This window comes from Cibotium barometz, chromosome 29 (assembly GCF_041138505.1).
Source record: "Cibotium barometz isolate CiBa-2024 chromosome 29, ASM4113850v1, whole genome shotgun sequence".
Lineage (NCBI taxonomy): Eukaryota > Viridiplantae > Streptophyta > Polypodiopsida > Cyatheales > Cibotiaceae > Cibotium > Cibotium barometz.
Genome location: NC_141074.1, coordinates 5588411 through 5660499, shown reverse-complemented (window position 1 = coordinate 5660499; position 72089 = coordinate 5588411). Strand labels below are relative to the sequence as shown.

The 72089-nt window shown below is 44.1% G+C and overlaps 1 protein-coding gene across 1 annotated transcript; it reads left to right on the top strand.

Moving 5' to 3' along the window:
- The first annotated feature begins 17399 nt into the window (after positions 1–17399).
- On the top strand, positions 17400–64361 carry LOC147621773 (3-dehydroquinate synthase, chloroplastic-like). Its single transcript, XM_086822780.1, has 8 exons — positions 17400–18060; positions 59131–59281; positions 59372–59539; positions 59631–59857; positions 61309–61432; positions 63403–63465; positions 63548–63691; positions 64029–64361. The coding sequence occupies exons 1-8, from the start codon at positions 17729–17731 to the stop codon at positions 64158–64160; spliced, it is 1341 nt and encodes a 446-aa protein (XP_086678906.1). The 5' UTR covers positions 17400–17728; the 3' UTR covers positions 64161–64361.
- Positions 64362–72089: the final 7728 nt, after the last annotated feature.

Sequence of the window (72089 nt, the reverse complement as noted above, 5' to 3'; positions counted from 1 at the left end):
TTCTATTTAAAAAGGGAAGACACTTTACCCAGAATACCTTCTCCTTTACCCAGAATACCTTCTCAGGAGCCCACCTGTTTTAAAGATTCAGAACGATGAGTTCAGAAGTGAGAACCAGTGTTTTTGGATGCCAAGGTTTTGACCATCAGTTAAAAGACTGCCCGACTCCTACCATGAAAAGGGCACAGGGAAGTCTAGAACCCAAATTCAGAGACCAATCCCTTCATACCAACCTAATCAGGGTCCGTCTCTCGGACAAGATTGCTTAACTCCATTAACTAGGTCCGACCCATTGATTAGGGTCGAGATGACCAGTCAAATGCTTGGCGACTTAGAGCAACAGATGCAGGCAATTCATAAAGATATAAATGCTGCCCAGGATCGACAGAGACAATATTCAAATAAGAAGAGGACAGTCAGAGAATTCAAAGAAGCAGTTATAGTCTTCATTTGAATACTGACCAAAAGAATTTCTTTATCTCTAGGGGAGTATAAGTAGTTATCCCCCAGATATTGTGGACCAAAGAAAGTAAGTGACTTAGCCTACGAACTTCTTTTATCTCCTCATCTCAAAGTTCTTAATACCTTCTATAGAAAAATGTGTCAAACCCAAATCATGGAAAGACGGTAAAACTTCAGTGGCAAGATACCGTTGGCTTCTAAGTTACGCTAACTCCTTCCTTTATATAAGTCGTAACTTTTACGTGTCGCTCACAGTAATCTTACTTCCATCGATCCCCCTTCTTCTTAATCTCCTTCATGGTTGGCAACAGGAATTAGTTTTATCCGTGATGATTTCTCACCTTCAAGACGCAAGCGACGAGTCTGTGAAGAAGGATTTTATAGAACAGTATGAGCGCTCACTTTTTCCTCACTTAGGAACTTCTGTAGCTCAGACCAAATGGCGAACCTATCAAGACATAACTAGGGTAACACCCTGGGGTCAGCTTTTCGTAAGAATGTCCGCTTGGCCATGGTTATTGAAGCCTTGGGTTTGGGTCCCCGATACTACTGCGTCATGAGATCAAGACATCTTGGGTTTTTTGAGCGGGTCTTCTTACTGGCGTGTTTTCTTCCTCATCAAAAGATATGCCTTTACCCCGTTTTTGGCTTGCCTCTTAGAGGTCCTTTTGTTAGATCACCTCATACCACTGAGATAGGTGCGGCAATAACCAACAGAATTATTCCCATAGATGAGTTACCTTATATGTGCGCAGCTTGTGAGTGCTGCTTTTGTGATCATGTAAGAAAGCATTATGGGCCCAAGGCCATGGACAACTAGTAAGTAGGTGTGAACTCTTGGGTGGAGTATAAATACCAATGTAAATGGGATTATGGGTCATTCATGATAATGTTATCTGTTCCAAGAATCAATGGTGAGCTTCTCCCGTGAGATGCTAAGTGGTGACTCCTTCATGAGCCACTCCCTTGGTGAGGGACTAACCCACCCCTGTTACTTTCTTTCATTGGTATCAGAGCCTGGCTTTTGATCCATGATTTTTAATTTTTCTTTTCTTCTTCTCATTTCGTGAAATTTCTGCTTCATTTGATTCATGGGGGAAGGGGATATGGCTAAGGTAGAGTTTGTGGTTCAAATCTGAGCACATGGACCTATTTTTTTTGAATGAGTGGACCAAATTGGGAAAAATTTCTAATCTTGATTAGCAGTTGTTAATCAAAAACGTTTTTTTGTTTGGGAGCTTTCTTGCAAACCCTAGCCATGGAATCTCAACATGAGCAAAGGGCATTGAGTCTCTCATGTATCTAGCAATGTTTTATAAAGTATTTCACCTATTTTCCATGAGCAATGGGGCTCCCAATGTGGCTGAAAATCACTACCAAAGCTGCCCACGTTTTTCACCAAAGTGACCCTAATCTTCATCTCCTTCAACAAATTCAAGCATTAAGGCTTCCCGGGTGACATTGGTGACTTGCTCCATCACTTCCTTACAATTTTGAAGCATTCTTTGGAGTGAATTAGGGTTTTATTACACATAAAACCCTAATTTTCAGAAATTGGACTTTAATCATGGCCATTCATGCTGCTCTTTATGCATTATGAATGCTTGAATGCTACACATAGCCATTCAATGCTATGCCTTGCATATTGGCATAAGTGAGCATAGCTTTTGGCACATTTGGGGGATTGAATAAAATGTTTTGGGTTGGAAGCCCACTTTTTGGTGACACCATTTTCCATTGCCGGTTGCACGTTTTTGGTCATAACTCTCTCATACGAACTCCGTTTTTGGAGTTCTAGTACTCAAAACGACCGGCTCGTCGTCCTCTTCGAGACGAGCTATAGGTCTTGAGGTGCAGGATTCAGCAAGTGCTCTCTGTTTTCACTTTTGTACTGGATTTTCTAGTCCCGAGCAGGAACTCGCGCCCAGAACACGACCCGAGATCACCGCTCCGTGACACTTGGATGTTGTTGATGTATGTGGAAATGTATTGACATTGCCATGAGTGGATGTGATGAAGGAAGCACTATGAACCATGTATTATGATATGAATGAGCATGAGTCATGCTATAAATCAATTGTAAGTCAACTCTACTCATTCATTTGAGCTTGTAACTCACGATTTTATTCCTAGAATCTAGAATGAAGTAAGGGTACCTTGGCATTTGGAGGAGAGGCCAAGGGGAGAATGTCTTGAATCTTCCTTGCCGTTAGTGCCGGGTAACGCGGTAAGGAAGAGGATTAGGTACTTGGTGGTAAAGAAATGGCCTCAACCTTCACCTTTAAACTTGGTGAAAGGGTGAGAAGTGCTTGGCCGGGAGATCGGCAAGCATCGACGCGCTTCATCGACCACTTCATTCGACTTGAGCAAACAAGCAAATCCTCTACATCGACTTCTTATGCAAAAGGACAAAATTGATGCCATAAGGTCACATGCTCAGATGGAAAAATGATTGAGGATTGATTTGCTTACAGTGGTCAAATGCATAAGGATTTTAATACTTGATTGAGATGCTTTGATTTGATTAAGATTTGGTGCAAAAAGAGGGGAGACCATGGCAAAATTTTTGTAAAACTTGCCTACTTGTAGCCAGGACAAATCCTTGAATTTCTAGGGTTTTTCAAAAGCTTTTCAAATCTGTCCTGAAAGCTCTTCAATCTACCCGAAAACCTCTTTCAAACAAGCTAAAGATCACTCAAATCGGAGTAGTATTGAGCGGTCAAAGTTAAGAGTTGACTTTCAGCTAGAACAGTTGACTGGTCAAAGGCTGTTGACTTTTTTAAATCTATTTTTAGGGATCCTTACTCGTCTCGTCAAGAGCTTCGCATCGATATAAAGATCACCCAAATCGGATAAGAATTGAGCGGTTAACATCAAGAGTTGACTTTCAGCCGGTACAGTTGACTGGTCAAAGGCTGTTGACTTTTTCAGATCTGTTTTTGGGGATTCTTATTCGTCTCGTCAAGAGCTTCGCATCGATATAAAGATCACCCAAATCGGATACCGTTTGAATAGAGAAAAAAAATCAAGTAAGTGGTCAAGGAGGGATCAATTACACGCATGGAAATGACTAGAGGAGGTCAAAACAAGGGAGCCCGGAATGAAAATGATCAAAGACAACCGGAAGCAATGATGGCAACGAGGAATGAAGAAAGTTCAACCATAAAAGCACCATCTCCAGATGAATCTCAGCCAGTGGAAATGCCTCAATCTTTGGGAACTACTCCGTTAACAGTGGACATGATGTTAATGGCTATGGAGAGTATGTTTCAAAGGATTGAAAATAACCAAACAAATCGGCAACAACAATTTGGTGAACACCTCATGGAACGGTTCGACAAGCGACACCACTACCTGGATGACGTGATGCAAAGAGGGTTAAAAGACTTGGAGAAAGCCATTAGTGCATTGGCTCCTCTCAAGCTCAACCAAGAAGCCGATATGAATGCAATGGATGGTGTACATTATGATGCCAAACATGATGGAAAGCCTTCTATGCCAGAAGAGAACAAAGTAAGACAAATGATGCCACCTCAAATGATGCCACATTCTTCTTACATGGACAAGGGCAAGAGACCTATGGGTGATGCTTCTTATGAGAGATCCAATGCCAGTATTCCAAGAACTTCATCCTTTATGCAAGATGCAAGAAGAGGGTATGAACAGAAGGGATTTAAAGATGCAGGTGATTGGCAATTGGAAGATGAGCAAATGCATAGACACTTGGGTGAAGGAAGAGGATTTGATGATCCAAGAGCACGGCAGAGGGGTTCAAGAATGCATGGTGATTTTGACAATGCTGTGAAGGACAAAATCATATTTAATAAGTTCAAAGGAGAATCAAATTCTATCGAAGACTTTGAAGAGTGGGCAAACAAGATGGATCTCTACTTCGAAATCAGCCCAAGGAGCGAGATTGCCAAAGTCTACTTCGCCTCACTTCATCTTGAAGGTTTTGCTCACACTTGGTGGAGGAGGAAGCAATCTCATGGTTATGTCATCACTACTTGGAAAGAATTCAAGAATGACATGACAGAAGAGTTTACTTCCTCGCATGCAAAGGGACAATCACATTGTGGAATGGGACAAGCTAGAGAAAATCACTACCGTGAAGGAATATTCTCATAAGTTTCTAAAGCTTCTATTATACTTGGACGACTTTGATGAGCATTATCTTGTTGTCAAGTATATAAGGGGCTTGAAAGCTCCTATTGGTGGTGATGTCAAGTCTCATGAACCCGCCACTTTGAAGAAGGCAATGATGCTTGCAGAAATTCATGAAGAGAAGTACTTGACAAAGTGGGCTAGCAAAGGGAATATCAAAGGGGAAGTGATCACAAGGACTGACATGGGTTCTCATGCAAACACAAGACCTAATCTTCCAAGATTTCCTACCGTGTATGGTAGAGGGTCTAATAGACTTCCATTTAAACCACCATTTATGTCCAACAAAGCTACATACAATGAGTCCAAGCCAGCAAATGGGGGTTCAAAAAGCAAGGTTATCAAGGAGGACCGTTTGCATGAAATGAGGCTCAAAGGTCTATGTTTTAAATGTGGAGAAAAATGGAACAAGGATCACTTCAAAGTATGCAAATCCAAGGATATTTCCATAAGCTACATTATCACTGAGGACAATGCTAATCATGAGGAGGAGGAATTCCTTGAATGCAATGATGCCTTAGGATGGGGAGATCCTCATGAGGGTGGAGGTTCTCATGATGATGGTTTTGATGAAGAAAATCCCGAGTTTCCTTTTGATCCGGGTGGGAAACTAAAGTTTGCTCATGACAAAATGGATGATGGGATGCCTCTATGCGTGTGGAATGAAAACAATAGTGCACATACTACCTTGTGTACAATCTCTCATGATGCTTATGCGGGAAGTAAGGGTGCCAACACATTGAGATTGAAGATCAAGGTGAATGGGAGAACAGCATATGCACTCATTGATACTGGAAGCACGCATAGTTTTGTCAATAAAAGGTCTTTGAACACTCTCAAAATGCAACCAACTTCTTTACCAAACAAGCACATGGTGCAAGTGGCCAATGGTGATTCAATGGGTTGCAATATGAAGTGTCAAAGTACAGAATTGGAGTTGTCCAAGAGCTACTCTTGCAAAGTTGATCTTTTGGTGATTGAGTTGGGACCAATTGACATAGTACTTGGATGTGATTGGCTGTCCACTTTGAACTCTTTTACCATGAACTTACAGAAAAGTTTCATGAGTTTTGTGCATCATGGAGGGGTTATTACATTGAATGGAATGCAAGGGTCCAAGCTCTTCATGATCAATGCTACTCAAATGAAGAAAGAGTTCAAGAAAGAGGACTATGTTTATGTACTACAGCTTTGCAAAGAGGAAGATAATAGCAAAAAGGATTGCATCGAAAATGTGGACATGGTTAAGCTACTCAAGGATTATGAAGATGTGTTTACCATGCCAAAATCAATGCCGCCAAAGAGGAGTGTTGATCACGCTATTGATTTGGAACCAAATGCCAAACCAATCAACAAGCCTCCCTATCGTTTGTCAAAGGTTGAAAAGGAAGAGGTGGCAAAGCAAGTCAAAGAACTCATTGACATGGGATGGGTTGAACCAAGTCAATCTCCTTTTGCTTCTCCGGTGCTACCTGTGAAGAAAAAGGATGGTACTTTCCGCATGTGCATTGATTACCGTGATTTGAATAAGATCACCATCAAAAATCGTTTTCCAATACCAAGGGTGGATGATCTTTTGGATGAGTTGAAGGGTGCCACATGCTTTTCAAAGATTGATTTGCGTTCCGGATACCATCAAATAAGGATGAAAAGTGGTGATGAGTTCAAAACAGCATTTCGTACAGAAAGGGGTCTTTACCAATTCATGGTTATGCCGTTTGGATTATGCAATGCACCGGCAACTTTTCAAGCATTGATGAACAAAGTGCTTCAACCTTTCCTCTACAAGTTTGTATTGGTCTTTTTCGACGACATACTTATCTATAGCAAACATGAGGAAGTGCATTTGAAGCACGTGAAAGAGGTTTTGGAGGTCTTGAGGCAAAACAAGTTGTATGTTAAGGAGACAAAATGTACCTTCATGGCACATGAGGTGGAATATTTGGGTCACATTGTGAGAAAGGATGGCATTTGTGTGGATCCAAAGAAAGTGGAATGTATTAGGAATTGGCCGGTTCCTTCAAACACTACTCAATTGAGGGGATTTTTGGGGTTATCTTCATTCTATAGGCGCTTTATTGCCCACTATGCAGAAATTGCAGCCCTAATGACGGACAAATTGAAGAAGGAAACCTTCTTTTGGGATGCCATTGCCAACAAAAGCTTTGAAGATATGAAGAAGATGCTCACATCAGCACCTATTTTGGTATGTCCAGACTTCACCAAACCTTTCACAATAAGGGCGGATGCAAGTGGAAGAGGGATTGGTGCGGTACTTTACCAAGACCATGGAGTCATTGCTTATGAAAGTAGAAAGCTGAATGACAAAGAAAGAGAACTCCATGTGTATGAGCAAGAGATGATTGCTATACTCAATGCTATCAAGAAATGGCACCATTACTTATATGGGAGTCATTTTTATGTGAGAAGTGATCATAGGGTGCTGAAGTATTTCCTCACACAACCCAATTTGTCTCCTAAGCAAAGAAGGTGGGTAGCAACACTACAAAACTATGATTTTGAAATCACATACACAAAGGGCAAAGAAAATGTGGTTGCCGATTCCTTGTCTCGTATGTGGGCCTGCTCATTGTATGCTATTTCTGAGGTGCATAAAGATTGGATCATGGAGATACAAGAAGAGTACTTGTTTGATGAAGAAACCTCACAAATAGTGCAGAAATTACAGCAAGGTGTATGTGAAGAGTTACCCCATTATGAGCTGAAAAATGGTCTCCTCTACTACAAAGGAAAAGTCTACTTGGTTCCTACTTCATCATTTATCAAGAAGATCATGGAAGAGATGCATTGTACTCCTATGGCTGGTCATTTGGGTGTCTACAAAACCTTTGATGCAATAAGGAAAAGTTTCTTTTGGAAGGGGATGTGGAAGAGCATTCATGCTTATGTAAGTGGGTGCCGGTCATGTCAATTGAACAAGGATCCTACACATAAACCGAGAGGTTTGCTTCAGCCATTGCCCATTCTCGAAGGCAAATGGAGTCATATATCAATGGATTTCATTACTAACCTTCCGCACACAAAGAAAGGGTGGGACAGCTTGTATGTTGTGGTGGATAGATTGACCAAAGTGGCCCATTTCATTCCTTCCAAGGTCACATATTCAGCCCAAAATGTTGCCAAGCAATTTGTTGATGGGGTTTTCAAGTTGCATGGTATGCCGTCACAAATTGTGAGTGATCGCGATGTCAAATTCATGAGCACTTTTTGGAGAACATTGTTTGAATATATGGGAACCAAGCTTACTCCAAGCACCGCCTATCATCTCGAAACCGATGGTCAAACAGAAAGAGTAAACAAATGGGTGGAAACATATCTATGCCACTATTGTCATGATACTCAAAGCACATGGGATGATTGGTTACCTTTGGCTGAGTTTGCTTACAACTCAACATATCATGTGAGCATTGGCATGTCACCCTTTGAGGCTTTATATGGTTACAAGGTCAATTTGCCTATGTTGGTGGGTACATATGAGACTTCTAACCATGATAGAGCAATATGGGTTGGTGTAAATTCAGCCACATGGAACATTCTTCTCCGAATTTGGGGTATTCAATTGAGGTTTCGAGGACGAAACCATTGGGGAAGGGATGGTTTGTAAGAAAGCATTATGGGCCCAAGGCCATGGACAACTAGTAAGTAGGTGTGAACTCTTGGGTGGAGTATAAATACCAATGTAAATGGGATTATGGGTCATTCATGATAATGTTATCTGTTCCAAGAATCAATGGTGAGCTCCCGTGAGATGCTAAGTGGTGACTCCTTCATGAGCCACTCCCTTGGTGAGGGACTAACCCACCCCTGTTACTTTCTTTCAAATCATATGATGGACGGGCTTATGGAAGTGTAAAGAGTTCTTCTATCTTTACTGTATATGTTCCAAGAATGAATAAAGTTTAAATCTTGTTCTTGTCTTGACCCTTACTCTCTTTGAGACTTTTCTTGGTGGTTAATCTTAATTAAAAATTTTCTCTCAGTCTCATACTTGTGCATCTTGCGAAATTACCCCCTGTTTGCGAGATGAGGGCATCTCGCGTTTTTCAAGCGGGGGAGAATGTAAGATTCCTCCCCAGCCTCTCAAAATGTCCAGCATCTTTCCCTGTAATCAATCCCTCTTCAGAAATATAAAAGACTTGTTTCTAACTGTTTTAACCTAGAGAGAGAAAATATTTTAGAGAGAGAATATTTAGATTTTTAATATTTTTGGATAGAAAATTATCTCATCTTATTAAAATAAGTTCCCCTAAAACAGAAATTCAAAAAGAACTTTCCAATGTACAATTGGAATTAATTAGAAATGGGTATAAAGGACCTTAGCCTAAGGGTCTAGATTTTCAGAAATTTTTGGATTATGGTCCAATTAAGGTTCCTATGGGCCAATAGCATCAATCCATGTGTAGGGAGGAGATAAATCCAATTTGTAAAAAAAGATACCCAAAAATGAGTAAATACTCACATAAGATGAAGAGTTGAAAATGTACAAGGTTTATTAGTAAAAAACTATAAGCAATATTAAAAATATGAGATATTTTGGGTATAATGATTCCATTTTGACACCTATGTAAGGAACGGGAGTTCTTTAAAGGAGGTGCATATTTCACATAAGATGAAGAGTTGAAAATGTACAAGGTTTATTAGAAAAACACTATGAGCAATATTAAAAATATGAGATATTTTGGGTATAATGATTCCATTTTGACACATATGTAAGGAAGGGGAGTTCTTTAAAGGAGGTGCATATTTCACATAAGATGAAGAGTTGAAAATGTACAAGGTTTATTAGTAAAAAACTATGAGCAATATTAAAAATATGAGATATTTTGAGTATAATGATTCCATTTTGACACATATGTAAGGAAGGGGAGTTCTTTAAAGGAGGTGCATATTTCACATGCTTGAATGAGTTTTAAACTCATAAAAATTCAGATATTTTATCTCTCCTCTCTCCTAATTCAAGTCTAGTTACAAAAAGTTAGCTCAACTGACCTAAAAATGGTCAAAAATTGACCAAACTGAGTTGGAAAATTCTAGAATCAGTTTGTTTGGTTAGGAACTCACTTTTTCCTATAAATAGAGGCCTTCCCCTTTGTTGAAACTCAACAATGTTTAATGCATTGTTACTCTACTTCACCTAAGCCAAGAACTGTGAATTCATTAATAATTCACTAGTTTTTGACACTTCCTTCTTTCTTCAATCCCCATTGGTGGCTCCATCAACATACTAAACCAATTGATTGGTTGGGGGCCTCTACCGTGAACAAAGAATGAAGCAATTTGTAAGGTAATTAGTGAATATTGATCTTTTCTATAATTTCTCAATGTTTCTCTCTTCTCAACCCCTCTCAAGCTTGAGAAGCTTAATTGGTATGGTTTTTAAATGCTATTGAAGTTAATTGATGAATAGTAGTGAAGAGTTACATAATTTGATGAATGCTATTGAAGTTAATTGATTAATGATAGTAATGAATTACATAAATTTCCATTTATGTTTAAATTCTAATGGTTTTTATGTAATTTCTCTCTCTCACTCAAGAAATGGTCATACTCATGACCCATTCTCAATACAAATGAAGCTTTTTCTTAATCCAAGGTTAATCTATGCTTGAGACCAAATTAATGGTTTTTTTTTCTATGCTTTTAGTTTATGTATTTCATGATTATTTTTGATTCAATCCATTATGGGTTAATGATCCAATTAGGGATCATTCTAATCATTCTCTTAAAGATAAGCTTTATCTTTTAAAATAATTGAGATTTATCAGTCATAGCAACGAAGCTATGGCAAAATTTTGTAAAAATTTACACATAAAATAATTTCATTCAAAGCATGAAAAGAGGACTTTCTACCATATTCTAGGAATTATCATCCTAGATTAATTAAAAGAATTTCATTGTAATCATGGAGAAATTGAATTTTTATATTATGCATAAAGGATAAATTTTTATATCAAAAGTGTTACTTTTATCATTTTTATTTTCATGCATAGAAGTATGCATAAAGGATAAATTTTTATATCAAAAGTGTTACTTTTATCGTTTTTATTTTCATGCATAGAAGTATGCATAAAGGATAAATTTTTATATCAAAAGTGTTACTTTTATCAATTTTTATTTTCATGCATAGAAGTATGCATAAAGGATAAATTTTTATATCAAAAGTGTTATTTTTATCATTTTTATTTTCATGCATAGAAGTATGCATAAAGGATAAATTTTTATATCAAAAGTGTTACTTTTATCAATTTTTATTTTCATGCATAGAAGTATGCATAAAGGATAAATTTTTATATCAAAAGTGTTATTTTTATCATTTTTATTTTCATGCATAGAAGTATGCATAAAGAATAAATTTTTATATCAAAAGTGTTACTTTTATCAAATTTTATTTTCATGCATAGAAGTATGCATAAAGGATAATTTTTTATATCAAAAGTGTTATTTTTATCATTTTTATTTTCATGCATAGAAGTATGCATAAAGGATAAATTTTTATATCAAAAGTGTTACTTTTATCAATTTTTATTTTCATGCATAGAAGTATGCATAAAGGATAAATTTTTATATCAAAAGTGTTACTTTTATCAATTTTTATTTTCATGCATAGAAGTATGCATAAAGGATAAGTTTTTATATCAAAAGTGTTATTTTTATCATTTTTATTTTCATGCATAGAAGTATGCATAAAGGATAAATTTTTATATCAAAAGTGTTACTTTTATCATTTTTATTTCATGCATAGAAGTATGCATAATGGATAAATTTTTATATCAATAGTGTTACTTTTATCATATTTAAATTTCATGCATAAAGGTATGCATAAAAGTTGATTATTTTATTATAAAAGTGTGACTTTTATTATAATTGAATTTCATGCATAAAGGTATGCATAAAAGTTGATTATTTTATTATAAAAGTGTGACTTTTATCATAATTGAATTTCATGCATAAAGGTATGCATAAAAGTTGATTATTTTATTATAAAAGTGTGTCTTTTATTATATTGAATTTCATGCATAGAGGTATACATAAAAGTTGATTATTTTATTATAAAAGTGTGACTTTTATCATAATTGAATTTCATGCATAGAGGTATGCATAAAAGTTGATTATTTTATTGTAAGAGTGTTACTTTTATCATATTGGATTTCATGCATAGAGGTATGCATAAAAGATATTCTTTTTATACTAAAAGTGTGATTTTCATCATAAATGGATTTTATGCATAACTTAGATGCATAAGAGAAATTCTTTTATTCTAAAAGTGTAATTCCTACCAAATTGAATTTATGCATAAGAAGATGCATAAAAGTTTGATTTTTAATTCAAAGTGTCATTCTCATCTAAATTGAATTTATGCACAAGAAGATGCATAAAAGAATAAGATTTCAATTCAAAAGCGTTATTCTCATCCAAATTGAATTTATACATAGGAAGATGCATAAAAGATGGATTTTTAATTCAAAAATGTCAATTCTCATCCAAATTGAATTTATGCATAGGAAGATGCATAAAAGATTGAATTTTAATTCAAAAGTGTCATTTTCATTTAAAATGAAATTATGCATAGGAAGATGCATAAAAGATTGATTTTTAATTCGAAAGTGTTATGGAATTTATGCATAAATAAAAATGTAGAGAAATCTTATATCAAATATAAGAATTCTCTTGTATTCTATAAAAAGATATGAACTGTGATAACATGTGATAAGAGGTGTATGAGATGTGATAATATGTGATAAGATGCGTATGGGAAGTGATAAGATGTGATAAGAGGTGTATGAGATGTGATAAGATGTGTATGAGATGTGATAGGATATGATAAGATGTATATGGAATGTGTAGGGCGAGAATGGATGTAATATGGATGTATGGATGTAGATACGGATATGTATGTATGAATGTGAATGTATGTATGTAATATGGATGTATGGATGTAGATACGGATATGTATGTATGAATGTGAATGTGAATGTGGATGTGGATGTGTATGTATGAATGTGAATGTGGATGTGGATGTGGATGTATGGATATGAATGTAGATGTGGATGTGGATGTATGGATGTAGATACGGATGTGGATGTATGTATGTGGAAGTGGATGTATGAATGAGGATGTGAAAATGGATGTATGCATGGATGTGTATGTAGAATAATGAATGTGAATGTGTATGGGAAATAATGTGTCGTCGATATGAATGAATGGATGATGATGAATACATATGAATGGGATGTGGAATAAGTAATGTGGACTAAGGAGGATAAAATGGAAAAGATGAGAGTTCGATATAGAAACTGTAACGGATTAGTCTCTTGTCCGGATATCCGTGGTGGGTGAGGCCCCGAGTGTGAGACCCCTACCCCGCGCACGATGTGCTATTTCCGCTGCTATACTAGTACCCCGAATCCATTGCACGGTGGAGACCGGGACCTTACAGTTGGTATCAGAGCGAAATTGAAAGCTAATAAAGATAATTAAATTCTTATCTGAACTTGGTAATAAGAATTCAGAAACAACATTTTCATAATGTATTTTCATTCCGTAAGCTTCTTTAATGAAGAAATTTTAATCAAAGACATTGTTTTTATAGATGGAAGTTCCCCATTTATCTGGTATTTCCGACCTCACCCAGTCTCAAGATATGATTGCATTTGCCTTTAAGCATCTCATCTCTTCCGCTTCAACTCGAACAAGCCGAGCAAGACTCGCATGCCATTTCAAGGAATTATATTTTCCTAACCTAGTGGAGAGACAACAGCATAAGTGGTTTGCAGGGCTATATATCCACGCCTCTTGCAACCGGCATGCAATGCTGAGACAGAAGGGTAGACACTATCGTTGAATCTTGAATTAGATCGAGGTAAGACCCCCTTCACATCATCATGAGCATTGCACAAGAAATAGCTAAATTCAACGGGGATGTTTACAAGTAGTTATACCAACTTGAATTTGCAAGATGTGATGGGCTATAGTGGATCAAATGCAAGAATCATCATGATTAGGCAAGCAATTAGCAAGTGATTAAAATAAGATTAAGCTAATATCATAATGTAGGCTTAGATTCACAATAACGAGCTAATTCTCATTAGGCCAATGCTTCAATTTATAGCTTTTACATCCACAAGGTGCCAAGCACCCACTCCCCCCACCACTGATTTCTCCTTGATTTGCTCCATTTGACCCTAGAATCTCTCCACACTCCTATATTCACTTATGCTACCCTTGATTCTCTCATCTAGTAGATTCTTCTCACCTTTTCACTGCTACCTACTCAATTTACGGACTCCCTTTTACAATCTCTAGCTTAGAGCTAGTTCCCACACACACCCTATTCACTTGCTTATTTCAACATGGACCACTGCCCAGGATTATGGAGCTCACAGGTGAGAGATGTTTGGGGTTTTTTCTTCTAGAGTTGTGTAGACAAAGAGAGTCTCTCCTAAGGGGCAAAGTAGCCTTTCCTAAAGGGCTTATCCAAAGACAACTCACAGTTTTCTTTAGAGGAGCCGTCTGAGACCCAGTTTGCCCCCCAACGAGAGACTACGAGCTCCATCCCAAGAGGGTGGTCGTTTAGCTTGGCAGAGCCAGATCCCCACGAGCTTGAGGACATAAACATCGATCCAAATTTCATAAGAGGATCATGGACATCATCGTTGCTAGATTTCGAAGGACCCCTTCTCAACAGCTTACCCTTGGGAACATCACTTCCTTGCTTCAGCGGCCCATACGGGAGTTCATCTCTTGACTTCTCTCTTTGTACTAGCCAATAGTTTGTATTAGGCTCCCCCCTCTTGTTGTGCTCCCATCCGCCTCTTTGGTATATCCCCCCCCCACCCCCCCTTTTTTTTTTTTCAACAGAGCCTCCATTTGCTCTTAGAGCTTTGTTGTGCTCTTAGAGCTTTGTTGTGCTCCCATCCGCCTCTTTGGTACACTCCCCCCCCCACCCCCCCACCCCCCCCCTTTTTTTTTTCAACAGAGCCTCCATTTGCTCTTAGAGCTTTGTTTGTTACTTTCTTTATTTTTGTATCATGGACACATGTACACAAGTGATGATGTCTTTTGGTCTCATAGGCCATTTTGGACTCTAGTAGATGTTAATATAGCTTTCTTTCTTTCTTGCTCTCTTCCACGCATGTAAACCCCCTCTCTCTTACATGCTTACACACGCATGCACACACACTCACTCTCTCACACACCCCCTCCCTCACAAACATACACACATAAACTCTCACTCTCTTACATGCGCATATAGTCCCTCTCTCTCTCTCTCTCACACACACACACACACACACACACACACACTAACTATCTCTCTCTTATATGCATGCACACCCTCTCTCTCTTATACACTTACACACACGCACACCCTTCCTCCCTCACACACACATATGCATGCACACAAACTCTCTCTCTTACATGCACGCACATCCCCTCTCTCTTACACACATACATAGCACACACACACACACACACTCTCTCTCTCTCTCTCTCACACACACACCCTACCTCACACACACACAAACTCTCTCGCTCTATTACACGTACACACTTTCTCTTATAAATGCACACACACTCCCCCCCTTCTCTCTCTCTTACATATATATACTCTCTCTCTTACACGCACACACACACACACACACACTCCCTCCCTCCCTCTCTCTCTCTCTCTCTCTCTCTCTCTCTCTCTCTCTCTCTCTCTCTCTCACGTAGGCATGTTCTTAGAGAGAGGGAGGGGAGGGAAGGGAGGGGAGGAGGTCGAAGGGGCTAGGTGGCTATGAGAGGTGGGAGGCGGCAACATGAGAAGGTGGTGGTGAGTGGGTGGAGGAGTGACAAACACCAAAACAAAAACCCCCAAAAACTCCCTCTAGAAAACTCCCTCCTAGTCCATCCCCAACAAAAGGGATGAAGAGTCTAAGGAAAAAGAAGTTGAGGATCCACCAACAAACAATTAAATGAATCAAGGCGGTAAGGGCAACAATGAGAAGTAAGAGGATGAGGGAGGTCAAGAGGATGAAGAGCATCAAGATTCACACATCAATGGAGAGGAAAAAGAACACCATGATTCCCTTGGAAAGGGAGAAGACTTGGAATGGTTGGTTGGTAATGACAACAGCAACTTGATGACAAGGCAATGAGAGGATTTGGTAAGTATCAAGATTTAACTTTGTTATTCTCTATAAGTGGCTGCATTTTGCACATAAACAATGTAAACCAGGTGCCTCACTCTTGTGTGTAGGGTCTAGTATGGCGGTGGTGAACCATCAACACTTGGCACTTCAAATCAATATTGACAGCCTTTGGAATGCATTACTTGGATGCCGATGTGACAAGTGTGTGATGCTACTCACTATCTCACTTTGTTGGAGTATTCTAAATTTTAGTGTGCTCCTTTATTACATGATGTTTTTTTGTAGAAAAATGATGATTTTGCAACAACTCATGGGATCCTTGGTGGAAGCAAACAACACACTTGGCATCTAAAACAGAAGGACATGACATGCTAGTTGGAATATATTTTTGATAATGTATCAAGTTTCTTTCTTTTCGGTCTTCTTAGATGGTGGAAATTTTAGGAGAACCTTTGGATCTACATCTTGAAGAACTTTCCTTTGAAAAGGGCCAAGAATTCCGGTGTCTTTTGTGAGGGGCATGTGCAGTGCGAGGCGTTTTAGGGGGGGGGATGTTGGATTTTTTCATAGCCTATTTCATAGTCCACAGTTTATGGATTAGCATGCTTAAAATAAGAGCTAGCATGCTACTATGAATTTCAACATATTAAAGAAGAGATGAGAGCTCTTCTCTCGTAAACAACACCAAATTCTGTTTTTAGAAAAAGAGAATTTCAGCATATTGATATAACATAGGAGCAGTTCCACAAAGCCAAGAAATGTAAAATTGGGATACCATTGCATATTCACATATTCACCCTATTCACATTTAATCATTTGAGTACCCTTTTAATTAAAAGTGGCCCTTCTAATTAAAAGGGTACATCTACACTTAGGTACCCCCTCCATGTTGATTGGCCCTCCCTCTCTCTCTCTCTCCTTCCCTCTTGCGCCCCTTGTCTCCGCACCTCCACCACCCTCCCCCAACCACCTACTTTGTGCCTCCACCGCCCCTTACTTTTGCTTGCGCTCACCCCTCTGCCTCTTCCTCGCTCCCTCTTCGTTCCCCCCCTCCTCTCCCTCCCACGCTCTTCTCCCTCTCCCCTCTCTCTCTTTTCCTCTACCTCCCCTTCTCTCCCCACCCCCCTCTCCCCTCTCCCCTCCCCTCCCTTGCATCCTGCCTACCCCTTCTTCTCCACTCTCTGTCTCCCCATCTCGCTTTCGGTCCCACCATCTTGCCCTCTACCTCCCCAACTCTCAGCCTTTCCCCCTCCTCTCTCTCCTCTACCTCTGAGACCTTCTACCCTCCTCTGCCCTCTGAAATTTTTGATAAAGAAAGAGCTTTGCCCCCCTCTATCTCCTCCTTCCTCGGCCACAACGAGGGAGATAATATTGTTCTTTGTTAAACAGAGAGAGAGAGAGAGAGAGAGAGAGAGAGAGAGAGAGAGGGAGGGGTGGTGATAGCTATTTGTAACACATGTTCAGAATTAAATATATTAACACCTAGCTCAAATTAAAAAATACAATGAAGAGCTTCACTTATAAGTTATAATCCTTACATAAACCTTACAAAACCTATCATAAATCTTCTTAAAAAAGCCCCAATTAATTAATACACACATTTTCAACGCGTGGGTGCCCGACATAACATAGGAGGAGTTCCACAAGCCAAGAAATGTGGCCATTACATCCAACTTGAACTTAAAGTTTTGGACTCAAAAATTGCGGGCTAATTAAAATTTTATTTGTTCAATCAAAACCGTGGACCAGTCGTACCATTTTGGCAGCCTGCAGAACAGTTTACAGAAGAAGCTCCATCATTGGTTAGGTTTAAAGCTCCATCTCCGCATCTGCGTTTTACAAGGAGATCGATCCATATCTTCAGGGAGAAATCAAAGCTCCACATTACGTGCTATTAGTCCTTTCTTCATTTCTCATTCAGCAAGCCCTTGCAACTGATCAAGCCCAAGGAGATGGCCGTGGCCCCTGCTGCTTCATCAAGCAGGCTCTTCTCCACTAATTCATCCCTTGGGACATCATTTTCTGAAACTAGGGTTTCCTCTGCAAAGCTCGCGGCAAGCTGTTTCCGAGGATGCAGGCTCATCTTTGCGAAGCAGGCCATGGAACCTCATGCTATCAGAGGAACAGATCTGAACCTTAGGATATGTGCTAGCTCTGCAGTGATTGAAGGCTCGCCCTCCACGGCACGTGAGGATATGACTGTGGTGAATGTTGACCTCGGTAATCGGAGTTACCCCATCTACATCGGTTCCTCATTGCTCGACAAACCTGAGCTCTTGCAAAGGTATGTCTTTGACATTGTTTCCTTTCTTTTTTTAAAATAAAAAAAGGAGAGTTCTGATTATATTATGAAATAAACTATACAAATGCCTCGTAATGCCTGGATGTACAAGTGCAACCAACTGCACTAAAAGGCATAAACTAACGCCACAAAAAGAAAAACAAAACAAACTCTACAAGGGATCTCTCAAGGTGTGGAATGTGGGCTACAAGCCAGCGAGGTGAAGTATACTCCCATTGCGGGGGCAATCCACCGCGAATTTGGAAGAAAATCTACTGCACACACCAAGTACGCAGAAAATGCTCTCTCCATAGCTCTAGAGCTCTAGATGGCAGCCCCAATAGGTCCATTCCCCACGAAGTGTGTGAATGGTCTCCCCCCAAATCTCAGCGAGCAGCTGCCCAGTGGAGGTACTCTCTCCTCCCAATCCTGGCTCTCCAAATACACCACCCTGTGATGCTATCCAAAATGCTGATATTTGATGTTAACGGTAAGTTAGGGGTAAAATCTTTGCAGCTATGGAGCTAGTTTCTTGAAAGTGGCACCATGTGCTTGTCATTCATCCTATTCTTTTTTGCAAGAAGAACATGGTTAATTATATCAATGTAGAAAACATTGCATCCTTGGCATAGTGCCATTTTGAAGGCTCAACAGCATTTGTTGGTGGCTAAACAAAAGAATATGCAACATTAACCTTCATGGTGGGTTAGTGGCTAATAGCCAAGGAGGAGGCATGTACACCCACTAAGGAGCACCTTCTTTGAGTCTGAAAATGCATCCTACACGAAGCAAGGAGATGGCACCACATTAGCGAGTGTAATGCTTGAGATTGGGCTACATCAGTGAAGGGAATTTTGTATGCAAAATACAAGGAAATCATGCCAAATTAGTGAAAAGAATGCTATTAGATGGTGCCATGTTAGCTGAGAGGATTTGATTGAGATTCTAGCTAGTTGAGCAAGTTGAAATCTACCTGTTGCAGCCGACCAGAGACCATGACGGACTCGGGTTTGATTCCGCTCAACTCTAAGTGTGTGCTTTGCTAGAATCTGTGTACTAGTGGTAGACTCTCATCCTAAGACATGTGAGCACTGAGCTTTGCATATCTAGATGGCAGCCCCAATAGGCCCATTCCCCACGAAGTGTGAATGGTCTCCCCCCAAATCTCAGCGAGCAGCTGCCCAGTGGAGGTACTCTCTCCTCCCAATGCAAATCTACACCTGGCTCTCCAAATACTGGTAAAGCTCTAGGAGTCTTCTTTCAGCCCTAAACACTCTTGGAAACCATCTGATGCAAAACGTAGATATAGAGAGAGAGTAGAGAGAGAGAGAGAGAGAGATGTGCTGGAAATTCAGTATATTGATATGGTACAAAAAGGGTACTTGTCTGCAGGCCTAGGCTGCCTTCTTGAAAAGGTGGAATACACCAAAACAGTCCTACCTAGATGACCCCTAATGACTCAAACCCCTAGAGGGAGTGAATGCCTAGAACAATGAGCAAGTGGGCCTATTTATAGCCCTTGGAATCCATGGGGAACTGGCCGACTGCTGGTCGGCCAGCAGTCGTGGAGAAAAAGCCATACAACCTTGCGTTATACTGATCTGGACCAGCCGCCTCTGATTTGGTCCAGCCGCCTTGAACTGGTCCAGTCGCCCTTGATAATGCGCTTCAGTCCCTTCTCCCACTGGAGTCAGCCGACAGCCTTCTGGAACCAGCCGACTGCATCACCCCTCCATGATCCCAATTGTCTTGCTCCAAGTCCACCACAGATGCTACACTTGAGGTTCCTAAATTCTGGTTCTTCCTATCTTTTACTGGCTGCCTTTTCTGGACTAGCTGAAGAACTTGTCCATGGGCATCTATGCACATGACATCCCCCTCTGCTAAACTTGATGACGGGCTTCCAACCTGCTCTTGGATGACCGTCGTCATCCCAATCCTGTCCCGAAGTCCCTCTGTCATCATCCATCCCTGGCAAACCCTTTTGTTTGAAATCCCGGCGCGTTCTCCAAACCACTCTGTCTCTGATGAAGATCTATGCATCTGGTTTCCTCTAGTCCACAATCCGTTTCTGCCCTGACTCTGAACACGGTCTTGGTCTTCTTTCTTGAGAGATGAGTCTAGCACTCTCACATCACCCTTGGAGGATCAACCTCCCTTGGGACCATTGCCCGAGAACCTATCTGGCTCACAGGACTGCCATCCCCTCTGGCACTGTGGAACACCACCAACAAACCTCCTGGGAGTTCTTCCCGATCTGTGTTCCTTGCCTTGGGCTTTGAATCCGTGTACTTTCCTGTACCTTGGACCTGTACACCATCATCTGGGATTGAATCAGTGTTTAGCTTTGCTGAGCCTGATGCTCTGATACCAATGTAACACGTGGAAGCTCTGGGAGTCTTCTTTCAGCCCTAAACACTCTTGGAAACCATCTGATGCAAAACGCAGATATAGAGAGAGAGTAGAGAGAGAGAGATGTGCTGGAAATTCAGTATATTGATATGGTACAAAAAGGGTACTTGTCTGCAGCCCTAGGCTGCCTTCTTGAAAAGGTGGAATACACCAAAACAGTCCTACATAGATGACCCCTAATGACTCAAACCCCCAGAGGGAGTGAATGCCTAGAACAATGAGCAATGAGCAAGTGGGCCTATTTATAGCCCTTGGAATCCATGGGGAACTGGCCGACTGTTGGTCGGTCAGCAGTCGTGGAGAAAAAGCCATACAACCTTGCGTTATACTGATCTGGACCAGCCGCCTCTGATTTGGTCCAGCCGCCTTGAATTGGTCCAGTCGCCCTTGATAATGCGCTTCAGTCCCTTCTCCCACTGGAGTCAGCCGACAGCCTTCTGGAACCAGCCGACTGCATCACCCCTCCATGATCCCAATTGTCTTGCTCCAAGTCCACCACAGATGCTACACCTGAGGTTCCTAAATTCTGGTTCTTCCTATCTTTTACTGGCTGCCTTTTCTGGACTAGCTGAGGAACTTGTCCATGGGCATCTGTGCACATGACATGCCCGCCCTGTATAGGTGTTTTCTCATTTTTCCTCACTCTCCGTATTTTTTTCCCATTTTTTCCTATTTTTCCCATGGTGTGGGAGGCAGTTTTCTCCCACCCACCCACCCTTTTCAATTACATCCCCGCGATGGCAGATTTGTTAGAGCTGGCTGAGAAGCATGTGAAGATCCCAACTCTCCCCACGTTCCCAGTGGACCGTCAGTTGGACGGGAACAATTACAGCATCTGGAAGGTTATGATGGAGTCTGTGCTGGAGTCATATGACCTTGTTGATTTCATCGTTATCGGGGTTCCACGGCCGGAAGCAGAGGAAGGGGAGTTACTGTCAACGAAGAAGGACCGCGAGGCACAGGCACAGGCACAGATGTGGAATCGTGTCAACGCCAGGGTCCGGTCATTTATCTTCCTCAACTGCACACCACAAGTAATCAATCACGTAAAGCATATGACGCTGGCCAGAGGCATATGGCAGCACTTGGCTTCTCTTTATAACAAGGTATCGCCCATGAAGAGGATTTCCTTGGAAGTGCAGATGCGGGTTATGAACCCTGCAAAGTCGACGACGATGCAGACATTAACAAGCTGCAGGCCCTTTAGCAGGAAGTCCTCCAGGCTGGGAAAGAGATCATCAAAAGATATGGCCATTCCTTTGCTGTCCCACTTGCCTGCTCAGAATTCCGCTTTCTACTCCTCTTTGATTACTAGTGGTAGGCTTAGCACCATTACTTGGGAGTGGTCTTGGACCAGGAGGAACGATTCACGACCCTTCTCATAGCAGAGGTGCGGAGGCCTTAACTGGCCAACGGCCGAAAGACCGGAATAACAACAAGGGCAAAGGGAAGGCTTCACCGGAGAAGTCTTCTGAGAAGAAGCCTGACATAGAACGAGAGAAACTGAAGGCCGAGCGGTCCTGCAACGATTGTGGCGAGAAAGGCCACTATTGGAGAAAGTGTCCTAAGCGGACTAGGAAGAGTGCTGATTCTTCAGCCTCAGCGGCAAAGACTCCTGCATTTGTGCACTTAGAGATGATGGACTCCGATGCTTCATCGTCTTCGAGTGAGGAGGCAGTTGGCTTCACCGCAAAGGATACCCGGGAATGGATTCTTGACAGTGGTGCTTCCAGGCACATGACTCCGTCCCGTGACTTCTTTTTGGATGTGAAACGACAGTCAGGTCGCATTTTCATTGGCGACAATTCCACCATTCCGATACACAATGACGGATGGAGATTATTCCTGACGGCAAGGGGAGCAAGCATGCCTCCCATGTTCTTTACGTCCCTGCTCTTGGTTTTCATCTTCTGTCTGTGCATGAAGTATGCAAGACTGGCTTTCGGGTGGAATTTGAGGAGCATTCAGTTGCTCTATGGGACCGTGAGACTGGCCAGGTAGTTTGGAAAGGCGGTGTGGAGAATGGTATCTACAAGCTCTCTGCACTCTCCTCATTGACAGGTTCTCAGGTCGGAGATCCGTGGCACTTTTGTTTTGGCCACTTAAATGTGGATGCACTGCGGCGAGCTTTCCGGGACCAGATGGTGGTTGGTTTGCCGGATGTTGGCAGCAGGCAAGGACGTTGCAGTTCTTGCATACGTGGTAAGCAGCACAGGGAATCCTTTCCGAAGCAGGCTTCCAAGCGGGCTTCAAAACCATTGGAGTTGATTCACACTGACTTGTGACCTCGGTAGACACCATCATTGGGAAGATCTCTCTATTTTATGCTGCTTGTTGATGGCTGTACTAGATTCATGTGGGTCTACTTTCTTTCACAGAAGGACCAAGCTTTTGCACGGTTCAAGGATTGGCACGTGATGGTGGAAAAAGAGTCTGGATTGCAGGTAAAGACTCTTAGGACTGACAAAGGGGGTGAATTCTCCTCGAATGCATTTCTCAGATTTTGTGCAGCTCATGGCATCAAGAGGGAATTGGCCAATACAGGATCGCCTTCAGAGAATGGAGTTGTAGAACACAAAAACAGGACTGTGGTGGAGATGGCGAGGACCATGCTGGAGCATTGTGATCTTCCTCGTCCACCTTGGGGAGAGGTTGTGGCAACGGCTGTCCATTTATAGCCCTTGTGTTTCAGCAGACAACCTGGGCTCTCTATTGTTTTTAGTCAGCTATCAAAGCTTCTTATCGAGGCACATAGCTAGGAGGCGGTATCAGGTGAGATGCTTTTTGGCCTATAAGCAGCACTTGGCTTTGGGCTTTCTACACAATTTTTATAGCCCCTGTATTTTAGCATACAACCTTTGCTCTCTGTTGTTTCTAGTTAGCCATCAAAGATTCTTACTGAAGTAGACAGCTCAGAAGCGGCTGCTATCTATTGTATCTACATAGTAATAAAAAACTTTTGATTCTCCATTATGTTTGTGTTTTCTCTTTTCTACAAATATCTCATCTTATGCTATCTATAATTCTTACGAGTCTTAAGGGTGAGGAGACATAGTTTACTCTAGTGGGATGGCTGAATCTCTCTTTGTTGCAGTGCAATGCCCCTATCTAGTCTAATCACTATTGTAAGTGAAGGACAGCACAGGCAAAAGCATAAACAATAAACATATGAGAGAGTGCAAAGGAGATAGGGAGAGTTGGACAAGATCACCTTTTATAATAGCAGTAAAGCTTTACAATGGCAATGGCCATCAACAACTGGATGTTGAACTATGTGCAAGGGAATTGGATGGAGGAGTGAATAATGGGGAACTCCTTATATACTGCATCAGTGAGCTGGCCGATTGCTCATAGGACAAATAAATAGGAGAAATACAATAAAATGCCAGATAAATGGTAGAAGCCCAAGAACACTGAGATGCACAATTCTAAGTTCTAACACCCGCTCTGCAGCTCAGTGTGTGCAAGAGTCGGAAGAAGATAAGTCGATGAAGATGGAACCATGGACCCTCCAGCACCGCAAATACTGGAATCACCTCGGAGAGAGCACCCGCCAACGTGTCTCCTCGAAACAAGATGCCACCACGAACAACAAGGAACTTTGCTTGGCTACGAATTCCTACACAAGTGTGCAGTGAACTCCAAAAATAGATGATGAGCTGTTGGACATACCGCGCCCATAATCCCCAATAGTGGACGGAACACATCACGTCCCAAAAGCCTCGAACAATGAACTTGGAACAGATCTGGAATCCTCTAAGGTGAGAAAAGTTGCGACTTTTCTCAAGGGCAATGCATTGCAGTGGTGGTCCACTCTTCTTTTGCAAGGCATAGCACCATCTACTTGGATACAGTTTAAACAGGTGTTCTCTTCCGTGTGGCTCACATCTACTTTTGAGGTGGATGTAATGATAGCATAGCACAAGTTGGATGCATCGAAGTGTGAAAATCTTGAGGATTATAATAAGAAGTTTTGGAAAGCTTTACTCCTAGTTATTTCTTATCGTGCAGTGCCTTTGTCTGAGCAGGTGGAGAAGTATTGTTGTGGGCTGCCCAAGGAAGTGCGCGACTATTGCATAAAGACTCCAGTAACAAATATGTCGCAGATGATAGAGAATGCTATGACGGCAAATGCGTTACTCACAGGAGTCTCATCTGGATTTAAAGGAAGTAAAAGCTCAAGCAAGAAATCTGAAAAGTCAGGGCATGCTTCGCGTGATGCAAAAGGGTCTACAGAGAAGCGGTATAAGAAGTTACCAATGCCCAAGAGAACTCCTGAGGAGAGACAGGCTTTAATGGATGCTAGGAAGTGCTTTTTCTGTACTGAGGAGGGACATATGTCTATTAATTGTCCCAAGCGTACGTCCCAAAAGAACTCTGACACTAAAGGGGAGCCCAAGTCTAAGAAACCAAAACCTTGTGCAGGGTTAGTTCCTGATCTTGTTGGGGAACAGCCAAGTGGTGAAGAGACTGAGTTGTGCAGGGCATGGGACAAAGTGAGAGATCAGAATGCCTTGATTTTCTTTGACACAGGTGCTAGAACCAACTTTATCTCACCGGATTTGGCTGGCCGATTGGGGATCCGCGCAGAGGAGATGGGGCCTTTGTATGAGGCTAATATGGCTTGTCCTGGGTATGCAGAACCCATTACCCCTATTATTGGGAAGCTCAGGCTTCATGTGCAGGGTTATGTGGACAGTGATGAGTTCTTTATCATGCCACTTGATGGGTGTGATGTTTTGTTGGGTATGCCATGGTGCCATAGAGTACATGCGGTGGTGGATACGTATAACAGGAAGATTACTTTGACTCAGAGGGAAAGAGTATATTTTGGATGTAAACCAGGGAATCTGTTTCTATTGTATTAGCTTCGGTCATTTCATCAGCGTACTTGGTTTTTGTAAAAGATGCAAAAGATGATGAGTCTAAATCTAATTTGTCTATGTTAGATAAAGACAGGATTGATTTCTTACGTGAGTTCCAGGATTGTTTTTCCGAGTCATTGCCAGGAGAACTTCCTCTGGAAAGGCCAGAAGATCATGCTATTGATCTAATTCCGGGGAGTACTCCACCAAAAAGACCGCCGTACCGTGTTAGTGTCACCAATTGGCCGACCATTTGGTCCATCTCCAGTTTTTGTGTCTCGTTCACTTGAGGCCAGGCCAGTGTCTCATGTGAAGAGGCCAGTATTTTGCTGACATGGACGGGAGCCAGACTGGTGCCACCCGTGTGTTAGCAGGACGATGTCGTATGGACGGGAGCTAGACTGGTGCCACCCGTGTATGACCTGCACTGTGTTCGACCCATGGGATTGTCACGCCATGGAAGAGCCAGTATTCGTGCCGTGTCTTGCCTATGGGTCTGTCACACCATAGGGAGGCTCGTGCTTGGAATTGTGTCTTACCTATGGGACTGTCACTCCATAGGAAGACCAGGTTTTATATTTTACGTCGTGCCATTTTTGTGCCGACAAATATTTTGTACTTGTTCCATGAACGGGAGATATGTCCATGATACTATTTGCACATGCACACATGTTTTGCATGTTTGAAACTGTTTTCGCATGACTTGTATTTTTGTGTTTGCCTGCTTGACGTGTCATTACTGAGCGGGGACGCCTGCCAGTGAGTCGTGAAGTCTGCTCTGTCTTCTGACGAGTTTTGGTGCATGTGAACAGGTGGTAAGTATATTGCACATGTTGGTTTAATATTTTATATTTCTAACCCTTTGGTTTATAAGGTTTTATATTCACACTTTATATTCACACTCACTTAAAAGTGGGCACCCCCTTTGGGCACCCACTTAGGGGCCAAGGTGGGGAGCCACACTTTAGTTGTGTATGTGTGGGGGTGGGTGCATGGTCACCTACCCACACCCCCAAAGAGCTGGCCGCCCACATGCAAGCGTGGGGAGCCAGCCAGCATTAGTTGTGTAACTCCACTTTAATGTTTATAAAAAAAGGCGACCACCTTTGGTAGGACAACCACCGGTGACCATCTCTGCGCATGTTTTCTGAGGCGGCTATTGAACTGCTGCGCATACTCATCCAAGCGACTTCTGAACTGCTGCACATGCTTTCTCTCAGTCGGCTGCTCCTCCACGCCATCTCTTCTTCAGGCTGAAGCCAGGCGGCTGTTTGCAGCTACCAAATGGCTGTTATAACTGTAGCTGGCAGCTGCGTTGATTCCCCAGCAGGCTGCCCTCTTCGCGAGGCGACTTTACCAGCCAACTGTGCTCTGCACACAGTTGGCTCCACCTCCAGCGTGCTGCCCTCTCCAGAAGGTTGTGCATGTTTCTCCTCTTCGAAGCCAGGTGGCGGTGTTCTCCATCTACAGCAAACAGTTGCGCCTACTCCACCTCCTCTCCTGCAGGCAGCTGTGCCATCTCAACAAGGTGGTTGCTCCTTCTGTCCAGCAGGCTGCAGGCGCTCTCTCTCTTCTTCAGGAGGCTATATCTTTCTCCAGGCCACTACTCCTCCCGACGTGCTGCCGCATCTTGGTATATATCACTAGTAGCTGCACACAGACGGACACCATGGGTATTGGACTTCCATCCTGCATCCTCAAGTAAGTGAATTTTCAGATTTAAGTAAAGTATTTTGTGATAAATTTGATGAGGGACTCTCTCCACGGCAACACCCGTTTGGTGCCCGGGTAGCCCAAGCTATTGGAGAACCTCGGTCCAAAGGTGCTGAGATCGGGAGAGCCAGGCGTTAGTATGAGAGCGCCTGTTTGTGCGTGGTCTTGGAACACCAGTTGGGCGCTCTCCGCGGAGTCCAGTGAAAGCACAGGACCGTAGAGACTGGACCATGCTAGTGGTCGTTTTGCTTCGAATATCTACTTCGAGCTATTTGTTTGGTACTGTATTCATATGTACATGGACATCATCTGGTTCTTGGAACCCATGGAGCATTGTATTTGTTAAATACTCCCAATAAATATATCATATATTGAGGGGGGGTCGGCCCGTTCCGGCCCCAGTGCTGGTGTCCATCTATCCATTTCATTTCATTTCAATTTCAAGTTGTTATTAAGTTGTCCATTTCAAATTGTGGTATTAAGTTGTGCTATTACGCGTGTGGGTGTCCAACGGAGTCTTTCCCACTTGACGGGATCGGTTTCATTGGTATCAGAGCACGGTTGTTTCCCTCTTCCTAGTGGGGAAACGAACCTGTGTATTGGACATCCCGCTTTTAGTACACTTAACACAATGGACAGCCAAGGCAACCCTTTGGAAGTGCCAAATTCGAGGGGTCCATCTAGTGCCTCTCGTGGGTCTGATGCCCTGCGAGGAAGACACAAGCCCCTTGAAAGGGTTAATGATAGTGAATCAAAGGGTCAACTGTCTCCAGGAAAGACAGTCATGCTTGAACAAGAGCCTGATCATTGATGTAATGAGGGCTGAAATGGAACATATGAGAAAACTTTTGCAGGCACAAGAGCAAGAGTTAAAATTTTTGCATGAAGATCCCCATGTGCAAAGTGCCATTGAAGCTAGGAAGGCTGATGCAATGGTAGATGTAACTTTTGAGTCTATGGCACGGGAAGTGGGCAAGAAGCCAAGGGTGTTGGCACTTGCCTACCTCCTCCGCAAAGGTGATATAAAGAGGGGGACGACGGAGAGCTGAAATTCAAAAATCCACCTCGTTTGAAGCATGGAGATCCCGCATCTCAAAGGCTGAAATCTTTTATGCAAAAGAAGAGGTGACAGTCACCTCTCGACATGCATCTTCCCCACAGGGCACAAAGCCTGACAGATATATGTATGGCAGTGCTCATGGAGGGCATGAAAGTCACATGCATTCAAGACATGTATCTCTCGGTAAGGGTGACAGGTCTGCTATTTTGCCTTCTGAGTTTTCCGAAGATCACCGCATAGATCTTGTGCCAGGTAGTTCTCCACCCAACAAACCCGCATACCGAGTGAGTGCTGCACAACAAGAAGAGATCTTCTTCAAAGCTCTCAAAGAGAAGAGGGATAGAGAATACATCTCCAAGGCTAGAGATAGCAATGGTAAAATGATCTCAGACCCCAAGAATTTGGCTGCGGCCTGGACCGCATTCCTTGGGGATACTCTAAGGATTTGGCTGCGGCCTGGACCGCATTTCTTGGGAATAGCAATGGTAAAATGATCTCAGACCCCAAGGATTTGGCTGCGGCCTGGACCGCATTCCTTGGGGATACTCTAAGCCTGAAGGAGGATGAGTGCACGGAAAGATTCCGTGCTGAAAATTGGCTTCTGGACATTATCCCTCAGGCAGTGGAGCTGGACCAAGCCAAATGGATTGAGAGGAACATCCAGGAAGATGAATGCTTGAATGCTTTCACACTCACTTAAAAGTGGGCACCCCCTTTGGGCACCCACTTAGGGGCCAAGGTGGGGAGCCACACTTTAGTTGTGTATGTGTGGGGGTGGGTGCATGGTCACCTACCCACACCCCCAAAGAGCTGGCCGCCCACATGCAAGCGTGGGGAGCCAGCCAGCATTAGTCGTGTAACTCCACTTTAATGTTTATAAAAAAAGGCGACCACCTTTGGTAGGACAACCACCGGCGACCATCTCTGCGCATGTTTTCTGAGGCGGCTATTGAACTGCTGCGCATACTCATCCAGGCGACTTCTGAACTGCTGCACATGCTTTCTCTCAGTCGGTTGCTCCTCCACGCCGTCTCTTCTTCAGGCTGAAGCCAGGCGGCTGTTTGCAGCAACCAAACGACTGTTATAACTGTAGCTGGCAGCTGCGTTGATTCCCCAGCAGGCTGCCCTCTTCGCCAGGCGACTTTACCAGCCAACTGTGCTCTGCACACAGGTGGCTCCACCTCCAGCGGGCTGCCCTCTCCAGCAGGTTGTGCATGTTTTACCCGACCAGCAGATTCCGCCTGTTTCCTGCAGGCGTCTACACCATCTCCTCTTCGAAGCTAGGTGGCGGTGTGCTCCATCTACAGCAAACAGCTGCGCCTACTCCACCTCCTCTCCTGCAGGCAGCTCTGCCATCTCAACAAGGTGGTTGCTCCTTCTGTCCAGCAGGCTGCAGGCGCTGTCTCTCTTCTTTAGGAGGCTATATCTTTCTCCAGGCCACTACTCCTCCCGACGCGCTGCTGCATCTTGGTATCCATCACTAGTAGTTGCACACAGACGGACACCATGGGTATTGGACTTTCTGTTGGGGTAAAGGCATAATGCCCACCCTTATAGTGTGTACAAGCCTAGAAGCTATAGTACATAGTACACTTAGTACTTTTAATGTACTAAGTGCACTATGTGTACTAGTGCAATATACATGTGTGATAGGGGAGTCACACACTCATATCATTATGAGTTGACTTATCCCCACAACTCTCTCTCTCTCTCCCTTGTTGTTTCTTTGTGTATGTCTCCCACACATGAATTAACCTAACCCTAATTCTCCCGTTCAACTGGTATCAGAGCCCTGGTTTAGGGTTTTTTGTTTTCGAGTGCTGAATCACTGGCTTGTAGGGGTTTCTTCTGTTAGAAGTCATCTCCTGTCTATTTGTATACACCAGGGCCTCTGTTGTGGGTGTGCCCGCTCGTATATCATTTTTCCACACTCCCCGTATTTTTTCCCTATTTTTCCCATTTTTTTCTAGTGGCTGGAGGGCTGCCAGTTGATGCCAGGAGCACTCTGAAGCTGGCCGACTGCATCTGTATCAGTCGTGGGCTATCTGAGTGCTGGCCGACTTGTTCTGTCCAGGCGTGGGGCATCAGATGCTGGCCGACTGCTATATTCAGCAGTCGTGGGGTTTTGTCCAGTCGTGGGCCTCTTTTAGAGCTGGCCGACTGCCCTCATGGGCTTGTATATATTGCCCCCCATCCTCCTCCACTTTCTCATTCAGTATCTTCGGGATCTTGTGTATAGAGAAGAGTTTACACACATCTCTCTGTGTTTCTTGTGCTGATTATTTTCTGCAGTCTACTTGCTCTTGTCTACCCAAGTTTGGATATCATTTCCGCTGCATATTTTGACATGGTATCAGAGCCCTAGGCTCTAGTAGATCTTGGGCGTTTTTCTGAGCAAGAGGGGGAGCAACAGGTTGCTGATTGGTGGACTGTTTCGGGCTGAACGGGAAGTGAAGGTGCAAGAGGAAGGCGGGCAAAGGGGCTGGACAGCCACTTGCATATTTTCTGATTTTCTGATTTTTTCCCACCCACCCACCCTTTCAGGTTACTCTCCGAGATGGCAGATTTAATCGAGATGGCTGAGAAGCACGTGAAGATTCCGACTCTCCTCACGTTCCCAGTGGATCGGCAGTTGGACGGGTCCAATTATGGCATCTGGACGGTCATGATGGAGTCAGTTCTGGAGTCATATGATCTTGCTGATTTTATTATCAAAGGGGTGCCAAGGCCGGAAGCTGAGGAAGGGGAGTTATTATCGACGAGGAAGGACCGCGAGGCACAGGCACAAATGTGGGACCGTGTCAACGCCAGGGTCTGGTCGTTTATATTCCTCAATTGCACACCACAGGTGATCAACCATGTGAAGCACATGACGCTGGCGAGAGGCATATGGGAGCACTTGGCTTCTTTGTACAACAGGGTGTCACCCATGAAGCGGATATCCTTGGAAGTGCAGATGCGGGTTATGAACCCTGCAAAGTCTTCGACGATGCGGGAACACATTAACAAGCTGCAGGCCCTTCAGCAGGAAGTCCTTCAAGCTGGGAAAGAGATATCGTCCGAAGATATGGCCATCACGTTACTTTCCCACTTGCCTGGTCAGTATTCCGCTTTCTACTCGTCGTTGATTACCAGTCAGCACCATCACGTGGGAGGAGCTTGTGGTCCTGGACCAGGAGGAACGTTTCACGAACCCTCCTCACGGTGGAGGTTCGGAGGCCTTTACTGGCCAACGGTCGAAAGGCCGTAACTCGGGCAAAGGGAAGGCTTCATCGGAGAAGTCTTCTGAGAAGATGTCCGACGCAGACCGCGAGAAGCTAAAGGCAGAGAGGACCTGTAATGATTGTGGCGAGAAAGGCCACTACTGGAGGCAGTGTCCCAAGCGGAAGACCGAGAAGGGTGAAGACTCCTCAGCAATCATGAAGACTCCGGCTTTTGTGCACCTGGAGGTGATGGACACCGATGTTTCATTTTCTTCAGGCAGGGAGGAGATTGGAGGACTCTCCGCAACGGATACTCGGGAGTGGATTCTTGATAGTGGTGCTTCCAGGCACATGACTCCTTCCCGTTCCGGTTTACAGGATCTCTGCAGGCTTTCTGGTCATATTCTTACTGGGGATACGTCCACTATCCCAGTTCAGAGTGAGGGCAGGATGGAGATAGTTCCCGATGGCAGAGGGGGGAAGCATTCCTCCCAGGTGTTGTATGTTCCGGCACTTGGTTTTCATCTGTTGTCAGTGCATCAGGTTTGCAAGACTGGCATACGGGTGGAGTTTGATGAGCATTTTGTTGCTCTCCGAGACAAAGCAACAGGCCAAGTGGTTTGGGAAGGTGGAGTGGAGAATGGAGTCTATAGGCTTTCAGCACTCTCTCTCCCATGTCCTCAAGATTGTGATGAGTGGCAGTGTGGTAATAGCTACTCAGGTGTGGATACGCTGCAGGTGCGGGCTTTCCGAGACCAGATGGTGGATAGCTTGCCAGTAGATGGCAGCAGTTGGCAGGAACTTTCCAGTACTGAGGTTGGTAGTTCTTGTGTTCGTGAGTCAGAGGAAGCTGAACAGGTCACTTATGCTCTGATGTCTCGTCGTGTTCGGGACATAGAACTTCCAGTAGTTGAGGATGTTCTTTCCATGGGGACCTTTCGGAAAGCCAGGCAGGTGACAGGTGTTTGCTTGCAGAAGGAGGTGGTTTCTCCAGGCTTTGTGGTTCCGGATTCAGAGGGGGTGGTTGACAGGTTTCATCAGGTTTCCAGGACTTGTTTATGCACCGTAACAGGTGTTGATCCTTGTGAGCAGTGTGATGTCTCTGTGACTCAGAAGCTGGATGGTTCATTGATCTGGTTGATGGACACCGGATTGGACGGGAGCTTCCTAATGAGGCAGTTGAGCTCTTGGTTGCAGATGTCTCTTTGGGAGGCAGGATCGCGTTTCCTGTGGTTTCTGCGGCATGCGAAGGATCAGAGACTCTTTTACACAGGAGGGGGATTGTTGATCCTATTTTTCCCATTTTTTCCTAGTGGCTGGAGGGCTGCCAGTTGATGCCAGGAGCACTCTGAAGCTGGCCGACTGCATCTGTATCAGTCGTGGGCTGTCTGAGTGCTGGCCGACTTGTTCTGTCCAGGCGTGGGGCATCAGATGCTGGCCGACTGCTATATTCAGCAGTCGTGGGGTTTTGTCCAGTCGTGGGCCTCTTTTAGAGCTGGCCGACTGCCCTCATGGGCTTGTATATATTGCCCCCCATCCTCCTCCACTTTCTCATTCAGTATCTTCGGGATCTTGTGTATAGAGAAGAGTTTACACACATCTCTCTGTGTTTCTTGTGCTGATTATTTTCTGCAGTCTACTTGCTCTTGTCTACCCAAGTTTGGATATCATTTCCGCTGCATATTCTGACATCTTCTTCTATCAGAGCCCAGGCTGCCTCGAAGTGCAACTGAGGAAAGTCACTACGCAGAAGAAACTCAACAAAGCGAGGAACAACCCCTGCTGCAATGACTTCTTGAATTGGAGGACTGCGCTCAATGGACAAGAAGTCAAGGCCATCCAGCCAGTAGCGTGGCCAGATAGCGTGGCCAGATAGCGTTGCCTTAGGCTGTCTGTGCAAGCTACAAGGCGCAAACAGTGTGCTTGGCGCAAACAGTACGCCTAGTGGTCATCGCTACTACCCGCCACCACTAGGCGAAGGCGGCGGCACAAACGCTGCACGTGGGGCAAATACGTAAAAGCACCCGTAGCGCGAAAGAACCACCAAGCGAATACACGAGCGTGGAGTTCCGGTGCAGGCAATGCGTAAGATCTCCGTCGATCGGCAGCAACACGTGAGGTAGCGAGGAGGCCTTCGCGCTAGGCGAAGCACGTGGACACATAACTGGCTTCGAGCTGTTTGCTTGTAGGCGCACAGGCGACTAGAATTCGCACAAAGGCTCTTCACGATTGCCCCAGGCCTACGTCAAACTGCAGCAGCAGGCGAATCAGAGCATCTCATCTTCTTCTGAAAAATCTGCACTAATACAGCAGCAACATCATCACCCCTTTTTCCTGCAACAACAAAATTCAGCCTGCAAATTGAAGAAAAATCAGAAATTACAAGGTATTTTCCTCAAATTTTTTTTGGGATTTACAATTGAGCAAGTACAATCAACAATTGAGCAGGTATAGGTGTCGAATTGCTCAATTTTGAGCAAAATTGGCAAAATTGGGTGACATTGGTCACAATCAGGATCAATTTGCAGGAAATTGGTCACAATCAGGATCAATTTGCAGGAAATTGGATGTCGAAATTTGGGGCTTTTGATGTAATTGTGCAATTAAGCACTCATACATGCTGTATGATGTGAGAAATCGCACATTTGGGCAAAATTGCAGCAAATTGCAGTGCAAATCAAGGGGCTTTTGTGCTGATTTGGTTGATTTGCATGCAGGCACTCGCAGTTGATGCTTTGGGCAACGTGTTGATGCCCGACAAGCACTCAATGTGCTTGTAAATCAAGGGGCTTTCATGTATTGGATGTATATGTGGCCAGGGGGAAGCATCGTGAACACTCTGGATGCCTTCATGTGCGTCAATGTACCATGTATGATCAGAAATTGATCTTAAATCAAGGGGCTTTTCAAGTTTGTATGCTTGTTGAGCTTGGCAAAGCAGCAGGCAAGACTTTTTTGCCTTGAATCCTCAGAAATCAGCTTGCAGTCAAGGGGCTTTTGCCCAATTTCTGTTCGGAACTGTTGTATGCAGTGTTCGGGACTGTAAAAGTCTGATTTTCACTCATTTGGACAGCCAGGAGAGCATTTATTGCTATTGTACCTGCTGGTACAGATTTGGCACAGCTTTGTGCAAGTTTTGGCATGGCTGTACATTGTTTTGAGTGACCAAAAGGTTCAATTTCAGTTGCTGTACTTGCCGGTACAGGTTTGGTACATCATTGATGAGCACTTGGTACTGCTGTACAGTACTTTGGAAGGGCAACAGAGCACATTTAAGGTGCTGTCCAAAATCTGCAGCAACCAGATTTTGGTGATTTCATCACATAAAGTGGGAAAAAAGTTGCATTTGTGCTTCCGCAGTGGGAGATAAAGCTTGGGAGAACAACTGTGAGCACTTTGTGTGCTTTTGGTGCAGTGTTTGCACATTTTGCAGGGAGTCAGGCATTGACAGGTTGCATATTGCTATGGCAACCACAGGTGAGAGCTCTTCATTGCTTCACATCAAGAAGCTTGAAGGCTCACATAACTATGATATTTGGCAAACCCAGTGCTACAATGTGTTGCTCCAGAAAAAGCAGCACAAGCCTATCAAAGAAAGGGGTGTAATGCCCGCTTCTCTTACTGCTGAAGAGTGGGAAGATATGGATGAGCTGGCAAGATCTACTATCATGTTATTTGTGTCAGACTCTTTACTTTTCAGCATTCGTGAAGAGAAGACAGCTTGGGGAATGTGGCAGAGATTGCAGGACTTGTATGCCCAGCAAAGTGCCTCAAGCAAAGTGTATTGGTTGAAGAAACTCAAGAAGGAAGGGGCGTCTATGACAGCCCATCTAAATGAATTGTCAGCCAGGTCATTAATTAAAAGTTGGCAATGGACGATGAGTTCAAAGCCACTTTTCTGTTATGCACTTTGCCAGAGAGTTGGGACACATTCAGGACAGCCACTAGCAATTCGCATGCTATGCTGTCATATGCAGATGTTGAGGGTGCTCTTCTTCAAGAAGAGATGAACAGGAAAAACAACTCTGTTGGAAAGTCCAATGCAATGAATGCACGTGGGAGATCCCAACAAAGGGGAAAAAGCCAAGAAAGGGGAAGGAGCAAGTCTCGCTCCAAAAAGGATTTGGAATGCCATTATTGTGGCAAGAAGGGACACATTAAAAAGCAATGCTACAAATGGAAAAATGATCAAAAAGAAAAGGGAAAAGGCAAAGACAAAGAGAAAGATGAAGCCAAAGATGTAAAGCCAAAGGGCAAAAGCGGAGTCAAGATTGAAGAAATCAATGTGTCACATGCAGGTGGCAGTGAGGATGAGGTCCTATTTACGTCTTCACTTGATGCCCATTCACTTCTTACAGGTGGTCATGGTATGCACTCATGGATCATTGATTCAGGTGCCTCCTTTCATGTCACAGGTTGCAGAGACTTGTTTGTCAGGTACACTGCTGGCAATGAAGGAGTGGTTTATTTGGGTGATAACCATGCATGCAAGATTCTTGGCAGAGGTGATGTGAGGCTTGTATTTTCAGATGGCTCACAGCTTATGCTCCATGATGTCAGGCATGTGCCTGAGATCAAGAAGAATCTGCTTTCTACTGGACAGCTTGATGATGCTGATTATGTTACCACATTTGGTCGTGGAAAGTGGAAGATTAGTAAGGGCTCACTGGTTGTTGCCAGAGGCTCTAAGGTGGACACTCTTTACTTCATGCATGCAGGTGTTTGTCACCATGCTAATGTAAATGCAACCGAGCTGCCGGAAATCTCTATGTGGCATAGCCGGTTGGGACACATGAGTGTCAAGGGAATGGAGCAATTGTCTCGTTTGGGTTACTTGCCTTCTCTAAAGTTTTCAAGTTTTCAGTTTTGTGAGCATTGTATATATGGTAGGCAACTACAGTGCCCCCACAAGAAAGCTCTTGGACAGAAAGATGCTCAGTTAGAGCTTGTGCATACGGATGTATGTGAGATGCCTCAGCTTTCTTTGGGAGGGGCAAAATATTTTGTGTCTTTTATTGATGATGCCACACGTAAGGTGTGGGTTTATCCTCTTCGTTTGAAGAGTGATACATTCTCAGTGTTTGAGAAGTTTGTTGCTCTTGTTAAGAATCAAACTGGCAAAACACTGAAGGCTTTGCGTTCCGACAATGGTGGAGAGTATATGTCTAAACAGTTTCAGGACTTTTGTGATGCTAAAGGCATCAAGAGGGAGCTCTCTACTCCTTATTATCCTCCACAAAACGGGACAGCAGAGAGGATGAACAGGACCATTCAGGAGAAGGTCCGTTCTATGTTGTCACATGCTGCGTTACCTCATGGTTTTTGGGCTGAAGCTGTTATGACAGCCGTTCACCTTATAAACAGGTCACCTAACACGAGGCTTGGTGGGAAAGTGCCAGAAGAAGTATGGACAGGGAAGCCTCCGTCATACAAGCACTTGAGAGTGTTTGGTTGCGTTGCGTACGTGCACATACGCAGGGAAATGCGCACCAAACTTGATCCTAAGTCTCACAAACGCATATTCCTAGGATATGGTGACAAAGGTGAAATGGGGTATAGACTTTGGGATCCCGTGAATAGAAAGATTATACGCAGCAATGATGTCATTTTTGATGAAACATGCATGTATAAGGAGCCTGCAAGGCAACAGGAGCCTGGCAGAGTCATCTTTGATGATGATGGACATCATGGACAACAACCAAGGGCTGTAAATCAGCCATTACAGCAGCAAAACCAGCCCTTAAATGGTGCTGAAAATGGTCCAAATGGACAGCCAGAGATGGCAGAAGATATCCCTATGGATATACCACAGTTAGAAGAAATACCGGGCATGATATTTCAGCCTTATGGCATGGAACAGGAGCCACCAATGGGTGGTATGCAGGCTGGACAGCAACCTGCAAATGATGGTCATTGGGTACGGAGGTCCACAAGACCCTCCAGAGCCCCTGACAGGTTTGTTCCAGGGGTTGACTACTTGATGCTTACTGACTGTGGGGAGCCCTCATGTTATAAGGAGGCTTTACAGAGGGCAGACAAAGCTCTATGGGAGCGTGCCATGAAGTCAGAGATGGATTCTCTGCACAAAAATGGAACATGGAAGTTGGTGCATTTGCCTGCAGGCAAGAAGGTTTTGCCATGCAAGTGGGTTTACAGGCTCAAAGTTGCACCAGATGCAAAGCCAGGTTAGTGGCTAAGGGCTTCAAGCAGGAATATGGTGTGGACTTTGAGGAGATCTTCTCTCCAGTGGTCAAAATGACCACACTTAGAGCTGTGTTAGCTTTGGTTGCACATGATGATCTGGACTTGATTCAGATGGATGTGAAGACTGCTTTTCTTCACGGTGATCTCCATGAGGAGATATATATGCAGCAGCCAGAGGGTTATGCAGTGAGTGGAAAGGAGAAGCTTGTATGCAAGCTGAAAAAGAGTCTTTATGGGCTCAAACAGGCACCAAGGGAATGGTATCATAAATTTGATACATTCATGAAATCCCAGAAATTCAGGAGAAGTGACATAGATCACTGCTTGTACACCAAGAAAGCTTTGGATGGCAGTCTATTGATCCTCATCTTGTATGTTGATGATATGTTGATTGCCGGGAAATCTCGTAAGGAGATGGATACCTTGAAGCAGAGGCTGCATCAAACCTTTGATATGAAGGATTTGGGTGATGCAAATCACATCTTGGGTATGCGGATACTTCGGGACAGAAATCAGCATGTGTTGTATTTGTCTCAGAAGGAATACATTGGCAAAGTCTTGCAGAGGTTCAATATGGACGGGGGGAAGAAGACTAGTACTCCTTTGCCTCCATATGTGAAACTCAGTGCTATGGACAACCCACAGTCAGATAGAGACAGGGCTGATATGGCCAAGATTCCGTATGCTTCAGCATGTGGCAGTCTCATGTATGCCATGGTTGCTACTAGGCCGGACATTGCATTTGCAGTGGGAGTGGTTTCTAGATACATGGCCAACCCTGGCAAGAAGCATTGGGAAGCAGTGAAAGGTGTCATGAGATACCTGAAGGGCACACAGGATATGTGCATATGTTTTGGCAAACAAGATGCATTAGTGCATGGTTACACGGATTCGGATTATGCCGGTCATCCAGATAACCGGAAGTCTACTACCGGTTATGTGTTTACATTCACAGGAGGTGCTGTGTCATGGATATCCAGGATGCAGAAGTGCACTGCCTTATCTACTACAGAGGCCGAGTATATTGCAGCCACAGAGGCTTGCAAGGAGGCATTACGGCTATCTCGGTTAGTGGTTGATTTGGGTTATAGAGGGGATATTCCATTGTTGCATTGTGACAGTCAGAGTGTCATTCAGTTGGCAAAGAACCCTGTTTTTCATGCAAAGACGAAGCATGTGGATGTGAAGTATCACTTCATCAGAGAGGTGATAGAGAACAAGCAAATTCAGCTTGTTAAGATTCATACGGATGACAACCCGGCTGATCTGTTGACAAAGAGTTTGCCTCCGGAGCGATTTGCTCATTGCAGACACTTGATGGGCATTGGATGAGGCCAGTTTCAGCCTTGATATGGCCTTGTATATTATCATGTACATGCTGATTTTTTCTTTTCCTTTACTTAAGGGCACTTTGCCTTTAAGTGGGAGGTTGTTGGGGTAAAGGCATAATGCCCACCCTTATAGTGTGTACAAGCCCATAAGTTATAGTACATAGTACACTTAGTACTTTTAATGTACTAAGTGCACTATGTGTACTAGTGCAATATACATGTGTGATAGGGGAGTCACACACTCATATCATTATGAGTTGACTTATCCCCACAACTCTCTCTCTCTCTCCCTTGTTGTTTCTCTGTGTATGTCTCCCACACATGAATTAACCTAACCCTAATTCTCCCGTTCACTTTCATCCTCCATCCTCAAGTAAGTGAATTTTCAGATTTAAGTAAAGTATTTTGTGATAAATCTGATGAGGGACTCTCTCCACGGCAACACCCGTTCGGTGCCGCGCCCAAGCTATTGGAGAACCTCGGTCCAAAGGTGCTGAGATCGGGAGAGCTAGGCGTTAGTACGACAGCGCCTGTTTGTGCGTGGTCTTGGAACACCAGTTGGGCGCTCTCCGCGGAGTCCAGTGAAAGCACATGACTGTAGAGACTGGACCACGCTAGTGGTCGTTCTGCTTCGAATATCTACTTCGAGCTATTTGTTTGGTACTGTATTCATATGTACATGGACATCATCTGGTTCTTGGAACCCATGGAGCATTGTATTAATACTCCCAATAAATATATCATATATTGAGGGGGGGTCGGCGCGTTCCGGCCCCAGTGCTGGTGTCTATCTATCCATTTCATTTCATTTCAATTTCAAGTTGTTATTAAGTTGTCCATTTCAAATTGTGGTATTAAGTTGTGCTATTACGCATGTGGGTGTCCAACGGACTCTTTCCCAATTGACGGGATCGGTTTCAGTTAGTGCAGCCCAACAAGAGGAAATTATGAGCCAGGTACAGGAGTTGTTAAAGAAAGGGTTGATCCAGCCTAGCTCATCACCCTTTTGCTTACCTGTGCTCTTAGTGCAAAAGAAAGATGGTTCTTGGCGCATGTGTATTGATTACAGGGCGCTAAACAAGAACACCATCAAGAATCGATTCCCTATTCCGAGGATTGATGACATATTGGACCGCTTACAGGGCTCCACAGTCTTTAGTCGGATAGACTTGAAAAGCGGGTATCATCAGATACGCATTAGACTTGAGGATGTGCGTAAGACAGCGTTTCGGACCACTTTTGGGCTATATGAGTTCTTGGTCATGCCCTTTGGTTTGACAAATGCTCTTGCCGCATTTAACAGGATGATGGACAGGATTTTCCGGCCTCATAGAGCGTTTGTGGCACATTCTTTGATGATATGATTGTGCATTCACGCACAGAGGAGGAGCATAGGAAGCATTTGGCCATTGTGTTTGAAGAACTCCGAAAGCACAGGTTGGTCATTAATGGCAAGAAGAGTGAGTTCTTCTTGGAAGAGATACACTTCTTGGGGCATATCGTGTCTAAACATGGAGTCCGTATGGATCCTTCGAAAGTGGAAGCAATTCTCAATTGGCCAGATTTGAGGACAGTGCATGATGTGCGCAGCTTTTTGGGATTGTATTCCTATTACAGGCGGTACATATGCTATTTTGCTGAGATTGCTTCGCCCCTTCATGCTTTAACTAAGAAGGGAACTCCGTTTCGATGGGCTGATCGGAAAATTGCAGCCTTTAAAAAGCTTAAAGAAAAGCTTACTTCGGATCCCGTATTGGTATTACCGGATCTCCGAAAGGCTTTTGTTGTCCAGTGTGATGCATGTGGGAACAACATTGGGGCAGTTCTCATGCAGGAAGGACATGTGATAGCCTATGAGAGTCGTATATTACTACAGAATGCCGAGAAGCATTTACCGGTTTATGAGAAAGAGATGTTGGCTGTAATTTATGCTCTTTCTACATGGAAACACTATTTGCTTGGGGTTGATTTCACTGTGCAGACAGATCATCAGACTTAGCGTTATTTCCTCACGCAAACTAAACTTTCTGAGAAGCATATGAGATGGGCCAACTTTTTGTCTATGTTCCATTTTCAGATTGTACATGTGGAAGGCAAAAAGAATGTTGTGGCAGATGCTTTGTCATGCAAGCCACAAGTCTCAGCAGTTTCACTTGCTTATCATCATGAGCTTGATGAGATGAAAGAGCAGTATGTCCAGGATGAGAATTTCGGAAGGCTTTATGATCAGATGTCTGAGGGTCAGCAGCATGATCATTATACTCTCAGGGATGGCTTTTTGTCGATGCATGGTAGACTGTGTGTTACCAGGCAGTTACGACTCAAGGTTATGATTGAAAGTCATGCTCCACCGTATGCAGGTCATAGAGGTATTGACGCCACGGTAAAGGCAGTTGAGACTTTTTTTTATTGGCCGACCTTGAGAAGAGATGTTGATGCTTTTGTTAGGCAATGCATCGTATGTCAAAAGGTGAAGTTTGACCGTCAAAAGACACCAGGGTTACTTCAGCGTTTACCTATTCCAAATAGACCATGGGAGAGCATTGCCATGGATTTTATAATTGATCTCCCAAGGACACAAACGGGAAATGATGGCATTTGGACTATCATATGCAGGTTCAGTAAGCAGGCTCATTTCATTCCCGTGCGTAAGATGATCAAAGTTGATCATATGGTGAAGTTGTTCATGGCGAACATCTTCAAGTACCATGGCGTGCCTTCGTCTATCATTAGTGACCGTGATCCACGGATGACGAGTTTATTTTGGAGAGGGTTGTTTGACAACATGGGTACAACTCTCAAGTTTTCTGTCACGTGCATCCCGCACTTGGATGCCACGTAGACATTTCTGTACAAAAGGTGCAGGACCTGGGATGGTGAATTTGTCCCATGTGAGCCTAGTCCGGGATGAGTCAGCCAGGGATACATCTTAGTCGTCCGAGGTCAGGTGTGCATTGTCTTGCACATGAGTCCAAGGTCAGGTGTGCACTGTCCTGCACATGAAACAGTGCCAGTCCGCGCTGTGAGTCTCCCTCTAGAATGATGTCAGTGGTTCTGTGTATCTGGTATGGTACCGGATGCCAGATCACTGAGTAGACAGTGGTTAGGACAAGGGGCCAGCCCATAGGGCTACCCCGGATCTTAGTGTGGGCATGGGAATGGTGTAGAACCACCCCCATGAGGGCCAGGAAGGCCCAGGCTGAACCCACCAGCCATGGAGGGGCTGTAGGACAGCCCCAGGGGCAAGCAAGGGGTAGCCGACTGATTATCCAGCCATGGGAGGGGTATAGGGCAAGTATGGGGCAGCCCATACAGGCTGCCCAGTCCCCAAACAGCCTAGAAAAGGTGCCCAAACTTGACTTAGAGCATGCGCCTAATGTCCAGCTAGCCAGGAAGAGATGCGCAGACTTTATGGGATTTTTTCCAGCATTTAATGGGATTTTTCCAGCATTTAATGCTGGATTTACAGTTCTGGGACAGAATATTGCTGGCCACTTGGATTTACAGCTGGCCGACTGCTCATGATTGGGAAGTATAAATAGTGGAGGCCACAATCCCATTCATTCATCTCATTCTCCACCAAGAGCTCAAGCATAAGAGGCTAGACAAAGCCAAGAAGGTGCTAAGCAAAGGGGTGAAGGATTCAGGTCAAGGGCAGGGTATTCCCCAGCCAAGAAAAGGTCCAAGATTGCTGTAGTTTCTTTCAGATTTCTCATCATTCTAATAAAGTAAATACACCATCCATGGTGGGGCCCCTACAGAGGGTAATTGGGACCCAATACTGTGTCCTCTCCACCTCTCCCTCTCTCTCCCTCTATTTTTTGCACTTCTCCTTTCAGTTTGTGCGTTAATTTCCGTCGCGAAAAGAGTGCTGAATTCTGAGTATTGAAGTTACCGATTCTTCTCCGAAGCTTCTGCATATTGCAGTGGTTTCAGAGCCTTCTTCAAGTACAAAGATTCAGCAAAGAAACCAGAATTTTCTCTCGCTCGTGTGGTTGGTTTTTAGACGCCGGTGGACTACCCCCTTCGGAGTGACTCCTGTCCCTTGAAGGACGGTTGGTTTTTAGCCTCCAGAAGCCTCCGGAAGTCTCCCACAGAGATAGTGGATGGTCAGATTGCGTTCTGGAAAGGAATTGCATTTTCCTACTATGGCGAGCTTCGACGATGAGAGAGACCAAGAACCATGGGACCAGAGTGCACCACGCAGCCCAGCTAGGGCACCAGGCTTGAGTGTCACAGATATGTTCCAGCAGATGATGCGTGCAATGGCAGAACAGACAACCAAGTTGGATGAGTAGAAGGCGCGGATCTTGGCTTTGGAGGAGCGTACCCGCTCTCTAGCGTCGCGTTTTCCATCTCCTCCTCCCTCTCCTTCTGTATCCCAGATACCAGATCCTTGACACAGGGACCCTCTCGCGGGGTCACAGCCGCAGCCAAGCTCTTTGCTTGAGTTGCAGATGCGTGCATTGGAGATCCGACAACGAGAAGACGAAGCCATGCGACGCGTGGAACACGAGCGTTACCTCAGAGCCTTGGACGCTAGATTGACACCGGCGGTTCCTCGAATCATTTTCCCGAGAAAATGAACTTTAGTAAGTATAATGGTAAACTCGATCCCACAACTCTTTATTCATGGTTACATCAATTTGAAGCTTACTTTGCCGCAGTTAGGAAAACAGATATTGACAGAGTGATCTTAGCCAGTTGGTACTTGGAAGGTGAGGCCATTCCTTGGTGGACTCAGTGGGCTCATGCCCACACCAGAGCAGGTATGGCAGCTTATGTGTGGGACGAGTTTGTCCGCGACCTTAAGCAGCGGTTTCTACCGCCCCACTATCTTGAGCGACTCGAAGACGAGTTCAGGGGAGCGCGTCAGAACGCGCAACCAGTCCTTCAGTTTGCCAATAGAATTTTGACCTTGTGTCTGCAATTAGGCTTATCTGATACGGACAAGAAAGGGCAGTTTTTGTATGGCTTGGACATGCAAATCCAATGGGAGGTGCGTATGTTTAGGCCAGCCACCTTTGAAGACGCACTCTCGCTTGCGGAGAGTGCTGAAATGAAACATAATGGTGGCAAGCCCAAGACTTCCCAGTCGGCTTCTCCCAGGGCTAACACCTCGGGGGGCAAAAGCCAGAACCAGACGGGGTCTTCCCCAGGACGACAGAGTCCGGGAGCCTCTGGAGAACTCGAACAATGCATCAAAGCTTACTCCAGATCAGAAAGCGGAGGCAGGCAAGACTGGTGGCAAGTTAAGTGCTGAGGAGCTTTCTCAGTACAAGGAGGAGGGTAGATGTTTCTTTTGTCATACAAAAGGACATACTTCTCGGGATTGTCCGAAGAAGCCTCCAAAGGCCGCCGCCGCCTCCACAGCTTCCGTGTTGAGCTCAGCTCCCACACAGATCCCAGCGGCTACCCCTAGTTCTTCAAACCCCGGTGCTTCAGTAGGAGCAATTATTAGCCGGGAGCTCGAAGATAAGCAGAAGGGCGCCGATGACCAGGAGTATGAGCGCAACGAATTGCTTAAGTCCTTTGGCTACATAGGTGGCCAGGGAGTCGTTGTCTTGTTTGACAGCGGCAGCACGGACGATGTGGTCATGGAACAGGCCGCTAGGCGTACTCGTTTCGAGCTAACATCGGTGGACAAACAGGTTGAGGGTTTTAGCACAGGTATGACAACGAGCGTCAAGTATGAAGCTCTAGGTGCTAAGTTAGTGATTCAGGGCATAGAGTTTGTGCGTGACTTTATGGTTGTCCCTCTTGTAGGAGCAGACATAATTTTGGGTATTCAGTGGTTTCACAAGTTTCTCCCTGATGTCAAGTGGGACAAGCACACGTTCTAGATCAATCGGAACGTGTCAAACGCCCCAGTGACCATTAAGTGTGAGCCAGGTATTCCGAACTTTCCCCTCATAAGCCATTTACAGGCTAAGCGAGCAATCAGGAAAGGCGCACAGTGTGCAATGATTTACATCCAGACAGCCTAGACGGTGGCCAGCGCTTCCGAGAAGTACTCGGTTCTCCATGAAAAGTTCCAGAAGATTTTTCTTCGGGACAACCTCCCTCCCTAGCTCCCCCCGCCAAATCGGAGGATCACACATGATTGACCTCCTCCCAGGCTCGGAACCCTCAAGCAAGTTTCCGTATCGCCTTTCCAAGGCAATGGAATCAGAGTTGGACCGCCGACTCCAAGAATTGATTGTCAACTGGGAAGTACCTCAGACAGCCTATGACATTAGATCATTTGTGGGTATATGCCAGGCATATTCCACCCACATCGACAAGTTTTCTGACCTCTCGGCAGATCCACCGATTTGCTAAAGGGGGTGAAAACAAGAAGGCAAAAGATTCGAATGACTCCACGAGCGTTGGAGGCATTCCAGAACCTCAAGGTGGCTTTATCAGAAGCACCTTGTTTAGCACTTGCCTCGTGGGACGATCCATTTCAGGTGATCACCGATGCGAGTAACATCGCAATTGGAGGTGTATTACAACAGAATGGTCATCCAGTAGCTTACATGTCTCGTAAGTTATTGCCCGCTGAGAAGAACTACTCAGTTTATGATCGTGAACTCCTAGCTGTAATACAGGCCTTGAAACATTGGAAACATTTCCTGTATGGCCGTGGCTTCGAGGTTTGCATTGACCATCAGGCATTACGTTGGATTCAGACCATGCCAAGTGCACAATGGAGTGATCGACAACACCGCTGGAGTCAGACATTCTAGCAGTTCGGTGGTATGATCGAGTACCTTCCAGGAAAGGCCAATCCAGTGGCTGACGCCTTGAGCAGGAAGAGACAAGTGTCTACGATTTAGACCACTAGACTTGATCTTGTTGGTACAGGACTAGAGGACATGAAGCACACGTACGCGGATTCCGAGGGATTCGGTACACAGTGGGAACAGGCATTGGATGCCACAGGACCATGCTATTTTCTGATACGCGATGGTTGGCTTTTCTACAAAGGCCGACTATTTGTCATGAAGTCATTCAGGGCAGCTCTTCTCCATGATGCCCATGACGCCATTACAGGTGGTCATAGGGGCATGAATTCGACTCTGGAGAAATTAGAACGGCAATACTATTGGCCAAAGATGAGGCGTGATGTGTTTACATATGTACAACGCTGTGACATTTGTCAAAAGGTGAAAGCTCCTCGTGGAAAGAAGATAGGGTTGTTACAGCCCTTGCCAATTCCTGAGGGTCCTTTCCAAGACATTTCCATGGACTTTGTCACGAATCTGCCTCCCAGTACGAGTAAGTTTAATACGCAGTGCTTAACTATTGTTGATAGGTTTAGTAAATTTGTTATGCTTATTCCTTGCAGGGCCAATGTGACTGCCGAGGATGTTACCCAGTTGTTCATTCGGCATTGGTACCCGATTGGCGGGATTCCTAGAACCATAGTGTCAGACCGAGATGCCAAGTTTACCAGTCATTTTTGGAGGGCATTGTTTGATAATTTTGGTACTAAGCTGAATTTTTCCAGTGCATTCCACTAACAGACAGACGGCCAGACAGAGATATACAACCAGTTGGCCTTTGATGTGCTGAAGTGTTATGTCCACGATCAGCAAGGTAAGTGGGAATCGTATTTGCCTTTAGTTCAAGCTGTTTTGAATGATTCTTTTTCTTCAGCTATTGGTAGGACTCCATATGAGGCAGTGTTTGGAAGACCTTTCCAGTCATTGTTAACGAGGACTTCGTCTTCGGTACCGGAGGCGAACAGAGTGACGGAGTCTTATCAGGAGATCTTAGAGTCAGTAAAAGACAGATTGGCTAAAGCGCAAGAGGCCTACACTCGACAGGCCAATAAAGACCGAAGGGATATGAAGTTTTCGGAAGGGGATTGGGTTTATCTTCGGATAATGAAGCAAAGATTGAAGCAGGTGGGCAAGCGATGCCGAAAGTTGTCTTTCAGGAGCTTCGGACCTTTTCCCATCCGGAAAAAGATTAATGAGGTGTCTATGCAGTTGAAGCTACCTCCGAGTTGGACTATGCACGATGTATTTCATGTCAGTTGGTTAAAGCCATATGCAGGTCCACCCCCTTCAGAGGTCAAAGATGAAGCGGAACCAGACATTGTGGATGAAGCAGAAATTATGGTTCCAGAACAGATCCTTCTGCACTGTTTCAAGCATGGCTCAGGCCGAAGACTACAACAGTTCCTCACGAAGTTTCAGGACCGAGGAACTCACGAAGTGGTATGGCTCGACAAAGAGTTTTTCGAAGACTATCCGGCCTTATTGACGGATTATTTGGAGGCTATGCAGCTTCCGTCAAGTTAAGCAGAAGGGGATGTCACGTGCATCCCGCACTTGGATGCCACGTAGACATTTCTGTACAGAAGGTGCAGGACCTGGGATGGTGAATTGGTCCCATGTGAGCCCAGTCCGGGACGAGTCAGCCAGGGATCCATCTCAGTCGTCCGAGGTGAGGTGTGCATTGTCCTGCACATGAGTCCAAGGTCAGGTGTGCACTCTCCTGCACATGAAACAGTGCGAGTCCGCGCTGTGAGTCTCCCTCTACAATGATGTCAGTGGTTCTGTGTATCTAGTATGGTACCGGATGCCAGATCACTGAGTAGATAGTGGTTAGGACAAGGGGCCAGCCCATAGGGCTACCCCGGATCTCAGTGTGGGCATGGGAATGGTGTAGAACCACCCCCATGAGGGCCAGGAAGTCTCAGGCTGAACCCACCAGCCATGGAGGGGCTGTAGGACAGCCCCAGGGGCAAGCCAGGGGTAGCCGACTGATTATCCAGCCATGGGAGGGGTATAGGGCAAGTATGGGGCAGCCCATACAGGCTGCCCAGTCTCCAAACAGCCTAGAAAACTTGACTTAGAGCATGCGCCTAATGTCCAGCCAGCCAGGAAGAGATGCGCAGACTTTATGGGATTTTTTCCAGCATTTAATGGGATTTTTCCAGCATTTAATGCTGGATTTACAGCTGGCCGACTGCTCATGATTGGGAAGTATAAATAGTGGAGGCCACAATCCCATTCATTCATCTCATTCTCCACCAAGAGCTCAAGCATAAGAGGCTAGACAAAGCCAAGAGGGTGATATATGTGTACTAGTCACATTGGATGTTGTGGTTGTGTATGGTTCACAGTGGTATACAACTTGGACTACTACTACACCATTGGTTTGCAGTGACTGTTGCTACATATGCATGGCTTAGAGAGATTGGGACGTTGATCTTGCCATATTGTATTTTTTCACTTTGGATGTCTTGCTGTATCGCCAGATTGCAATCAAGGACGCTTGCCATTTTTCAAGAGGGGGGTATGTCATGACCCAGTGAAATTGGAACAGCACAATTGTGGGCATGGTGGTCGGTGAGCAAGATAAATTTTTGAAAGATTCATACTTGGGTGTCCGGACAAAAAGGTAACATGTGTGGACAATCCCAAGTGTGAAGGGGGACCAAGGTATTAAACTTTATAAGGTTTATAAACCTTGGGTGGCCCTTAGAAAGTCTTCAAAACTTTAAAGGGCCACTAGGATAATTATGGAGGGGGGGGGGGGGGGGCTACTCCACTTTTAGAGTACACGCCTCCCTCTCCATCTCTCTCTCTTGCTTTTTGGAAACGTCTGGTCGGCTGGTTGTGTGGAGAGAGACTGGTACAGGTCGCTTGAAGGGAAGCCGTACAGTACATGTGCTGCAGGTACAGGCGGGTATAGGCAGTGCAGGCCAGTTGGTACAGGCGACGCATCATACAGGTGGCTGTAGGTCGACTGGTACGGACAGGTACAGGTGGCTGTTGCAGTTTTGCTGACGTAGGCGGCTGCAGATACAGACTGGTATGGACAGGTACAGGCTGCTGTAGGTTTTTTGACGTAGGCGACTGCAGGTCAACTGGCGCAGACAGGTACAGGCTGTGGAGGCCGACTGGTGCAGAACTGTGTAGGGCAGTTGGTACACACTGAACCCTTCTTTCTCTCTCTCTCTCTCTCTCTCTCTCTCTCTCTCTCTTCTTCTCTTTCCCTCGTGTGAGCTCTAGAGGGTAAAAGGCGGGTGGCTGCACTTTCAGGACAGCATACTCTGTACTCTCAGGGCTAGTGTTTTTGAAGAGGATTGGACTGAGGGACAACAGTGAATCTGCTGAATATCCTTCTCTCTCTTTCCACTGGCTTATGACTGCGTCAGAGTTCTTTCTGTCAGAATATGCAGTGGAAATTATAACCAAACTTGGGTACACAAGAGCAAGTAGACTGCAGAAAATAATCAGCACAAGAAACACAGAGAGATAGGTGTGTAAACTCTTCTCTATACACAAGATCCCGGAAAATACTGTGGTGGGGGCTGAGGGGCAATATATACAACTCCTAGAGGGCAGTCGGCCAGTAGCAGAGAGTGCCCACGACTGGAGAAAAACCCCACGACTGATAAAACGGCAGTCGGCCAGCATACTGATGCCCACGACTGGAGAAAAGCAGTCGGCCAGCAGCCCTGATGTCCACGCCTGAAGAAACTCCAGTCGGCCAGCATTGGGGTGCTCCTGGCATCATCTGGCAGCCCTCCCACCACTAGGAAAAAATGAAAAAAATAGGGAAAAAATATGGGGAGTGTGGAAAAATGATATACGGGCGGGCACACCCACAACAAGAGGCCTTGGTGTATACAAATAGACGGAGATGACTTCTAACACCCCCTCTCAGCTCCTGGCTGTGAAACCAACCCAAGGGAGCTGGAGTGCCGCCTGAGCGTAGCCTGAGGTAGAGACTTCGTGAAGAGGTCCGCCGCATTGTCCTCCGTCGAACAATAAAGTAGCAAGATGTCACCCGCCAAGATCTTCTCACGTACAAAGTGATACTGTATCTCTATATGCTTGGTCCGGGCATGGAAAACCGGGCTCCGAGCAATAGCTATACAACTCTGGTTATCACACTGGATGACTGTGGGCTCCCTCTGTGGAAACCCAATCTCGCCTAGCAGCCTCTGCAGCCATACAACCTGACAAGCAGCACCACAAGCAACCCGATACTCTGCCTCTGTCGAAGAAAGGGCAATAGTTGGCTGCTTCCTGCTGCTCCAAGAAACTGCTCCTGAGCCGAGGGTAAAAGTGTATCCTGAAGTAGATCTCCTCGTGTCTGGATCTCCTCCCCAATCTGAGTCACTCTAACCTTGGAGCTTGACTCCATTCCCTCCTGTGTAAAAGAGTCTCAGATCCTTCGTACTCTGCAGATACCGCAAGATCCGCAATCCTGCGTCCCAATGAGTCTTCAATGGCGTCTGCATAAAAGAGCTCAACAGCCCCACGGAAAAGCTCAAGTCCAATCTGGTGTTCAGCAACCAGATCAATGAACCAACCAACTTCCGGTACTGCGAGGCATCAACTGGCTCACAAGGATCTGTAACGGTTAACTTTGTGTTTGGGTCCATCGGCGAAGTAATAGGCTTGCAGTTCTCCATCCCAAAGGCCTCAAGCAACTCATGAACATACCGCTGCTGAGAGACGAAAAACCCCCTCTGGGTCTGCCAGATCTCCAATCCTAAGAAGAAGTGGAGTAAGCCTAAGTCGGTCATCTCAAACTCCTTTGACAAGGCAGCCTTCGTCACTCCAATGTGCTCCACATGACCGCCGGTGAGAATGAGATCATCCACATAAAGGATGATAAGTGTGACTGTCACCATTTGGCCACCCGAATGGTTCACTCTTGCTTTCACACTATGTACATATTGGATTAGTGTCCATGGCTTATGGAATATGCCTATGTAGGTGATTGACACGTGTCATGCTGTATAGTTGGATATGATATTCCGCTGGGACTTGATGTTATCATGCCCGGAATATCTGGAGGACTTGGCTTTCCGCTGGGACTTGTGCCTTTGTGTACATGCCCGGAACCGCCTGGAGGACTTGGCTTTCCGCTGGGACTTGTGCCTTTGTGTACATGCCCGGAAACGCCTGGAGGATTGGCTTTCCACTGGGTCTGGTATTGCGTATACTTGCCTGGAAACGCCTAGTCTTATATGGTTTCATGAACGGAAATTGCTCATGCCAATGCTGCATTGCATAGCATCTTCATGTGCTTGCCTGCAAATGAAATTGCATGCTGTTTTCATGCCTGCATGACCTATGTGTAGTTCCGGGTAAGGGGACGCCTGCCCGTGAACCGTGCGTGTGAAACTGTCTGCTGACATGGTTGTGTGGCATGTGAACAAGTGGTAAGTATTTCCCGATCTAGGCTCAAATAGCCCTTAGGACTTAGCCAATATTTATAAGTGAGTGCGTTCCCATTTCATTAAAGTTTGGGCGTCCAAAAGTCACTTATAAATTATGACCTCTTCCAAGTTCACACTCACTGAAGTCCTGAGGCGGACAAGACTCAATGTCCAGGACCTGATCCTCCCCTTTTACTCATAAATGGGCATCTCCCCATGTCCCTTCACCTGATTGGACCCCAATTCACTTACTTATTAAGAGAAATTCGTGTTTTCTCTTCATGAGGATTTTTGGAGGCTGAAAACTCTGTTTTTCCACCATTTCTCTCCATTTCCAAGCTCTCCATAGCCATACCCAACTTGCTAGGGTGTTTTCCAAGCTTCCAAGAGTGTTTCCAAGTGCTAATCACTCTCCTACTCACTCCCAATGACTGAAATTCAGCAAAACAGCTCTCATTTTTGTTGTAATTTTTGGTCTTTTTGCTGAAAACCCTAATTTCAGCCTTCCTTTCTCAAGTTGAACCATAGGGGAAGCTTTCCCAAGGTTCCCTTCATCCTCTTGAAGACTTTTGTCGCGAAGGATTGCGGCAAATCGAAGATATCAACACTTCTAAAGCTTCCAACGCGAAGGCTTCCGCTTGCAACAACTTCTATGAAGACTGGTAAGGTAATTGGACAATGTATTGTCATTACTTACTCAGTAGAAGGGCAGGACTCCTTGTTTAGCCGCCCTGTGTAGTATTTCTCTTGTCCTATGTGCTCTTGAAGATGTTGCTACCTTGCTTGGTAGAACATAGAGCCAATGGTAGAGAATATGGGCACTGAAGTCGGGCCGGGCATCAAGGCAGCTCCTTGGTGATCTACATCGACATACCATTGTTTTCTAAATGCTGAATTTCATATGCATTGGCATGGAGGATTTGGCAATGGATGCCCGTGAAACTATGTATTGAATTTCTCCAATAGTAATACAATTTACTCAAGGGAGGGGTCGGCCGTTCCGGCTCATTGTGTGCCTCTTGTCAATTCAGTAATTTACTTCTTGTATTTGAGCAAGTGTCCTTCAAATCTTAGTGTATTTAAGTGTATTGATTAGCATTGTGTTCAACCAAGTTTCATTGGTATCAGAGCATACGGTTCTCTTTCACTTCTATTGTGAAAGACGATCACCGTGAACACTAGCTATCTCTACACTTAGAACATTATGGACAGCCATACAATGAATGTTGGAGATGCTAATAGTACCCGAACAAGAACTTATGTCTAAGAGGATGAACCTCCATGCGATGGGAGAGGAACAATCAGTGACTTCACGCCATGCAGGAATACCTCATGTAGCCCGTGAAGGATACAATGTTTGTGGCAGTGGTCAAAATGTATGTCAAATGCCATTGTCGGCTGAAAATGTACATGCACAACACATGCAACATGGGCTGCAATTTTCTGTTGGTGCAGGTATTCCGCGTATCTCTCATGCCACTCATGCCTTCGAGTGTGCTCGTGAGGGAGAAGTTATGGCTGAAAATGTATCAATGCATGTTGAGGGGCCAGCTATGCCTCATGCTTACAGGGCACATGTATCTATGCCTTATGCATCACCTTTTGGTCCAAAAATGATGCCAGTCACCACAGGAGCTGTCCCAATGGACAAACATGGGGGAAAACATGTTGAGATGCACACACATGCATCAAAGTCTCGTGACTTCAAAGCCGGAGACAAATCTGTGAAGTTTGACACATATCATGGAGAATATGATGCATCAAAGGCACTTGCTTTTATTGCCCAGTTTGATATTGCTTTCAGTGATGAGGATTTCACTCAGAAATCCATGATCCGGCATGTAAGCATGTTCATGAAAGGCACTGCTGCCCATTGGTGGCTCACGGAGAAGCTCTCACCGAATCCTGTTAGATCATGGAAAGAGTTCAAGGAGAGGTTCTATGCTCAATTCTTGCCTCCCAATGCATTGAATGAGATAACAATGAAGTGGGATTGGGTAAAGCAAAATGAGGGGGAATCGGTAAATGCATATGTACAAAAGTTTTGGAAAGTGCTTTTGGAGGTGTCTCCATTTATGCATGTCACCGAGGCGGAAAGGAAGAGAAGGTTTCAATCGGGATTGCAACCCGTGTACAAAGCGGGATTACAAATGTATCCTGGTCATACCTTACACCAACTAATCGCAGCCGCCACCGCCACCGAGCAATTGGAACTCAAATTGAGTCGATCCAATAAGGCTAAACCCTCATTTCAAGGCAAAGAGAGGGCTGTCCAAAACCTGCAAAATGATGGACAGCCACCTAAAAGGGACCAAAACCAAGCCAAATCAGGTCCAAAAGCTGAAAATAAGTTTGCTAAAAAGCGCCCTTATAAGCCGGCAAACTTTGGTCTTAGTGCTGAGAAGAAGGAGCAATATATGCGTGAAGGCAAATGCTTTACTTGTGGCAGCACTGAGCACATGGCAAGAGCATGCCCAAATAAGAAGAACAAAGCTGAAAATGCTAATGTACCGAAACCTAATGTGCATATGGTTCCGGATGTGCAGGGCAACACTTCACATGATAGCAAAGATAGGGTTGTATGCAAAGCTTGGGGACAACTCAAAGATCAGCCCACTTTGTTCATGTTTGATGATTGTGCATCAGAGAATTTCATATCCACTCAGATGGCAGCTGCTTAGGGTATTGAAGTGGAGGACATGGGTCCTCAAATTGAAGCAGGGGCTGCCTTTGTTGGTAGAGAAGTGCAGGTCATGCCTATTTTTGGCAAGTTGCGCATACACATTCAAGGCTATGTGGATCATGAGGATTTTCTTGTGGCGCCTTTGAATGGCTGTGATGTATTGCTTGGAAAGCCTTGGCATACACGTATTGATCCGTGCAAGGCTTACAAGACTAACAGGATCACCTTCATGCATAAAGGCCGAAAACATGTAATTGATGCTGGTGAAGAGGGTGATACCATTCCCCTTGTATCTCATGTACAAATTAAGAAAGTAATGAAAAAGAGTCTTTTTGTGTACTTGATTTTTGTACGAGATCCTATTGAGAAAACTAATGTACATGTAAACACTCTTTGTAATGATAGGCTGAAATTTTTGCAAGAGCACAATGATTGTTTTGCTGATGAGTTACCAAATGAGTTACCACTTGTACGACCGGAAGATCATCGCATTGATCTTGTGCCGGGTAGCTCACCACCTAATAGTGCCTCTTGTCAATTCAGCAATTTACTTCTTGTATTTGAGCAAGTGTCCTTCAAATCTTAGTGTATTTAAGTGTATTGATTAGCATTGTGTTCAACCAAGTTTCAGTGACCATACCGCGTTCTCGAAAGAGATACAGGTTCGGATCTGCAACCGATCTCTGAAATCCAGTCCGAATAAAGAAGGAATCAATCTTCTGATTCCAAGCCCTGGGAGCTTGCTTAAGACCATACAAGGCCTTACGTAACCTGTAAACCATCCCTTCCGATCCTGGAACAATAAAGCCTGGAGGCTGCTCAACGTACACCTCCTCCTGTAGGTCACCATTGAGGAACGCAGATTTTACATCCATCTGGTACACGGGCCACCTCTGAGAAGAAGCAAGGGCAAGAACGGTCCGAATCGTGGTCATCCGTGCTGTCGGTGCAAAGGTATCCTCGTAGTTGATGCCTGGCCGCTGAGCATAACCTTTAGCCACAAGCCTGGCTTTGTGTTTGTCCACCGACCCATCAGACGCGTACTTGGTCTTAAAGACCCATTTGACACCAATGACTGACCGCTTCGACGGCCTCGGTACCAACTCCCAAGTGTTGTTCTTCTCGATGGCATCAAGTTCCACCTGCATGGCTTCCCTCCAAGTATCCTGTGAAAGGGCTTCCTCTACGGAAGTGGGCTCTTTATCCCGCATGATACGAGACATCAGAGCATAGTTCACCGGAAGAAGCTCCGCCGTGTTGCTTTTATCTCGGACTCGATGTGATCTTCGAGGGCCGTCCTCTGTGGTCCACTCGGAGGGTAGCTCCGTGACACCTGACTCCCGAAGGGTGTCTAACAACCACCTAGGTACTCGAACAGATCGTGGAGCCTCCTGTGATCGCGGGGGCTCAACTCCAGCTGCGGGCTCAACCTCCTGTGATGACTGAGGTGGATCAACTGGAGTGGTAGACTGGGAATCATCATCAGACTCCTCTGGATCTCCAAGAAGTGGCGGCTCCTCGACAGTGGATGCTGGAACATGCTCGTCAAAGACCACATCCCGGCTGACAACAATCTCGTTCCTCTCTGGATCATACAACCTGTATCCCTTGGACAGAGAGTTATACCCCACAAATACCAGCTTGCGGGACTTGGAGTCAAGCTTCCCCCTCTGCTTCTTCGGAATATGTACATATGCGTCACTCCCAAAGACACGGAAGTGCGAGACATCGGGTTTCCTGCCAAAATATGCCTCAAATGGAGTCATATGGGGTACAGAAGTCGTCGGAGAGCGGTTAATGGTATGGACAGCTGTTGCCACAGCCTCACCCCACAGTGGACGAGGAAGATCACGATGCTCCAGCATGGTCCTCGCCATCTCCACCACAGTCCTGTTCTTACGTTCAACAACACCATTCTCCGAAGGCGATCCGGTATTGGCCAATTCCCTCTTGATGCCATGATCTGCACAAAACCGGAAAAATACAGTCGAGGAGAATTCACCTCCTTTGTCAGCCCTGAGAGTCTTGACCTGAAATCCAGACTCTTTTTCCACCATCACGTGCCAATCCTTGAACTGAGCAAAAGCCTGGTCCTTCTGGGAAAGAAAGTAGATCCACGTGAATCTGGTACAATCATCAACAAGCAGCATGAAGTAGAGAGATCCTCCCAAGGATGGTATCTGCTGTGGTCCACACAAGTCAGTGTGAATCAACTCCAATGGTTTCGAAGCCCGCCTGGAAGCCTGCTTCGGAAAGGATTCCCTGTGCTGCTTACCACGTATGCAAGAACTGCAGCGTCCTTGCCTATTACCAACATCTGGCAAGCCAACCACCATTTGGTCCCGGAAGGCGCGCCAAAAAGCATCCACATTTAAGTGGCCAAAACGGAAGTGCCACAAATCTCTGACCTGAGAGCCTGTCAATGAGGAGAGTGCAGAGAGCTTGTAGATGCCATTCTCCACACTGCCTTCCCAAACAACTTTGCCTGTCTCACGGTCCCTTAGAGCAACGGAATGCTCCTCAAATTCCACCCGAAAACCAGTCTTGCATACCTCATGCACTGACAGAAGATGAAAACCCAGAGCAGGGCCATAAAGAACATAGGAAGCATGCTTGCCCCCCTTGCCGTCGGGAATAATCTCCATCCGGCCCTCACTATGTATCGGAATAGTGGAGTTATCGCCAATAAAGATACGACCTGACTGCCGTTTCAGATCCAGAAAGAAGTCACGGGATGGAGTCATGTGCCTGGAAGCACCACTGTCGAGAATCCATTCCCGGGTATCCTTCGCGGTGAAGCCAACTGCCTCCTCGCTCGAAGATGATGAAGCATCGGCGTCCACCATCTCCAAGTGCACAAATGCCGGAGTCTTCGCAGCTGAGGCTGAGGAATCAGCGCTCTTCCCTGTCCGCTTAGGGCACTTCCTCCAGTTGTGGCCTTTCTCGCCACAATCATTACAAGATCTTTCGGCCTTCAGCTTCTCTCGTTCTGAATCATGCTTCTTCTCAGAAGACTTCTCCGGTGAAGCCTTCCCTTTGCCCTTGTTGGTATTACGGCCTTTCGATCGTTGGCCAGTTAAGGCCTCCGAACCTCCGCCGTGAGGAGGGTTCGTGAAACGTTCCTTATGGTCCAAGACCATTGGCACAAGCTCCTCCCAAGTAATGGTGCTGATCCTGCCACTCGTGATCAACGAGGAATAGAAAGCAGAATACTGACCAGGCAAGTGGGAAAGTAACGTGATGGCCATATCTTCGGATGATATCTCTTTCCCAGCTTGAAGGACTTCCTGCTGAAGGGCTTGCAGCTTGTTAATGTGTTCCCGCATCGTCGAAGACTTGCAGGGTTCATAACCCGCATCTGCACTTCCAAGGATATCCGCTTCATGGGTGACACCCTCTTGTACAAAGAAGCCAAGTGCTCCCATATGCCTCTCGCCAGCGTCATGTGCTTCACATGGTTGATCACCTGTGGTGTGCAATTGAGGAAAATAAACGATCGGACCCTGGCGTTGACACGATCCCACATGTGTGCATGTGCCTCTCGGTCCTTCCTCATCGATAATAACTCCCCTTCCTCAGCTTCCGGCCGTGGCACCCCTATGATAATAAAATCAGCAAGGTCATATGACTCCAGAATTGACTCCATCATGACCTTCCAGATGCCGTAATTGGACCCGTCCAACTGACGATCCACTGGGAACGTGGGGAGAGTCGGAATCTTCACGTGCTTCTCAGCCATCTCTAGTAAATCTGCCATCGCGGAGAGTAACCTGAAAGGGTGGGTGGGTGGGGAAAAAAAATCTGAAAATCTGCCAGTGGACCTTTGCCCGCCTTCCTCTTGCACCTTCTCTTCCCGTTCAGCCCGAAACAGTCCACCAATCAGCAACCTGTTGCTCCCCCTCTTGCTCAGAAAAACGCCCAAGATCTCCTAGAGCCTAGGGCTCTGATACCATGTCAGAATATGCAGCGGAAATGACAACCAAACTTGGGTACACAAGAGCAAGTAGACTGCAGAAAATAATCAGCACAAGAAACACAGAGAGATAGGTGTGTAAACTCTTCTCTATACACAAGATCCCGGAAAATACTGAATGAGGAAGTGGTGGGGGCTGAGGGGCAATATATACAACTCCTAGAGGGCAGTCGGCCAGCAGCAGCAGAGAGTGCCCACGACGGGAGAAAAACCCCACGACTGATAAAACAGCAGTCGGCCAGCATACTGATGCCCACGATTGGAGAAAAGCAGTCGGCCAGCAGCCTTGATGCCCACGCCTGAAGAAAGTCCAGTCGGCCAGCATTGGGGTGCTCCTGGCATCATCTGGCAGCCCTCCCACCACTAGGAAAAAATGGGAAAAACAGGGAAAAAATACGGGGAGTGTGGAAAAATGATATACGGGCGGGCACACCCACAACAGAGGCCCTGGTGTATACAAATAGATAGGAGATGACTTCTAACAGTTTCTTCTGGCCCTTTGTGAGAGGAGGGGTGTGGCAGTTTGAGGGTGGAAACAGAGTTGGATGGTGGATTTGTTCTTTGGCTGAGTTTGAAGCCATGATCATGGAACAGCCAGATGCGTGCTCAAGGCTTCCTTGTTGCATTGTCTTGGTTGATTAGAGGAGACAACAGTGTGTTGCTTTGTGGGACACAGATCTGTATGTGTATCCTCTATGCTAAGAGGTCTTGAGGGTTACCAGATTGGACATGCAGGTTTATTTTCCTTGGCTGGCTTTGTTGCACTCAGTTAAACTTTTCCATTGAAATTGAATAAAGAAATACCGAAAGGGGCACCAAGCTTTGGGGCCAACAGGTGTCGTTTCCCTTTTTGTTCTGGAGCATTCTAGCTCTTGTTTATTTGTTAATTGTCTGGACTACAATTGGATAGGTGACTGCTAGTCTACCGCACTTTGGTTTCTACCAGAGGCCGGTTTCAGGTACAGATGTTGGTTTTACTTGGATTGAGAGAGGATGCTCTGCGAGATACCTTGGTTGTCAGGTGGGCGTTGGCATCTCCCTTGCACAAGAGTTTGCTCCAGTGCTCTTAAGCATTAAAAGCAAACTTCATCACTGGAGTAGGAGGAAGCTCGTCTTGGCCTCTAGAGCTTTGGTGGGTAACCAAGTTTTGCTAGCCACGGCTTGGTTTATTGCTTCGGGCTGGATTTTTCATAGGGGCTGCATTGGCCAGCTTCGTCGCCTTATTCGGAACTTTCTTATGCACAAGTAGGGTTGAGAACAAATTGTGGGGCTCTTTAAGATAGAGAAGAAAAGGTGTATGATGATTGATCTGGACTGCATTGTTTGAATCTACTCACAAAGTTCAAAATCACGCTGAGCAGCAGAGAGGAGTGGGAAACAGAGGTCTTTTTTGGATTATTAGCTTTTGTTTGAATGCAGCCATTTACGTCAGCATGTATGACTTCTTTCTGCAGGCACATTGAAGGCAAAAAAGTTTTGGTGGTCACAAACACAACAGTAGCACCCTTGTATTTGGACAAGGTTATGGCAGCCATTAAGGGCAAAGGTGTGGATGTTATTGTTGAAAGTGTCATTTTGCCAGATGGAGAGAAATACAAGGACATGGTATGATCTAGTCCTCCTCTCCTTGCTGGTTCAGTTCTAGTTTAATTTTTGTTTGTAACATGGGATTCACACAGGTCCTCAATCATGCAGAACACTCTGATGAAGGTTTTCGACAAGGCTATAGAGACTAGAATGGATCGCAAGTGTACTTTTGTTGCTCTTGGAGGAGGTGTGATAGGTGACATGTGTGGTTACGCTGCAGCTTCCTTTCTCCGTGGTGTAAATTTCATCCAAGTTCCCACAACAGTGATGGCACAGGTTTGTTGGTTTCCAATTTTAACGGTTCAAGATTTAGTGAGACACAGCTTTCCAATGCAGCTAAAGCAAACTAACTTACATTAGTTGGCAGGTTGACTCATCAGTTGGAGGGAAAACTGGGGTGAATCACCCCCTTGGCAAGAATTTGATTGGTGCCTTTTATCAACCTCAGTGTGTACTTGTGGATACCGATACCTTAAACACTCTACCTGGCAGAGAACTTGCCTCAGGCATCGCCGAAGTTATCAAATATGGACTTATAAGAGATGCTCCATTTTTCGAGTGGCAGGAAAAAAACATGGAAGCTTTGCTAGCAAGGTGAGAAGCATTAGGTTCTTTGACCTTCAAATGGAGGATCAATTTCTATCACCATGCTCTTCCAGCGGTGATTATTATTTTCCATTTGTTTCCATCCCATGATGTCGATACTTATGCTGTGCAAGCTACTACTTTCTTATGAGCTTATCATGTCTATGCATCGATTTGCATCACTCACAAAAGTGTGAACCTTGGTGCACTTATCCTGTACATGCGCACATCTACAGACGTGTGTAACGTACACACATACAGACACAGACAGTTTGCCCGCATGGACTGGGGCTGCATGCAGGTGGATACACGCACGTGTGTGTGTGCACGCACACATGTGTACACACAGAAAAACACAGGTGCAGGTTAGCACACGCTCATGCATGTATGTGCATGTATATGTATATATGCGTATATCTTACACAGACACAATGATATGATAAGGCTTTAAATATAAATACAATAGCAGCTTGAGTTTATCTGCTGCTGATAGAATGCCATAAATGGAAGGTCTCTTTTTTCATTTTCTTCCTTTCCTCTATTGATACAACGTCGTGCAGTTTGGAGAACAAGTATCAAATTTTAACCTTAGTGTGATGCTATCAGTCATAGCAGCAGGAGACTGATGCCTGGATACATCTTACATCCAGAGTTGGATTATTTTTAGCATGATACCATTCTGGAGGTAACGTTAAGAGGATGCTGACAAGTCAGCTTTACACTTGAAGTGTGCAGCATGTTACACGGGCACACTGCTGTTACTTACAAAGTTATACCTTTGCTGATCGGAAAATTTGATAACGCGAGTGTTTTGCCCTGAGATTGAAAGGGGAGTCCTTAAGATGCCCACAGACCTATTTACTATCACAATTTCATATGAAACAGCTGATTAGACTAATCATAGATATCATGCCAGAGAGTTTGGGTGAGAGTAGCAGGTAGACCAGTGTTGAGCATAAGAGTTTCTGTACGGAGACATTAAGAGTGTTTTGCCCCAGATTGAAAGGGGAGTCCTTAAGATGCCCACAGACCTATTTACTATCACAACTTCATATGAAACAGCTGATTAGACTAATCATAGATATCATGCTAGAGAGTTTGGGTGAGAGTAGCAGGTAGACCAGTGTTGAGCATAAGAGTTTCTGTAAGGAGGACATTATAACTTCATATGAAACAGCTGATTAGACTAATCATAGATATCATGCCAGAGAGTTTGGGTGAGAGTAGCAGGTAGACCAGTGTTGAGCATAAGAGTTTCTGTAAGGAGGACATTACTAACCCTAAGATTCGCTTCAGTTGAATAATATGGAACAATTTTTGTTTACTCTCAGTAGAACATCTTCTTTTTCTGCTGACTATATTAACACTGCATTTTTCAATGCGGAGAGTTCAACATTTGAAATTTTCTGTCGCTTTGAAAGGAATTTTGTCTTAATGGTTTAAGTGATTATCCTTGGCAGGGATACAGGTGCTCTAGCCTATGCAATAAAGAGGTCTTGTGAGAATAAGGCAGAGGTTGTGTCATTAGATGAAAAAGAAGGAGGTTTAAGGGCCACTCTAAATCTTGGTCACACTTTTGGACATGTAAGTACTATTCTAGCTCAGCATTGTCGGAAGATATTTGTTATAGGATGCATGCATACTTGTAGCGTGATGTTCCTGGGGTGTACTTTATGTAAGCCTGCTTTGTGAATCAATCTTAAAACCATGTTTGAAGGTCCAACTGACTTTTCAGGAAAAAACCCCTGTTACAACAAAGGCAAGGTTTAGTGCGAAAAATCTTTGATTAGCAAAATTTCTTTTACTGTTTCAAGCCCATCATGCCAATAATTTTTGTTATATTGCTGCTTCTAATTGGACGGTAGCTATTTTCTAGGCGCCTTTGCCACTGCTACCCCCTGTTTGTTGGACCATATGTCACTTCATCATTACCTGGTTAGACATCACACATTTTACCAAGATGAATCTGAGCCTAAGTAGTCATCTTTATACAGCAATGAGGAGTGGCAATATAGCAAGATATATACTAGTAAACTCCACAAAGCAATGATCATCATGAACCATTCGCTATGTTCCTTCTCTCTCTCCTTAATTGAGTTTATAAAATGTTTACGTAGTTCATGTTAATGCTAGCACTGACTAATTTGTTTAGAATCGTCAAGAAGGAATAATCTTTAGCTACAAATTCATGTAAAATTTAATGGAACTTCCAACTAATATCTTTCATATCTTCAAGAGGGAAGATTTTAGAGTAGCTACAATTGTTCCATGATTTTATCATGATAACCACTGCCAAGATGTGTGGAATGTGTTGGATATTCGGAGCCTCTTGTGTGAACCCTCACTATCCACGAGATATGAAGTACGAGAAAGTGTTTGATGTCCTCATGGACGGAGACTGTCGGCGCCAGCATCTCAACATCGCTGAAGAGAAGCGATGTACTCAAGGGGCAAGGGCACCAACGAACGCTACAACAAAGCTGCCAAATGCACCTACTGCAAGAAGCTGGGCCACACATTCGAGCGGTGCTTCAAGCGCCTGAACAAGCTTCAAGAGGCCGAAGCGGCAAACTACGTGGAGGAGGTGTCTGATGACAAATCTGCTGACATCAGACAGATTTGTCATCAGACACCTCCTCTACTTCTGACAAAGCTCTCTCCGTGCTTTGTGATCTTTCCATCTGGGAAGATGACGAAGACTATGCTCTCTAAATCTCTCTACTCATCTATGTTTTTTAAGTAAGGGTTCTCTGGCCGGGATTATCTCCCAAAATCTGATCGTAACTATGTGTGTTATGTGTTTCTACCCTCTTAATATTTTGAGTTCTCAAGGAGGGATGTCTTATAAGCAAGCTAATGTACGTATAAGGCTTATAAGGTCAAGCCTAATATCATGCCTGCCATGAGAGTGTGGGTGATGGCATCTCGAAAACATGTGTTATTGGGATGCAGTTTTGGGCCCATACCTTTCTGCCTTGTGAAAGTTTCTCTCAGCTTCCCACCTTTGCAATACACCATAAGCACATTCCAATGAAAACCAGCATTTCAGGGCTTCCCAATATCCCACAGCATGCAAACCCTGTTTTTATTCTTGGACGACATTCTTGGCTCCACCAACACCTCCCCAATACTACACATGGTCAACGGTAACAATTTCCACATAGTTGATGGAAAGTCTACAAGTCTCTCTCTCTCTCTCTCTCTCTCCATGGCTCTCATTCTACTGCAGCCACCATAGTTGATCTCAACTATGATCGAACAGAATGATCCCCATGTACATAGCAACTCATTTTCGCAATTGTGTTGGATTTTCTATTGCCTTTATTCTACCATCTTTTCTGTTAAGAGCCTTATAAGCATCAGCCCTTCTACTTCAAAGAGTATCTGATTACCTGTGATGGATGCAAATCTGTCAGCTATGCTGGTTTCAACTTCCTGTGCATGCTTTCCTTCTATTTACAAATGATTGTTTACAGATCAATGAAACTGCTGCTCTCCCATTCCTTAGCTTTGCAGGTTTCTCTTACATTTTAATCCTTTGTTTTTTTTTGCAGGCTATAGAAACTGGTCTTGGGTACGGAGAGTGGCTGCATGGAGAAGCAGTGGCAGCTGGGACGGTAAGGCTTTGGAATGGTCTTCAGTAGTTTTTGTATTCATTGGACTCAAATGGTCTCAGCTTGGTGTGTATCTTTCGTGCAGGCCATGGCGGCGGATATGTCTGTCAGGCTGGGTTGGATAGACAAGTCTCTTCAGAGTCGTATCCTAAGCTTGCTGGAAAAAGCAAAGTTGCCTGTCGCTCCACCCAGACATCTTACCACAGCTATGTTTAAGTCAACTATGTCCGTAAGTTTTTCTTGTCCCCTCAGATGGACGTGCTCTTGATAAGAACTGCACACAAGCATAGGTGCATTTGAAATGCATGGTTGCACATTTGATCTACCCTGCTGGAAGGACCCATCCTGCTGGGTCATGAGACTTGCCAATGTCCAAGGCCAGTATGATGAAATGGTGTAGCAAATGCGTAATCAGCCTGCATGACTTAAATCTTTTTCTATTCCCTTGAGCTTTTGCTTCTTTCCTTTTGTTTTTAATGATCTTTTCTTCGCTTTATTGGGCTTTCTTTTTCTGGCTGGGTCTTTGACATTACAAGGAATTTTGTTTTTTTTCTTTGGCTTTACAGTTGGACAAAAAGGTGGCAGATGGTAAGCTGAAGATGATTCTATTGAAAGGGCCTCTTGGAAACTGTCTCTTCACAGGAGACTTCGATCCCAAAGCACTGGAGGCTACACTTGCTGAATTCTGCGAAACATAGAGCTAGATTTTTTTAGATTGATTAATAGAGTTGTTTTTAAGTCAAAATACTCGTAAAACACTCATTGAGATGCCTCACTAGTCCTATCTTCCTATCTTATTTCAGAATACACTTTATAATAAATTCATGCACTCTAGCTGGGGAGGTTGTGAGAAATAAATTATGCAAAAAAGATCAAAGTAAGATTTTTTCTCATGAAAAGCTGAGGGGTATGAAGTACTCACGTGTCTAATTGGTCATGCAGCATTTACTTGTGGTGTATGTGTAGGCTTCATCTTCTTGAGGTTATTGGTGGAGATCATGAAACTAGTACTATGTGAGCAAGTGATCCCATTTCACAATGAGAAGCATTATTACATTCAAGCCATGGCAGCTCAACTTTCCTCCCCACTTTGTGTTGAAAATGAACAAATGTTGGACATAGAACAGATGTGCACAATATTGGTTGCAGTTTTACTTGTGCGAGGCAACATGTAATCTCCCTTTTTGTTGCATAATGCAGAAGCTCAAGCGAATGTACAAGCCAATCTGGAATTACAGGATGATGATCTGTGCAACAGAGGTTAAACTTTTCATTGCATGATGATCTGTGCAATGAATACCCATCACAAATGTGTAATTGAGCATGTGTTGGGGTGTGGTTCGTACTCTTGCGTGTTACCTCTTTCGACAAGTAGCTTTCACTTCTAATCAAAGTTTGTTAAGTAGAATTCCATGTGTGTGTCCATTCTCCGATTGAAATTAAATTGTAAAGCACTTGCCAGGTTAGTAAGTAAAAACTGTATTGCGAGCCCAATTTTAGCTAATCTTGTTATATATTTATAGCATAATATACAAGCAGATATATTCTGCATCCACGTTAAACAAAATGATGAGGGTTGTAATGTCACTTTTTGAGTACTCTTGATTGTTTCAGAAAATTTTAAGATGTGAGCTACTAATAACCTTACTGTTCATACAAAAGACAGGCAGCTGAAGGGGTCACTTTGGTGAGCTTTGAAGAAATGTAATTGAATCACAGTTATTTTCATTGCAATATGTATGAAGTAATGCAGGTAAAATTATGAAGGTACAGACATTTTCATATGTTGCAAGTATGCCAATTGACAAATGACAAGAATCTTTGAGTATGCTTTGTAAACCTCAAGAAGGGCAATTTGATGTCCAAGAGTATATTAGAACATTGTTATTGACTCTTAACATGAGATTGTTATTAACATGATACATAAAATTCTTGACAAAGTTTAAATGTACAAAAGATCTTTTTGTGATTATTCAATTGTCTTTACTTCACCGTAATTGAAAGAAGCTCTACGAAAATTGTTTCCATTGTCATATGGCTATCCGAACTTAATCCAACAGTAATCAAGTTCTATGCAGGCTTAATCAACAATATCAATTAAATGGTCATGTTGATCGTCTTCTTTCTTATTGGTGGAGGGCAGTTGTGAGGAGGCATTTGCTCAAAAGAGCAAAGCAACTCCACCAATTACATGGAATAATCCTACCACTGTCAAGATGGATTATGTTCCTGGCAACCGAGTAATTGGCACCTTTGAGACTAAGAATGCACATATTGAAATTCATAAACAACTGAAAGATACAAAGATATGTCTCTTGCAGTTACCTAGAATAGTTTTGCATCTAAATGCTGGTCACGGCTCCTAATCCTAGTTGTTATACGTCTGAAATTCTTGATAGAATGTTCGCCATTACATGCTCCTTGCTTGGTGTATGCACAATTCTACTGAATTTGTTGACCCTCGCCAAGACCCTTGCAACTTCTAGGATGTTAATGTCGCCCACCAAACAACTTCCACCCGCTTTGGCCAAGTTGACTCGTGCCATGAATTGTATATTTTGCGTGTATGATCACATATTATCTATAAAAGGCATGCCACTACATTCGTTAATGAAGTTACATACTTCATATGAAGTGTTTGCACAAGCCTAAGCTATGCTTAATTTAAAAAGTCCTCTCTTCTCTGCTCTCTCCCTCTCTTGCCTATGTGCTTGTTGATCTCTTAAGTGCTCCATTTGTGTGAGTGTGTGAGTGAAATCGAGTCAAGGAGGTCGAGCTAGCTTAGATGATGCGGTAGCAACAAAGGAGTGGAGCTCTCATGTGCTCTTCCAATGATGCTACTCATGAGGATCACCTAAGGTGAATACCTTGACCATGTGTGTGTGCTTGTTATGGTAGATTAGTGTTTGATTGTAGCTTGTGAGCTCTCAAAGAAACTCCCCATGACTCACAAAGACACCTATGTATCTCCCATGGTGCAAGGGATTCACATACATGGCGTCATTACCAGGGCCTTGCACTTTGCCACACAATGCTTTGCTTGCTTGTTTGGGGTTAATTTTCGTCTCAATTTCACTAATGAGGATGCTAAAGAGTTTTGATGAGTTCATTCGCTACCAAAACCTCCATAAAAATCATCTGCTTTTGTTAACTTTTGCATCACTTTCATGTTATGCATTGTATTTCTCATCTCTTGTTACCCTTTATCCTCTCATTTCATCTTTTTTTGATTAATTTTGTCACCTTGCCCATTTGAGTCCCCAATTGGCGGAATTGGGTGAAACAAACAACACCATCACGTTTCAAGCGTACCAAATAGTCTATTTGTTTATGTATGCATGCGAATCAACAAAATGCGTGCTTGATTTTAATATGCATCTAAAGCATCGGCATCATTAGGTAATGAATCCTGTCTCCACTTGACATCTGGATACTTTTTCCCAGGCTAAGACTATAGCTCCTTTTTTATCAAATAGAAAAGGAAAATTAACCTGATTTTCTTTCCTAACTCGAGGTCTCAGATTATACCGGGAGTGTGATGCTCTGCCTTGGTTATCTTTCTCTGGAGTCCATCTTGTGGCACCAGAACGAAATGATGAGGCACCGTGATGAGCACCCACATTTTGATTACCACTAGAAGTAGCTGTCTGGTGAGCACCTCTCTTCACCACCACAAGCCAAGGTCTATCTTCTGTATCTGCCAAAACTTGTTTACCTTTATCTACCACTTGCTCACTTTGTTTTGCTACTTGTTTGCCCTTCTTTATATTCAAACCAGATGGCAAAATAGGAGCTAATGTATCCTTATGAGTCGGACCCTAGGACACATTCGGCTGTGGCCGAGCATTTACCTCCTTTGGACACTCTGAAATGAAGTGACCCATCTCCCCACAACGGAAGCAATGGCCTGCAAATGATCCCCACTTTAATTTGAAATACAAAGGGTCAAATCCATCCATCCGTTCCTTCTCACCTAAAGCATGGGCGTCACTAGTAGGTGATGAATCATGTCTCCACTTGTAGGTGACAAACCTTGACCATGTGTGTGCGTGCATGCTTGTTATGGTAGATTGGTGCTTGATTGTAGCTTGTGAGCTCTCAAAGAAACTCCCCATGACTCACGAAGACACCTATGTATGGGTGACAAACCTTGACCATGTGTGTGTGTGCTTGTTATGGTAGATTAGTGCTTGATTGTAGCTTGTGAGCTCTCAAAGAAACTCCCCGTGACTCACGAAGACACCTATGTATCTCCCATGGTGCAAGGGATTCACATACATGGCATCATTACCAGGGCCTTGCACTTTGTCACACAATGCTTTGCTTGCTTGTTGGGGGTTAATTTTCATCTCAATTTCACTAATGAGGATGCTAAAGAGTTTGTGATGAGTTCATTCACTACCAAAACCTCCATAAAAATCATTTGCTTTTGTTAACTTTTGCATCACTTTCATGTTATGCATTGTATTTCTCATCTCTTGTTACCCTTTATCCTCTCATTTAATCTTTTTTTGATTAATTTTCTCACCTTCATTTAATTTTGGTAATTTTTGTTTCCAAAGAAGAAACAAAATTGCCCGTTTGAGTCCTCAATTGGTGGAATTGGGTGAAACAAACAATGCCATCGCGTTTCAAGCATACCAAATAGTCTATTTGTTTATGTATGCATCAACAAGATGCGTGCTTGGTTTTAATGTGCAGATTAGGGTTTCACCATAAAACTTGTGGTTTTTTCCGTGAAAGAGCAAATAAAATCATATATTGTAGCCTCAAATTGGTTGAATTTGTTGAAAATAATTTATCACCATCATTACATTTGTAAAATCATTGTTGTGAGAATTGGTGGTACTAGTACTCAACCTGCGCGTTGTTGCAGTATGTAAAGACATTAAGAAGCGAAATGCAGGAATGGAAGATGGAATACAAAGGGTCAATCAAAGGGATTTTTTCCTCTTATTTTTTAGAAATCCAAGATTTCTCTTTTCTCTCCTCTCTTTGTGTCTTGGTTGTCCATGGTTAATATGTAATAGATGTACATAAAACTGGTCGTTTTTTAATATCAATTTGGGCATTGGATTAAAGAGGTCTACGTGCCTTAAAAATACAGCTTTTGCATCAAAAAAGAGAATTTCAATTGCTCCTGGAACTCAAAGTTATAATTGCAAAATAATCATTTTGGGTGGGTAATAGATATGAAGGGGTCGTTGCAAATGTGAGGACTCAAATTGTTATTGGTTCATCCTCTCTACTTTTCGCACTAAAAGTCTCATGGAAAGTGCAAAAAAGGTATCATTTCCTTGATTGTAAGGGATCTTGTACTAAGGAGAGACAACAATCATCACCTTCTCTTACACACAAGTACACACAGAAGTTCACACAAGAATTTGCCACTCCCTAAACATAGCATATATGAACAATAGAAAGAATCACTCAACTATTGGATCGAGTCTCCCCCTCCAGGTGTTGATACCTCCCACACTTGATTATTTTAATATATTAAGTGCGTTTCTCTTGTGCTAAAAATAGATGCATGCTCATGGGCTTGTCTTTTTACAAAAAATGAGAGATTTTCCCAAAAATGGAACCAAGCTTCTTAATTTAATTAATGGCTATATACAAGTTTCTCCAAGACATGCATCAAATAAAAGTGTCCTTGCCCATGACATATAAAATTTAGTAATTTTCATTAAGTATATAAACCAATGATCCAAAATAATGTCAATGGAATGTAATCACAATCAATCGCACAATGATCCACTACCGCATATCTCGAGCCATCCGGCTATATGAGTAATACATGGCCGTCACTCTTTGTTACAACTCCATAGACACCGCCATAGACAAGAGGGCTCTGAGCTTTGGTCACCACCCAACCATAGAGGAATGTGGATAAGTGTCCACATTGCTGGCTTATATAGTGGCCTACCTGCCCACACTAGCCCGGCCGCCCACCACGGTTCTCTGACCCGGGTGTCTCACCCTTGAACCTTGGACACAGTGCCACATGCGCCGCTCCAGCATATGGACTCCATGTCCAGTCGAGCTCCGCCGCCGCTATGAGCAACTCACGCATGCCGTTATACAGGTTACGCGACATTACCTCCTCCCCTCCCCCCCTCCCTAAAGAGTTTTCGTTTGTGCCAAAACAAACTAGGGAAAGTTGTTGTTGGTAAGTATATATAGTTGTTCTCACTTCAGACCTTTTTTGACCTACCTTCTACTTAACAATTTCTCACTCGCGCAGTACACCTTGTGTTTCAGTCTTTGAACCTAAGAATTCTTCTTGGTTCATGTGGAAGTACGGTAACTCCAAGAACTCAACTATACCTTTAACACAAACTATGTTGTATTGGTGATTCATTGTTTTCACATGCCATTGACATGAAAAACTAGGTGTACTCGAGAGCTTTCCGGCAACTCAAGTTTGTAGACTACGCTACCAACCATTTGTAGACTACGCTGCTAAATATTTGTAGACTATGCTACCAACTTGTTGACTCTTCTCCTTGCATAGCTCTAAGACCATAGGAGATTTAGACTAGAGTCCATAAACCAACGTAAATGGAGCAAATCTAGTCATGAACAACAAAAAACAGATTCCAAATGTGAGAGGTACTTCTCTCCACTAGCCTATTCATCTATCCACAAGCAAATGCTCTAGAACCTCGTTGGGTTTCTAGTTTGATCACCATCAATCTACGGATGGTTGATATTCTTCAAGGTCAAGCTACTCCATGTAGAGACCTCAAAGAGGGTCCTTAAAGCTTTCCAGAATTGCATCAAACCAGGCCGCAACAAAAAGAGATAACGTGGTTGCCCAATATGTGAAGGTCACCCCCTTGGGCCATTGTAGGAGCATCCTTACACCATCTCTTTATCAAAATTCCATTTACATCAAATATAAGAAACGTCTTTTGAGGTAGGACATTTTGAGTATCACCTATAAGTAACAATGACATATACAAATCTAAAATACATGAATAAATAACAAAAAGGGGAGGGTAGATAAAATGATTTTTACATTTCATGCCATACAAAAAGTAAGAAGGCTAGCACAGATACAATGTTCTCACTTTAGAGGATCTTGTCCTATGATTGGGGGTGGGACATTTATTAGGCTCACTTACAGGAACATTAGAAGTCTTCTCGAGACCAATGCAAGCTTTTTGTTTGTGTTCTTCTCTGTACCCTGGTTGTCCTTGCTCCCATCTTGTGGGATGTCTTTTCCAGGCACGTCCAAGTTGTCTTCCGTAACGTTTTTGGTGTCTTCCACCACATTGTTCACAAATGCCTCTGTAATATCATCCAAGTCCTTTAGAGCACCTTCAAGACTTTGTGTGTCTTCCTTATTCTATCTGTAGTGTCAATTACAACAAAGTCAATTACATCAGGACTGTAATTGAAGTACTGCACGTACAAGTCTCAGAATGTGCATCTTTGGATATACATACATACCCTTCTTATCTTTTCTATTCTTTCTCTTGTATAAGGACCATACAACAGTTTTGTTTTTGGTTCTAACCCTCGCTTTTCATGGCATCCCCAAGCTCTTTTTTTGACATACTTTTAGTTACTAGTGAAATAGATAACAAAATACAATAAACTCTACATATATGAAACATATATAGTACAATAGAAAAACCCAAAAAATGGAAGAACGCTCAAGACAATTCCCACCTTTATCCATGGCCACCCCTGGAGTCTCTTCCTCTATCCCATCTCCCTCTTTTGGATCTTCCTTTATTAAATCTCCCTTTGCAGCTGTTTTCTCAATGACTACCTTTTGCTTTCTCACCCTTTCCAACACATCATCTTCATCATAGCCACTATCCTCACTCCCTTTGCCATATACCAAGTCATCCACAGGGTTATTATCCTCCATGGGGATGTCAACACGTACGAGATCGTCTCATTACCCAAGTGAATACCATCCACAAGGATATCATCGCCCTGTTTTCCACATGAGGCCTCTGTAGATCCATGTTAATCTTTCTTCAAGTTTGCCGGACATGCTATATGAGAGACTCCACATGCATTTTCGTTGAGTACTAAGTCAGTACTAGTTTAGTACTAAACCAATTGTACTACCTTACATACAGTTAATCACTACTACAGTCGTTACTAAATCAGTACTAGCATAATACTAAAGTAGTTGTAACAGAGAAGAAAATAGTAAAATCAGCAATTAGCACTAACTAGTACATATATATAGTGCCAATATAGTTGTAACACATCACCACTAGTACTAATAGTACTAATGGTACTATTTTAGTACTAATAGTACTAAAATAGTTAAATCAACATATAGTACTAAATATTACAATCAACCTATAATGCTAACATAGTACTATATTAGTACAATAAGCCATAAAGCATATGTTGATAGTACTAGCGTAGTACTATTAGGATGTCAAGATACTACTATCAACATATAAACATGTATAGTAATATGAATCAGAGAGATGTCATGGTAACACCCAATAGTAGTACTCACAGAGTACGTTTTGAGTACTAACACAGTGCTACTTAAGTACCAACATAAAATTAAATTAGTACTAATATAGTATATGTAAGTACTAACATAGCACTATGTTAGTACTAAAATATGACTATTTTAGTACTAACAT

Excerpts from the sequence above, each read along its gene's own strand:
- LOC147621773 (XM_086822780.1), top strand. The coding sequence starts at position 17,729 with ATGGCCGTGGCCCCTGCTGCTTCATCAAGCAGGCTCTTCTCCACTAAT. Across the intron at positions 18,061-59,130 it reads AAACCTGAGCTCTTGCAAAG|GCACATTGAAGGCAAAAAAG; the intron begins GTATGTCTTTGA and ends TTCTTTCTGCAG. Across the intron at positions 59,282-59,371 it reads GAGAGAAATACAAGGACATG|AACACTCTGATGAAGGTTTT; the intron begins GTATGATCTAGT and ends TCAATCATGCAG.